Consider the following 72,089-nt stretch of genomic DNA (forward strand, 5'->3'; position numbering starts at 1 on the left):
ATAACATCCATATCGAAAAGTTGACAAAACAAAAAGGAGCAATGGATGGATAGTTCATTTATTTCCAAAGCTGCAATGATGGGACACACACAGTCTGGATGAATGATCAGTAGTGACGGGATATAAATAGCACACCCACAGAAATTCTACATTAATCTGCCCTATAATATACTAACAAAAAAACGATTGAAATGTCTATCAAAGTTATTGTGATCGTATAGTGGATTTAACAATTCCTACTAATTCCTAATTTACTATAATAAATGAATCAATTGTTTCCATGTGTCTCATAATCACTACATCAGAATAAACTGTCATCCATTTTATTATCAAAATATATCAAATTAACCTGGAAAATGACTAAATGTCCCCCTCTGGTGGCGAAGAAGTATAACACACCTAAACTAACAAAACCGGGCTAATAAACTGGCTGGTGTTCATGAATTTATAAAACATATACTTTATACATTTGTCATAAATGACCTGCATTGATGAGACACACAGTGTGGATGAATGATCAGCAGTCGACAGGGTAAAAATAGCACTCCTAAAGAAGATGCATTTTCCAGTTAGATACCAACTTGAAAGAGGGAACTTTAGCATAAAACCCACATGGAAAACTGAGATTTGGCAAATAACATATAAAGGGAGGCTTACTTGACACTAAACCAACAACAGTAGTTACTAAAACATAAATTGCATGAATGGATGTATGATTTAAAACGTGGATTTTATGATGTAATGTCAACTTTATACATTTCTATCCCAGGACCACTCAATTTTCAAATTCTCCAAATATCTGCTGTGGATTACCCAGAATCAAATACCTTTATCAATGAGTGTATTACACCGAGTGTAATGTAAACACACGAGCAGCGCAGTGGTCTGAGGCACTGCACCTCAGTGCTAGAGGCGTCACTACAGACCCATGTTCAAATCCAGGCTGTATCATAACAGGCCGTGATTGGGAGTCCCATAGGGCAGCGCACAATTGGCCCAGCATCGTCTGGGTTAGGGTTTGGCCGGGTAGGCCGTCAATGTAAATAAGAATTTGTTCTTAACTGACTTGCCTAGTTAAATAAAGATTAAATCTATTTAAAACATGTAGCTTCATTACACCGTTACACTGGCATACAAACTCAGTAGCACAGAGTAGATCATCCATATGACCTTGGGAAATAGTGCATTGTGGGTAGTTTAGAAGATTTCCCGAAATAAGTTAAAAATATGTAATAACGCAAAAACATAACTGTTTGTACTTATAGGTAACCATATGTAACAGTCTAACTTTACGTCGTCCACTCGCCCCGACACGGGCGCGAACCAGGGACGCTCTGCACACATCGACAACAGTCACCCACGAAGCAGCGTTACCCATCGCTCCACAAAAGCCGCGGCCCTTGCAGAGCAAGGTGCAACACTACTTCTAGGTTTCAGAGCAAGTGACGTAACTGATTGAAACGCTAGTAGCGCGTACCCGCTAACTAGCTAGCCATTTCACATCCGTTACACATATCGTGACTACAACTAGCTTACTAAGTCTTTAACCACACTGTATTGTTACACTGGTGAGTAAAAACTAATGCCTCCTACACTTTAACTTGTTGTCTGAAGATAAAATATACATTTTACTCAACTGCGTTACCCACTCCAGTCAACAGATGGCGGTCTGCGACTTTAAGGTTATGCTGTTGGTGTGACGTATAATCTAGTGGACCGAACGCGTCTTTCAGCAGCAGCAACAGTTCGTCAGACACCTCGGTAGCTTGCTAGACAAAATAGCCGAACCAATATAGCTCTTTAGACGCTTTAGTGTATATTAGCCACTGTGTTTTAAACCCACTTCTGTCGCCTAGTTAGTTATCCGATTTAATTTCATATTTACGGTGTTGTTATTAGTCAGCTGGCGGGCTTGTTAAGTTAGCATTAGCCTAGCTAGCTAACATCCCCGACCATGCGGTCACTAAGCTACTCTTCTCCTGCTAAAGGAGATGAGGATATCACAGTAAAACAAGAAGTAGAGAGTGAGGCCGTTACTGTGAAAGAAGAGGAAGACGAGTTCAGAGTGAAAGAGGAGGATATCACAGTAAAACAAGAAGTAGAGGGTGAGGCCGTTACTGTGAAAGAAGAGGAAGAAGCGTTCAGAGTGAAAGAGGAGGAGGATGCAGTTTATGGAGTGAAAGAGGAGGAGGAAGAGATGACTGTTACATCGAAAACGGAGGAGGAAGAAGAGGAGGAAACTGGATATCTGGGCCCGGTTTCCCAAACACATCTTAAGGCATCCAATGGTTCTAACGATGAATTTAGCCATAAGATGGTTTTGAGAAACCGTTCCCTGATTAACACTAGTAAGTACTGTCTTACAAACAGAGGCACAAACTCTGCAGTTGTTGAACTGATGTTTGGTGTTAAAGGGGAAATCCATATTGTGACTTTTAAATTATTTATTTATAGCCATTGATTCTTGAAGAATATAACACATGCCTCATGGGCTGAGTTCAACTGCTTGCCCCATCAGAACCCCAAATAAGCTTTTTTTACTCCAATGTTTAGAAACAATGTGAAGCAACACTGTATCGCCTCAACATGGTTAAAATTATAATGTTGATTTCATGGATGGTCAGTCCTTGCATCCATAGGTCTGTCTGTCTCTAGTTACATTTCTCCAACCCCATAATCATTTCATTACCACAACAGTGGTGGAATGACAGATTTGTTATTGTTTGAACTGCAGATTGCTGGGTTGTGTGGGTTTTTTAAACAGCAACAAAATGACTGCCCAGAGACTTGGTTTGTTAAACAGCTGAGGGATGGGGGTTGGAGAAATGTAACCACTCAAGTGCCGAATGGTGAAAGGGCGAGAGCTGGAAATATTTTACGAAAATACTTTGAGGAACTATTGTCATTCGCAATTGATTTCATTAAGACTTTGTTTACTTGCTGTTTGAGGTGAAGAAAAAATTACTTTGAGAAGCTCCACAACTCATTAGTGGTGGTGCGTTAAGACAATCAGAAATACTATCAGACATCCCCAAATGGGCACATTTATAGGCCTTCATTTGCGCTCAGGCCAGGTAGACTAATCCTACTTCTATATGCGCAATCAGGTGTGCGTCCTTACTCAACATTGACAGGAGTGTTTCAAATGAAAGACAATTTAATAAATTGACAAAACTGGCGTATCTTGCAGGGTCAGGTCTGGGTGGTCTGCCAGGGGCTGTTTCATTTAGTATCCGTTTGGGTAAAACCTAGTTTCCCTCCATCAGGGAACAGTAGTTATAGTGAGCTTATGATAAACTTCAACGTAAATTCTGGATCTTGCTGTCGGACAATTTTGACAGTCAAATTACAAACATCCCGACATGCAACAACAACCAAAGTGCTTCTTCATTCATTACTCTGGTAAAGACAGTTATGCCGTGCTCCACGTTGGATCCAACATCCCTAACAAATTGATGTTTATAATGTTATTGTCTGCTTGATTTACTGTAGGGCCTCGTTAGTCTGTTTGGACACAGAGATACTTAGCTCATAATGTGTAGAGAACTGTTTCTTGATGGATAGGCTATTGTACAACACACAGAGCTATTTTCCTTTATTCAGGACATTTAGAATGACAACACATTACAGAGTAGCCTAGTGGGATTATTCGCAAAATTATCTGGTGATCGGGTTATGAAATGTCATGACAAAGACATTTTAGTTTCCATGTTTCACCTGAAATATTAAATGATATATAGTCCTAGGTCTATGTTGTTGTTAGGTGAAGTTATGGGTCCTACAGTAGGTCTATGTTGTTGTTAGGTGAAGTTATGGGTCTTATAGTAGGTCTATGTTGTTGTTAGGTGAAGTTATGGGTCCTACAGTAGGTCTATGTTATAGTTATGGGTCCTATAGTAAGTCTATGTTATAGTTATGGGTCCTATAGTAGGTCTATGTTATAGTTATGGGTCCTACAGTAGGTCTATGTTGTTGTTACGTGAAGTTATGGGTCCTATAGTAGGTCTATGTTATAGTTATGGGCTCTACAGTAGGTCTATGTTGTTATCAGGTGAAGTTATGGGTCCTACAGTAGGTCTATGTTGTTGTTAGGTGAAGTTATGGGTACTACAGCAGGTCTATGTTGTTGTTAGGTGAAGTTATGGGTTCTACAGTAGGACTGTTATTGTTAGGGGAAGTTATGGGTCCTACAGTAGGTCTATGTTATAGTTATGGGTCCTACAGTAGGTCTATGTTATTGTTAGGTGGAGTTATGGGTCCTATAGTAGGTCTATGTTATAGTTATGGGTCCTACAGTAGGTCTATGTTGTTGTTAGGTGAAGTTATGGGTCCTATAGTAGGTCTATGTTATAGTTATGGGTCCTACAGTAGGTCTGTTATAGTTATGGGTCCTACAGTAGGTCTATGTTATTGTTAGGTGAAGTTATAGGTCTTATAGTAGGTCTATGTTATAGTTATGGGTCCTACAGTAGGTCTGTTATAGTTATGGGTCCTACAGTAGGTCTATGTTATTGTTAGGTGAAGTTATGGGTCCTATAGTAGGTCTATGTTATAGTTATGGGTCCTACAGTAGGTCTATGTTGTTGTTAGGTGAAGTTATGGGTCCTACAGTAGGTCTATGTTGTTGCTAGGTGAAGTTATGGGTCCTACAGTAGGTCTATGTTGTTGTTAGTGAAGTTGTGGGCCAATTTGTTAAACACTTAATGTACAAACCCTCAGTTTCAGGCTGATGGCAAAGCTAGCTAAAGAGCATTTTACTGGTTGAAGTGTTTTATAAGTATAAAGCAGTTGATTTGCGACAATAACACAAACATATTAAGCAGGAGAATCAAACGAGCTTAACAGTTATTATCCAAAAGTAATGTGAAATGCACTCATAAGCAACCTGTAAATTGAGGCTATATTTGCTGTCAGCCTATGAGAACTCCCCTGAGTTTTCCCCCACGGTGGTGAATTAGTAACAAGCGACACAGAGCTTAATGTGAGTTTCCTTGAGTAGCACTCCTGATCTTGTGCTGTAATATTCAGAATACATTGTGGAAAACTAAAATCTTTGTTCACCATTTTTGTTCCAGGCAGATTTACTACATCCATAACTAGTGGTTTCCTCATTACCGGATATACTACATCCATAACTAGTGGTTTCCTCATTACAAGATATACTACATCCATAACTAGCGGTTTCTGCAATCAAATTGTGTGTGCATCGCCCTCGTGCTGCAATTTTAGCACAGAACACAGAAAGGGGCCTTTTTTGGAGACCAAAGGTCGTCTGGCACACTGCTTAGGTCTTGACTGTCTTAAGACAATTGTAAAATAATTTAACAGACATCAATTGTTGTACAACTGCATGGGTACGCTCTGGGCATCACCTTTTACCTCAAATAAAGAGTGGATTTCTGCTGTTGTGGGCCTTTAACCGTCTGACTGTGTTGTTCACACAGGAGAGATACGGGACTATCGTGGATCCTCTGGGGAGCCTCAACAACAACATGATGCTGAAGAGGCAGAGAAGAGTCTCTCCACATCAGAACACCTCAAGAAACACCTGTGGAGATCCACAAGGAGGAGAACTCACCGCTGCCCCTACTGTGGGGAGAGATTCACCTCATCGGGCATTAAAATTCATCAGAGAATCCACACAGGAGAGAAACCTTATATCTGTGGTCAATGTGGGAAGAGTTTTTTTTTTTTTCTTCTGGCTATCTAACTATACACCATAGAACACACACAGGAGAGAAACCTTATAGCTGTGGTCAATGTGGGAAGAGTTTTTCTTCTTCTGGCTATCTAACTATACACCATAGAACACACACAGGAGAGAATCCGCGCTGTGATCAATGTGGGAAGAGTTTTTCTTCTTCTAGCTATCTAACTATACACCAGAGAACACACACAGGAGAGAAACCTTATAGCTGTGGTCAATGTGGGAAGAGTTTTAGTCAATCTGGAGATCTGACAGTGCACCATAGAACACACACAGGAGAGAAACCGCGCTGTGATCAATGTGGGAAGAGTTTTTCTTCTGGCTATCTAATTATACACCATAGAACACACACAGGAGAGAAACCTTATAGCTGTGGTCAATGTGGGAAGAGTTTTAGTCAATCTGGAGATCTGACAGTGCACCATAGAACACACACAGGAGAGAAACCGCGCTGTGATCAATGTGGGAAGAGTTTTTCTTCTTCAGGCTATCTAACTATACACCATAGAACACACACAGGAGAGAAACCTCTTAGCTGTGACCAGAGATAATCTGATAAAAGATCTCTGATCAAATATCAGAAAATGTATATATGAAGGAGTTGTTTCATGATATCAATGAAATAACTTGTAAGTCGCTCTGGATAAGAGCGTCTGCTAAATGACTTAAATGTAAATGTAAAATAATGTCACAATGTAGGAGTATTTTAATGTTCTATGTAGAATGTCTTAATATATAGTATATTAATATACTCTGCAGTCAGTCAGTCAGAATGTCACAATGTAGAACCCTAAACGTTTGCCCCCTTATCAATTGATTTCAACATGATATGGATATTAGGCTCATTGGGGGAAATCCAGGCTCTGAATTGAAAGAGTACTATTTATGTGATTTAACACAAAGTGACTAACAAAAAAAGAGTTGTCCTCTAACCAGTGATGTACACATTATTTCCAGAATCAACTGATTTCAACATAATATCGATGAGTTATGACAAATAAGTGTTCTGTTCCTTTGTAATGCATCACTCCAATATGTAGCTGACTGTCTTCTGCAGGTTGTCCTCTAACCAGTGAGCAAAAAGATATTTCCATGTTTGTTTTGTTGTTGTTAGTTTCAACAGCACAAACTAATTGATATCAGTGCTTTATTGCTACTTGTCAAAACAATGTGTGTTTTTGGTGCTTGTGCAGTTTATAAGGAGCTTGTTTTAAAAAAGACAATTATTGTGGCAGATGTTTGTGTATATACCACATGTTAGGTTTTCTGCATATTGGTTATTGATTGGGACACGTTAAAACTGTGTTTTGACATTGGGGCTATCCCACCTAGCAAAATGTAATTGAAAAGCCGTTGAAAATAAGACTATGCAACCAAATATTTCATATTTACATTTCATGTAACATTTAGTAATGAAAATTATTCATGCAACCAACTGACAGTTTTTTGGGTACAATTATATTGACATTGTTGCCCTGTTTTTAGAATATCAGGGTTAATTCTCAGATGTGCCAACCCAAATGTACTAGAGCATGACATTGGGGAGTGGGCCCCGATCCAACAACATGCCTATCGAGTGAATCCTGAAAAGAGAGAGAAGCTCCGCAGTGGAAAGTTACTATGGATATTGCAGGAGTTTCCTCTTGAAATCAGACATGTCTGTGGTGAGGACAACCTGGTTGCTGATTGTCTCAAGGGTGGCAGTCAAAATGTTTTGTGTTTTGCGTTTAACCAGTGCATTGCCATGGATCAGTTTATTTTGACTGCACGTTTTTCTGTATTGGAGATGAGTTTTGTTTGGGCTCGTTCCAATTGGACGAGAGTTCTAGAAGCTAGTGAGTTTAGGAAGACGAGAGTTCTAAAAATACATTTTTTTCCTTGTTTTTAATTGTTGACAGCCAGTCGACGCCATGTTTATATTGTAGAAGGTGAAGCATTGTAGTTGATTATAATGTGAAATGGAAGTTGTTTTCTGTTGGTAAGCATTCTCTTACGGTGTCACAGTCTTTGGTTTTTCCATTTATGTTTTGAGGTTGGACTTTAGCACCTATATATATAGTATAGCTCGTTAGCGAGTATAGCTCGTCAGCACGTAGGACGCACTGATTGGTGTCACCTCGTTAGTCAGTATGTGTTACACCTGTGCTGGCTTGTCCATCTCGTTAGTGGGAAGGTGTTTCACCTGAGCTGGTCCAGGTTCTATTTAAGAGTGTCTGGCCCAGTGCTCCAGTTGTCTCGATAGATGTGGAGAGTCAACACCTTTAGTTGTTCCACCTTTTTGGTTTGCTTCCTGTGTTTAAGTTTGGTGTGGGTTTTTCTTTTGTTTGCCTCTTCTTGGGCAGATTTAGTGGGTCTCATAGTGGGTGTCTATTAGTTCCCAGTTGTTGTTACTAGTCAACTAGTAACTACCCCATAAAAAACAAGCTTATATTTTGGGTTGGATATTGCATCCGATTAATATTTTAATCAATGGAATTTCCGTACGGTGCTTGTTAGTCTTCTGTTTGTTGTGTACTAAATATTTGTGTTTTTTCAAGCCTGAAATGTGCTGTATAAATAAAGCTTGATTTGATTTCAAATGTTATTTTTATTTCACCAGGTGACCATGATGTCATAATGATAGTTTAACCAGGTGACCATGATGTCATAATGATAGTTTAACCAGGTAGGCCAGTTGAGAACAAGTTCTCATTTACAACTGCGACCTGGCCAAGATAAAGCAAAGCAGTGTGACAAAAACAACACAGTTACACATGGGATAAACAAAAGTACAGTCAATAATACAACAGAAAAATCTATATACAGTGTGTGCAAATGGAGTAAGGAGGTAAGGCAATAAATAGGCAATCGTGGCAAAATAATTACAATTTAGCAATTAAACATGAGTGATGTGCAAAGGAGCAAAAATAAATAAATAACAATATGGGGATGAGGTAGTTGTGTGTGGCTATTTACAGATGGGCTGTGTACAGGTACAATAATCTGTAAGCTGCTCTGACAGCTGATGCTTAAAGTTAGTGAGGGAGATATATATGAATATATATGTACATATATATATATGAATCCAATGACCGACTGTTACGGATACAAGTGTTCTGTTCTGTATCCTGTGTGTATTTCTTTTCTCTCCTTCTCCCCTACTCACAGGTGACCATCATCATTCCCCAATCAGTCATCAATCAGTCGCTAATCAGAAGACACCTGCTCCTTTTCCCTTACCCAATCACAGTCCCTTTCCCTTGGTTTAAAACCCCTGTCAGTTGTTTTCTCCCCAGCTCAATCTCTTTTGTAAATGCCTTCTGTCTGTAGATCGCTTGTGTGTTTTGCATCTACATGTCACTTGGTCTCCATCTGTGAGTATTGTTTTTGGTTATGGTGTTTGAGTGTTTGTTTGATGGTGGGAAAAGGGGGTAACCAGACAAGTTGCCCTTGGGCTACACTACCCGTAGTTAAACATTGTTAAAAACACTAGTTAGAACTGGGCGGACCACCCCCTGTATTTTTGGTTAGTTAGTTAGCTGTTTGTGAAGTAGGCTAGTCTAGCTTAGGGGTGTTTTTGAATTATTATTCTTTCATTCCTTGGGTCCCGCTCAGCCCCTTTTCCTGCTCCCCCCATTACCGTGTGTTTATAAATAAACATTTAGTGTTTGACGGTAATTAAGTTGTCTGTGGTTATTTTTGGTTCTCACTGTTACGTTGTCACTATAATAATTTGCATGAGTTGTGTTACGGGTCCCATTACCATCACCCCTAGATTGTCGGGCCAAAGGGATTCGTAACATAACATAACATAATTCATACTAAGAGGGACCAATCGAAAGACTCTTGGTCCCTCTTAGTATGAAAATCAGTATCAATCTAATGTTAAAGGATTCAACTACTGAAAACAGAAACAAACAATTGGATCAACCAGATCAATCCCACTTTTCAAGCCTGCTGAAGGCGTGGTGGAGTGGTAAACACCACCCCCGGCTCTACCAGGGGCTTGAGGTGGTCTCCCACAGCTCTGCTGGTGGAGTAGTAAACACCACCCCCGGCTCTACCAGGGGCTTGAGGTGGTCTCCCACAGCTCTGCTTATGTCATGTTCTGTGGCCTTGCTGTTCCATTTCTTGACTGCCCCTGCAACACAGAAACACAGAAACACATTTAGTCATATTATATAAAACACTCAAAGTAATGGATGTGGAGCATCTATGGCCTCAGTTACACCTGGCACCTAAATGTGACTTCTGTCATCTGATCACTCTAAGCTGCATTAGGTTCAGAACAACCAGGATGTGCCTTTAACATAGTCTGGATGCAGTCAGGCCACTGAATATCCATAAGCAATGTAAAGAGATGTTGGGAAAAGTACAATGTACACAAATTACCTTCATAATATCGAAGAACAAATGTGTGTGCCTGAGGGGAAATTAACTTTCATACAGCCAAAAGGGGTGAGAAATTACACCAATATCAGTGGACAATTTGCACTAATGTAAATAAACATGGATAATGGAACATATTCCCTTTTGCTGACGTGATGAACCGCTAAGGGGACATAAATATTTACCATCTAAACCATGTGTGACCTCTCACCTCTCTGGCTGTAGAAGTGTTCTTCCTAACCAGTCCCTCAACAGCTCTCTGACTGAGCTCCACCCTCACTGGGTCTTCAGAGGAGAGGAAGGCTGAGGAGGGATGGAAGGATGAATTGATCAGTCAGTCAAAGTGTAGAGCTGCTGTCTGACAAAATCACAATTTTAGTAGTTCATTGAAGTAATTAATGCTTTATGACTGATGAATACCAACTATCAATCACTTAGATCATGTATTTTCAGGTAGAGATACATCCTTGGGAAGTCCCTAGCCCGTTGAAGTTGACATTTAAAAAGGTTAAGGTTAGGGTTTAGGGTAGGGATGTCCCAAGGATCCCGGATAGCATTGACCATTGTGCATTCTTCTGTCTCTTTTACATAGCAGGTGATGGGTTCTGACTTCTGAACTTTTAAATATGAAATATCCTTATGTGAAAATGAATTAAACAATAATTTATGTTGATGCTAATATGATGTACAATATTCCATGATGTTTATATATGATAACAATAGAGTAATATATTTAATATGATGTACAATATTCCATTATGTTTCTATGTGATAACAATAGAGTAATATATTTAATATGCCATATAGTATATATATACTATTTTTTAACAGCTTTACTAATTCATTTTTATTAACTTCATTATTATTATGATTCAGCTGACTGCCCAGTTCACCGTCTCACCTCATACCGTATTGGAGCAGCAGCTGACTGCCCAGTTCAACGTCAGTTCACCGTCTCACCTCATACTGTATTGGAGCAGCAGCAGCTGACTGCCCGGTTCAACGTCAGTTCACCGTCTCACCTCATACTGTATTGGAGCAGCAGCAGCTGACTGCCCGGATCAACGTCAGTTCACCGTCTCACCTCATACTGTATTGGAGCAGCTGACTGCCCGGTTCAACATCAGTTCACCGTCTCACCTCATACTGTATTGGAGCAGCTGACTGCCCGGTTCAACATCAGTTCACCGTCTCACCTCATACTGTATTGGAGCAGCAGCAGCTGACTGCCCGGTTCAACATCAGTTCACCGTCTCACCTCATACTGTATTGGAGCAGCAGCAGCTGACTGCCCAGTTCAACATCAGTTCACCGTCTCACCTCATACTGTATTGGAGCAGCAGCAGCTGACTGCCCAGTTCAACATCAGTTCACCGTCTCACCTCATACTGTATTGGAGCAGCAGCTGAACTTATTTCCTCCACTATAATCTTTCACAACTAGCTAACGTTAACCAACTAACTAAGGACGGTGACCTGTCCAGACGAGATGTTACAACGAACTGAATCGTCAATGGAGGTCTTCCTCTTTATATAGCCTGCTACAGCATGCAATAATATTAACTCACAAGGGGGCATAACGTTACATGTACAATACTATCCCATTTTGTAAACGTTACATGGACAATACTATCCCATTTTGGAAACGTTACATGGACAATACTATCCCATTTTGTAAACGTTACATGGACAATACTATCCCATTTTGGAAACGTTACATGGACAATACTATCCCATTTTGTAGATGTTACATGGACAATACTATCCCATTTTGGAAACGTTACATGGACAATACTATCCCATTTTGTAGATGTTACATGGACAATACTATCCCATTTTGGAAATGTTACATGGACAATAGTATCCCATTTTGGAAACGTTACATGTAGAATACTATCCCATTTTGTAGACGTTACATGTACAATACTATCCCATTTTGGAGACGTTACATGGACAATACTATCCCATTTTGGAAACGTTACATGGACAATACTATCCCATTTTGTAGACGTTACATGGACAATACTATCCCATTTTGGAAACGTTACATGGACAATACTATCCCATTTTGGACACGTTACATGGACAATACTATCCCATTTTGGAAACGTTACATGGACAATACTATCCCATTTTGGACACGTTACATGGACAATACTATCCCATTTTGGAAACGTTACATGGACAATACTATCCCATTTTGGAAACGTTACATGTACAATACTATCCCATTTTGGAAACGTTACATGTACAATACTATCCCATTTTGGAAACGTTACACTTACAATACTGTCCCATTTTGGAGACGCTACCACTTTTGTATAAATGCCCTTCAGAATCCAAACACAGTATTTTCACGCAGCAAAATGTTGCGTATAATCTTTCAAGTCAGCCTGATAAAATTTTGAACAATTTGTGTACAAAGATATCTTGAAATGTGATATTAGGCCTGTATGGCAGTACTGTTACTGTATGGCAGTACTGTATTGGCTAGTGCTTTCTCCAATATGTTCTTATATTTTGCATTCAATTGTATGTCGATGCCATTTATCTTTCAATATTTATTGAATATATATATATTTTAATGCTTGTAAGAATATTCTTTGACACATTTTCTCTTCCTTTGAAAATCTTATAGGATAGAACATGGACACAATGCAATCGGGATCAAGAAGAAGGTACAGATCTGTTGTAGGACAGCTGCATTTGAAGTGTACATTTAACCTACATAGCAGTCAATACAAACTGACATCTATTAGCATACAAATGTTTGCAAATGATCAGTTCAGATCTTCTCAGAAATGAATCAAGTCCATGGAATGGATATAGACAAAAAGATAATTCAAGGACTATCAGAGGTCGAGAGGCGAGGCAGGGGTGAGGACATCATCCTGCTATTTTGACAGTCCCTGAAGGACAATACAGAAGAGGGATTTGCTCTTATTCCTTCCCTTTCTCTAATGTATTTTGTAATAAAATTAGCAAGTGTAGTAAGATCATTGCTTTACTTTACTAGGACTGGAGACCACAGCAGCGATTCTGCTCTTGCCCAACCTCTTCAATGAGGACCCGAGTGGCCTTTATGTCCGTGACAAGGTATGCCTATGCATCAATCATCTGTTTCTTCATTAACATAGGTGTGCATGAATATATAAAACTACAGCTGAACATTTGTTATGTTCTTGTTAATTGTATGTGTATTAATCTTTTCTTAATTTTGTTGACACAGATTTCACCGCTCTTCACTCCTTTACTGCACATCGGTGGAAATCCATTTCACCATGAGAGTGAAATCCCGCTGGCCTTTTGATGGGGAGAACATCCACGCCCTCGAGGACGTCCCCATGGGACATGGGGCTCTGCTAGGGCTGTATTTTTTATTTTCCCTTAAATTTCCCAAAAATGTCAGAAAAACACTTATGTTGTTAAGTTACTGTCTTCTGGGGATAAGAGAAGTTGCGGTGAAGTTACCAGGGCCGGTCATAAAGATGGCAAACATCCTAACATAACTAAGTGGATACGATATACACACTAAAGCTGAAAAAATCTGTATTTAGCATCAAGTCTACAATATTGTTAATTTACCTATGATTCATTTTTAATGCATGTTTTTATTGTACCTCATTATTTATATTCTGACGCCACATTTCTTTTTTCTCAGTCTCTTTTTAGCTTTTTTTCTGAAAGTATTTTCTCAACTGCGATACCAACTCCAGTCAGCTGATGGCGATGTGCGTCTTTCAGGTGATTCTGCCACTGTGACGTAGAATCTAGTGGACGGGGCGCTTCTTCAACATCAACAGCTAGTCAGACACCGTGGTAGCTTGCTAGTCAAAATAGCCGAAATATTGAAGTTCTTTGGACTGTGTCGGTGTACAGCCACTGTGTAATCAACACAATTATATCGTATCTACTTTTCATTTCATATTTAAGTTGTTGTTAGCTAGCTATCTGAGTTGGCTTGATAAATTAGCCTAGCACTACGCTAATGCTAGCTAGCTGTTATCCCCGACCATGAGCTCACTAAACTTCTCTCCTCCTGTTAAAGAAGAGGATTTCTGCTGGACGGAGCAAGAAGCTCTGGGGCTGAACATTATCGTGAAAGAGGAGGAGGAAGAAGAGGATGTCACAGTAAAACAAGAAGTAGAGGATGAGGCTGTTACAGTGAAAGAAGAAGAGAAAGACGTTACAGTGAAAGAAGAGGAAGACGCGTTCAGAGTGAAAGAGGAGGAGGATGTTACAGTAAAAGAAGAGGAGGATGCAGTTTATGGAGTGGAGGAGGAGGATATGACTGTCACATTGAAAAAGGAGGGGGAGGAAACTGGATATCTGGGCCCGGTTTCCCAAACGCATCTTAAGGCATCCAATGGTTCTAACGGTGAACTTAGCCATAAGATGGTTTTGAGAAACCGGGCCCTGATTAACAAAAGTAAGTACTGTCTTAAAAACAGAGGCACAAACTCTGCAGTTGTTGAACTGATGTTTGGTGTTAAAGGGGAAATCTGCAATTGCTACATCCATATTGTGATTTTTAAATTATTTATTTATAGCCATTGATTCTTGAAGAATATAACACATGCCTCATGAGCTTAGTTCAACTGTTGTACCCCATCAGAATCCCAAATAAGCTTTTTTTACTCCAATGTTTAGAAACAATGTAAACCAACACTGTATAGCCTCAACATGTTTTGAATTTTTTATTTATTTTACCTTTATTTATACAGTTTTTTTTCTCATTGAGAATCTTTCCAAGAGAGACCTGGTCCAATAGCAATGTTGACAAAAACAAACACTGTATCCTATATCCTAAAAACAGGGTAAAACTATGTAAACCAACACTGTAAAGCCCCAACATGGTTAAAACTATAATGTTGATATCATGGATGGTCAGTCCTTTCATCCATAGGTCTGTCTATGAATTTGAGAGTAGTTACATTTCTCCAGCCCCATCATCTTATTACCAAAACAGTGGTGGAATTACAGCTTTGTTATTGGTTGACTGCAGATTGGTTGATTGATTGTTGTGTGGCTTTTTAAAAAAGGGCAACCTAGGATTTAAACAGAAACAAAATGGCTGCCCAGAGACTTGGTTTGGTAAACAGCTGAGGGATGGGGGAAGGAGAAATGTAACCACTGAAATTCATAGAGAAAGCTATTGTATCAACCTTAACACAAAACCTAGGGACCTCGTCAAGGAGTTCAGACATCTTGGCGTAACAGTTATAAGGTGTTGTCTTGACAGTCGCTGGACCCAGGTTTGAGTCCAGCTCAGGGATACCCCATGAATTCACTACACTATGAATATAAGGACTGGCCATCCATGATGTCATAATGATAGTTTAACCAGGTTTCTAGGCTATATGTTATATTCTAGAATTCATCCATGATGTCATAATGATAGTTTAACCAGGTTTCTAGGATATATAGTATATTCTAGAATTCATCCATTATGTCATAATGATAGTTTAACCAGGTTTCTAGGATGTATAGTATATTCTAGAATTCATCCATCATGTCATAATGATAGTTTAACCAGGTTTCTAGGCTATATAGTATATTCTAGAATTGCCAGTGTAGATTTCCTGTGGGGGTCAAATTGTTAGAGCTGTTGATAAGTCATTGTATAATATTCAGCATTTATTTTCATGCCATTACATCAATAACGCCCAACCAGAAGAGAAGAAACTCTTCCTGAACCACCTCCTCCTGCCGGCCTTCATACATTCTGACGTTGCTGGTAATCGGCTACACAAGCAGTCAGCAACCTACATTTGGAGTGCAAATGTATCTTACATTTACATTACATTTAAGTCATTTAGCAGACGCTCTTATCCAGAGCGACTTACAAATTGGTGCATTCACCTTATGATATCCAGTGGAACAACCACTTTACAATAGTGCATCTAACTCTTTTAAGGGTGGGGGGTGGGTTAGAAGGATTACTTTATCCTATCCTAGGTATTCCTTAAAGAGGTGGGGTTTCAGGCGTCTACGGAAGGTGGTGATTGACTCCGCTGACCTGGCGTCGTGAGGGAGTTTGTTCCACCATTGGGGTGCCAGAGCAGCGAACAGTTTTGACTGGGCTGAGCGGGAACTGTACTTCCTCAGAGGTAGGGAGGCGAGCAGGCCAGAGGTGGATGAACGCAGTGCCCTTGTTTGGGTGTAGGGCCTGATCAGAGCCTGAAGGTACGGAGGTGCCGTTCCCCTCACAGCTCCGTAGGCAAGCACCATGGTCTTGTAGCGGATGCGAGCTTCAACTGGAAGCCAGTGGAGAGAGCGGAGGAGCGGTGTGACGTGAGAGAACTTGGGAAGGTTGAACACCAGACGGGCTGCGGCGTTCTGGATGAGTTGTAGGGGTTTAATGGCACAGGCAGGGAGCCCAGCCAACAGCAAGTTGCAGTAATCCAGACGGGAGATGACAAGTGCCTGGATTAGGACCTGCGCCGCTTCCTGTGTGAGGCAGGGTCGTACTCTGCGAATGTTGTAGAGCATGAACCTACAGGAACGGGTCACCGCCTTGATGTTAGTTGAGAACGACAGGGTGTTGTCCAGGATCACGCCAAGGTTCTTAGCACTCTGGGAGGAGGACACAATGGAGTTGTCAACCGTGATGGCGAGATCATGGAACGGGCAGTCCTTCCCCGGGAGGAAGAGCAGCTCCGTCTTGCCGAGGTTCAGCTTGAGGTGGTGATCCGTCATCCACACTGATATGTCTGCCAGACATGCAGAGATGCGATTCGCCACCTGGTTATCAGAAGGGGGAAAGGAGAAGATTAATTGTGTGTCGTCTGCATAGCAATGATAGGAGAGACCATGTGAGGATATGACAGAGCCAAGTGACTTGGTGTATAGCGAGAATAGGAGAGGGCCTAGAACAGAGCCCTGGGGGACACCAGTGGTGAGAGCACGTGGTGCGGAGACAGATTCTCGCCACGCCACCTGGTAGGAGCGACCTGTCAGGTAGGACGCAATCCAAGCGTGGGCCGCGCCGGAGATGCCCAACTCGGAGAGGGTGGAGAGGAGGATCTGATGGTTCACAGTATCAAAGGCAGCCGATAGGTCTAGAAGGATGAGAGCAGAGGAGAGAGAGTTAGCTTTAGCAGTGCGGAGCGCCTCCGTGACACAGAGAAGAGCAGTCTCAGTTGAATGACTAGTCTTGAAACCTGACTGATTTGGATCAAGAAGGTCATTCTGAGAGAGATAGCAGGAGAGCTGGCCAAGGACGGCACGTTCAAGAGTTTTGGAGAGAAAAGAAAGAAGGGATATTGGTCTGTAGTTGTTGACATCGGCGGGATCGAGTGTAGGTTTTTTCAGAAGGGGTGCAACTCTCGCTCTCTTGAAGACGGAAGGGACGTAGCCAGCGGTCAAGGATGAGTTGATGAGCGAGGTGAGGTAAGGGAGAAGGTCTCCGGAAATGGTCTGGAGAAGAGAGGAGGGGATAGGGTCAAGCGGGCAGGTTGTTGGGCGGTCGGCCGTCACAAGACGCGAGATTTCATCTGGAGAGAGAGGGGAGAAAGAGGTCAAAGCACAGGGTAGGGCAGTGTGAGCAGAACCAGCGGTGTCGTTTGACTTAGCAAACGAGGATCGGATGTCGTCGACCTTCTTTTCAAAATGGTTGACGAAGTCATCCGCAGAGAGGGAGGAGAGGGGGGGAGGGGGAGGAGGATTCAGGAGGGAGGAGAAGGTGGCAAAGAGCTTCCTAGGGTTAGAGGCAGATGCTTGGAATTTAGAGTGGTAGAAAGTGGCTTTAGCAGCAGAGACAGAAGAGGAGAATGTAGAGAGGAGGGAGTGAAAGGATGCCAGGTCCGCAGGGAGGCGAGTTTTCCTCCATTTCCGCTCGGCTGCCCGGAGCCCTGTTCTGTGAGCTCGCAATGAGTCGTCGAGCCACGGAGCAGGAGGGGAGGACCGAGCCGGCCTGGAGGATAGGGGACATAGAGGGTCAAAGGATGCAGAAAGGGAGGAGAGGAGGGTTGAGGAGGCAGAATCAGGAGATAGGTTGGAGAAGGTTTGAGCAGAGGGAAGAGATGATAGGATGGAAGAGGAGAGAGTAGCGGGGGAGAGAGAGCGAAGGTTGGGACGGCGCGATACCATCCGAGTAGGGGCAGTGTGGGAAGTGTTGGATGAGAGCGAGAGGGAAAAGGATACAAGGTAGTGGTCGGAGACTTGGAGGGGAGTTGCAATGAGATTAGTGGAAGAACAGCATCTAGTAAAGATGAGGTCAAGCGTATTGCCTGCCTTGTGAGTAGGGGGGAAGGTGAGAGGGTGAGGTCAAAAGAGGAGAGGAGTGGAAAGAAGGAGGCAGAGAGGAATGAGTCAAAGGTAGACGTGGGGAGGTTAAAGTCACCCAGAACTGTGAGAGGTGAGCCATCCTCAGGAAAGGAACTTATCAAGGCGTCAAGCTCATTGATGAACTCTCCAAGGGAACCTGGAGGGCGATAAATGATAAGGATGTTAAGCTTGAAAGGGCTGGTAACTGTGACAGCATGGAATTCAAAGGAGGCGATAGACAGATGGGTCAGGGGAGAAAGAGAGAATGTCCACTTGGGAGAGATGAGGATCCCAGTGCCACCACCCCGCTGACCAGAAGCTCTCGGGGTGTGCGAGAACACGTGGGCAGACGAGGAGAGAGCAGTAGGAGTAGCAGTGTTATCTGTGGTAATCCATGTTTCCGTCAGTGCCAAGAAGTCGAGGGACTGGAGGGAAGCATAGGCTGAGATGAACTCTGCCTTGTTGGCCGCAGATCGGCAGTTCCAGAGGCTGCCGGAGACCTGGAACTCCACGTGGGTCGTGCGCGCTGTGACCACCAGGTTAGAGTGGCAGCGGCCACGCGGTGTGAAGCGTTTGTATGGTCTGTGCAGAGAGGAGAGAAGAGAGATAGACAGACACATTGTTGACAGGCTACAGAAGAGGCTACGCTAATGCAAAGGAGATTGGAATGACAAGTGGACTACACATCTCGAATGTTCAGAAAGTTAAGCTTACGTTGCAAAAAATCTTATTGACTAAAATGATACAGTACTGCTAGCTGGTGAAGTAGGCTAGCTAGCAGTGGCTGCGTTGTTAACTTTGTTTGAAAGTGTAGCTGGCTAGGTAACCTCGATAACTGGCTAGGTAACCTCGACAACCTCGATAATTACTCTAAACTACACAATTATCTTGGATACAAAGACAGCAAAGACAACTATGTAGCTAGCTAACACTACACTAATCAAGTCGTTCCGTTGTAATGTAATAGTTTCTACAGTGCTGCTATTCGGTAGAAGTTGGCTAGCTGGCTAGCTAGCAGTGTTGACTAGGTAGGAGAACGGCGGCGCGGCGGACGAAAATAGCTGGCTAGCTAACCTCGATAATTACTCTAAACTACACAATTATCTTTGATACAAAGACGGCTATGTAGCTAGCTAAGAAAAAATTGCTAAGATCAAACAAATCAAACCGTTGTACTGTAATGAAATGAAATGAAATGTAATACTACCTGTGGAGCGAAGCGAAATGCGACTACTCGCTCCAACCCGGAAGTGCATTATTACCATTTCTACTGATCTGGTGCCAGTTATGATTTTCATATGTTCATTTTACTGGAACAGTTTAATTTCATTGATAATAGTATCTCAAAATCATTGTCTGTGATTAATCTACATTCTATCTAAATCTAAATGAAAATTATACAAATCTAAAAGTAACTTTTATAGCCCACTATGTAAAAAATTGCCTACATAAAGCCAACACATAAAAACGTTGCAGTCTGCATTTAGAAAATATCCTGATAAAAATATCCTAGAAATCACTTTGGCTGCACATGGCCTGTCTACAACAAGCTTGCAACATTTTATAACATTTTCTGGGCTCTCAGTTTTCCCACGCCAGTGAGTTTGGGACAGACACAGCTGTCGGCTATTTGTGCAAAGTATAAGAAGTAATCAGGTATTTTATGACATTTCCACTGGATCAGCGCTTTACATTTTTCCCTTTTGTGCCAAGTGGTTATCGAAAGGGCGAGAGCTGGAAATATTTTAAGAAATTACTTTAAGGAACTATTTGAAATTTGAAATTTGAAATTGATTTTGATTAGACTTTGTTTACTTGCTGTTTGGAGGTGAAGAGAAATGTGCTTTGAGAAGCTCCACAACTCATTAGTGGTGCAGCGTTAAGTTTGCAAAATCCAATGGTTTTAACCGAGAGTCACCTTAACTTTATTGACACCCAAATGGATACTGTCATTAACGCGGTTCTTCAATAATTACACATCATTCTTAATACTGAAGCTGTTTAGTTAGTCACATGTTCATCTATCATCAGCTGATCCAGGAAATAATTTTCTGAATGACAGTCAAATGACAAACATCACGACATGCAACAACAACCAAAGTGCTTCTTCATTCATTACTCTGGTAAAGACAGTTATGCCGTGCTCCACGTTGGATCCAACATCCCTAACAAATTGATGTTTATAATGTGTTATTGTCTGCTTGATTTACAGTAATGTCTCGTTTGTCTGTTTGGACACAGAGATACTTAGCTCATAATGTGTAGAGAACTGTTCCTTGATGGATCGGCTATTGTACAACACACAGAGCTATTTTCCTTTATTCAGGACATTTAGAATGACAACACATTACAGAGTAGCCTAGTGGGATTATTCACCAAATTATCTGGTGACCAGGTTATGAAATGTCACGACAAAGACATTTTAGTTTCCATGTTTCACCTGAAATATTAAATTGTTTATAGTCCTAGGTCTATGTTATTGTTAGGTGAAGTTATGGGTTCTACAGTAGGTCTATGTTGTTATTAGGTGAAGTTATGGGTCCTACAGTAGGTCTATGTTATTGTTTGGTGAAGTTATGGGCCAATTTGTCAAACACTTAGTGGACAAACCCTCATTGTCAGGCTGATGGCAAAGCCTAAGAACATTTTACTGGTTGAAGTGTTTCAGTTTAAAGTAATTGATTTGCCGCAATAACACACACATATTAAGCAGGAGATTCAAACGAGCCTTACAATTATAATCCAAAGTAATGTGAAATGGACTCATAAGCAACCTGGAAATGGAGGCTATTATTGCTGTCAGCCTATGAGAACTCCCCTGAGTTTTCCCACACGGTGGTGAACTAGTGAATAGACAACAGAGGTTAATGTGAGTTTCCTTGAGAAGCACTCCTGATCTTGTGCTGTAATATTCAGAATACATTGTGAAAACTAAAATCTTTGCTCACCATTTTTGCTCCAGGCAGATATACTACATCCATAACTAGTGGTTTCCTCATTACCAGATATACTACATCCATAACTAGTGGTTTCCTCATTACCAGATATACTACATCCATAACTAGTGGTTTCCTCATTACCAGATATACTACATCCATAACTAGTGGTTTCCTCATTACCAGATATACTACATCCATAACTAGCGGTTTCCGCATTACCAGATATACTACATCCATAACTAGCGGTTTCCTCATTACCAGATTAACTACATCCATAACTAGTGGTTTCCTCATTACCAGATATACTACATCCATAACTAGTGGTTTCCTCATTACCAGACATACTACATCCATAACTAGTGGTTTCCTCATTACCAGATATACTACATCCATAACTAGTGGTTTCCTCATTACCAGATATACTACATCCATAACTAGTGGTTTCCTCTTTACCAGATATACTACATCCATAACTAGTGGTTTCCTCATTACCAGATATACTACATCCATAACTAGTGGTTTCCTCATTACCAGATATACTACACCCATAACTAGTGGTTTCCTCATTACCAGATATACTACATCCATAACTAGTGGTTTCCTCATTACCAGATATACTACATCCATAACTAGCGGTTTCCTCATTAGCAGGGAGGAGTTTCTGCAACCAAATTGCGTGTGCATCGCCCTCGTGCCGCAATTTTAGCAAACACAGAAAGGGGCCTATATTGGACACCAAAAGTCGTCTGGCACACTGCTTAGAGTTTCAACAACTTGAATAACTTATTCCTAGCCGACAATCATCGATGTTACTACTAATGTGAAAACAAGACAAAATATCACTATTGTTCCTGTCTTGACTGTCTTAATTGTTAAATTTAACAGACGTCAATTGTTGTACAACTTCATTGGTATGCTCTGGGCATCACCCTTTACCTCAAAGAAACAGTGGATTTCTGCTGTTGTGGGCCTTTAACTTTTTATGGCTGCAGGGGCAGTATTGAGTAGCTTGGATGAAAGGTGCCCATTTCAAACGGCCTCGTACTCAATTCTTGCTCGTACAATATGCATATTATTATTACTATTGGATAGAAAACACTCTCAAGTTTCTAAAACCGTTTGAATTATATCTGTGAGTAAAACAGAACTCCTTTTACAGCAAACTTCCTCTCAGAAAGTGAAAAATCTGAAATCGAGGCTCTGTTCCAGGGCCTCCCTATTCATTTGCTTGAAATCTATTAGTATACATGCACTTCATATGCCTTCCACTAGATGTCAATAGGCAGTGAGAGAAGAAATGGAGTGTATAGCTTGATCTGAGGTCAAAAGAGAGCTCTTGGAATGACATGACCCCAATTTCCTTTGTTCAGGAAGGCGCGAGAAGGAACTCTGGATTGCCTTCTGAAAAGCTTTCATTATAGACGGCTAATATCTCCGGCTTTGATTTTATTTGATAAATGTGATAATATCATCGTAAAGTATGTTTTTTCAATATAGTTTTATTGAAATTGAAATTTTATCGGGAGTTTTGGCGTGTTCCGTTCTCTGCGTTTGGTGGTGATGGAGAGCTTCGCGCCACTTGGCTAGCTTTGGTTGCTAATTCGAGAGGAAAAAAGGACATTCTAAAACCAAACAACGATTGTTCTGGACAAAGGACCCCTTGTACAAGATTCTGATGGAAGCAAAAGTAGGACCCATTTATGATGTCATTTCTGTCGAAAATGTTTAGTATTATCTTCCGCCCTTATTTTGGGCGCTGTCTCGATATAACGTAAGCTGTATGTCGTACAAAAGTTATTTTTAGAATTCTAACACGGCGATTGCATTAAGAACTAGTGTATCTATCATTTGCTGTACAACATGTATTTTTTAGGAAAGTTTATTATGAGTTATTTGGTCAGAATAGGTGAGTGTCAGAAATATATCCGGAGATTCTTTAAAATAGTTGCTACGTTTTCACAATGTATAACCATGGATTTCAGCTCTAAATATGCACATTTTCGAACAAAACATAAGTGTATTGTATAACCTGATGTTATAGGACTGTCATCTGATGAAGTTTGTCCAGGTTAGTGAAATTATATATCTTTTGCTGTTTTTTTGCGATCACTAACTTTTGCTGCTGATAAATGGGTTGTGTTTTTGGCTATTGTGGTAAGCTAATATAATGCTATATTGTGTTTTCGCTGTAAAACACTTAAAAAATCTGAAATATTGGCTGGATTCACAAGATGTTTGTCTTTCATTTGCTGTATGTATTTTTCATAAATGTTTTATGATGAGTATTTAGGTATTTCACGTTGGTCTCTATAATTACTCTGGCTGCTTCGGTGCTATTTGTGATGGTAGCTGCAATGTAAAACTATGATTTATACCTGAAATATGCACATTTTTCGAACAAAACATAGATTTATTGTATAACATGTTATAAGACTGTCATCTGATGAAGTCGTTTCTTGGTTAGTTTGGTTGGTTCTTGGTTAGTTTGGTTGGTTTTGTGCAAGCTACCTGTGCTGTGAAAAATGTCTGCTTTTTTGTATTTGGTGGTGAGCTAACATAAATATGTGGTGTTTTCGCTGTAAAACATTAAAAAAATCGGACATGTTGGCTGGATTCACAAGATGTTTATCTTTCATTTGCTGTATTGGACTTGTTAATGTGTGAAAGTTAAATATTTCTAAAAAATATCTTTTGAATTTGGCGCCCTGCACTTGGACTGGCTGTTGTCATAAGTGTACCGACATCGGGCTTGCAGCCATATTAACCATCTGTATGACTTTGATGTTCACACAGGAGAGAGACGGGACTATCGTGGATCGTCTGGGGAGCCTCAACAACATCATGATGCTGACGAGGCAGAGAAGAGTCTCTCCAGATCAGAACACTTCAAGAAACACTCGCGGAGATCCACAGGGAAGAAATCTCACTGCTGCTCTGACTGTGGGAAGAGATTCACCTCCTCAGCAGGCATTATAATTCATCAGAGAATCCACACAGGAGAGAAACCTTTTAGCTGTGATGAATGTGGGAACAGTTTTACTACGTCTTGCAATCTGACACGACACCAGAGAACACACACAGGAGAGAAACCTTATACCTGTTATCAATGTGGGAAGAGTTTTGTTTCATCTGGCCTTCTGACTGTACACCAGAGAATACACACAGGAGAGAAACATTATAGCTGTAATCAATGTGGGAAGAGTTTTACTCAGCTAAGCAACCTGATAACACACCAGAGAACACACACAGGTGAGAAACCGTACAGCTGTGATCAATGTGGGAAGAGTTTTACTCAGCTAAGCAACCTGATAGCACACCAGAGAACACACACAGGCGAGAAATCTCATAGCTGTACTCAATGTGGGAAGAGTTTTACTCAGCTAAGCAACCTGATAACACACCAGAGAACACACACAGGTGAGAAACCGTACAGCTGTGATCAATGTGGGAAGAGTTTTACTCAGCTAAGCAGCCTGATAATACACCAGAGAACACACACAGGAGAGAAACCTTATAGCTGTACTCAATGTGGAAAGCGTTTTAGCCAGTCAACCAGCCTGATATCACACCAGAGAACACACACAGGCGATAAACCTTATAGCTGTACTCAATGTGGGAAGAGTTTTAGCCATTCAACCAGCCTGATATCACACCAGAGAATACACACAGGAGAGAAACCTTATAGCTGTACTCAATGTGGGAAGAGTTTTAGCCATTCAACTAGCCTGACACGACACCAGAGAACACACACAGGAGAGAAACCGTATAGCTGTGATGAATGTGGGAAGAGTTTTATAAAGTCTTGCAATCTGACGAGACACCAGAGAACACACACAGGAGAGAAATCTTATACCTGTTATCAATGTGGGAAGAGTTTTGTTTCATCTGGCCTTCTGACTGTACACCAGAGAATACACACAGGAGAGAAACCTTTTAGCTGTGATCAATGTGGGAAGAGTTTTACTCAGTTAAGCAACCTGATAACACACACAGGACAGAAACCGTACAGCTGTGATCAATGTGGGAAGAGTTTTACTCAGCTAAGCAACATGATAACACACCAGAGAACACACACAGGCGAGAAATCTTATAGCTGTACTCAATGTGGGAAGAGTTTTAGCCATTCAACCAGCCTGATATCACACCAGAGAATACACACAGGAGAGAAATCTTATAGCTGTACTCATTGTGCGAAGAGTTTTAGCCATTCAACCAGCCTGATATCACACCAGAAAACACACACAGGGGAGAAATGTTATACCTTTGATGAATGTGGGAAGATTTTGTCTACTTCTAGCAATCTGACTCTACACCAGAGAACACACACAGGAGAGAAACTCTTTAGCTGTGATCAATGTGGGAAGAGTTTTACTCAGCTATGGAACCTGATATCACACCAAAGAACACACACAGGAGAGAAACACTATAGCTGTGATAAATGTGGGACGAGTTTTGTTCCATCTGGCGATCTGACAGTACACCAGAGAACACACATAGGAGAGAAGTATTTTAGCTGTAATCAATGTGGGAAGAGTTTTGTTCCATCTGGCGATCTGACAGTACACCAGGGAACACACACAGGAGATAAGTCTTTTAGCTGTAATCAATGTGGGAAGAGTTTTGTTTCATCTACTGGTCTGACAATGCACCAGAGAACACACACGGGAGAGGAACCTTTTAGCTGTGACCAGAGATAATCTGATTAAAGATATCTGATCAAATATTAGAAAATACATACATGAAGGAGTTGATTAATTCATTGATATCATGAATGTCACAATGTAGAATGTTAACACTTTGTAGTTGGAATATTTTAATAATGTCACAATGTAGATGCCTAAATGTTTGCCCCCTTATCAATTGATTTCAGCATGATATGGATATCAGCCTCAGGGGAGGAGTACTATTTATGAGATTTAACAAAAAGTGACTAACAAGAAAAGAGTTGTGTTCCACTTACCACGTTAGTGACCCACTTGAATCAAAATGCAACACTTCAGAATGTAGCGATCTGTTTTCTACAAGTTGTCCTCTAACCAGGGATGTACACATTATTCCCAGGTTCCGTGTGGTTTTTGAGCTGTTAGTTTTAACAGGACGTGCAACCTCCTCTCGCACAATTGATTTCAACATAATATCGATGAGTGATGACAAATAAGTGTTGTGTTCCTTTGTTCAGCGACCCCTACATTTAAATGCATCACTCCAAAATGTAGCTGACTGTCTTCTGCAGGTTGTCCTCTAACCAGTGAGGTGAAAGATATCTCCCATTTCCATGTGTTTTTTTAGTTGTTAGTTTCAACAGCAAGTGCAACCTGATTTCCCCCCTATTCGATGTCAGTGATTTATTGCAACTTGTCAAAACAACAGCGTTTTTGGTGCTTGTGTCCATTGTGAGGTCAACTTGGTTTCTGATTGTCTCAAGGTTTGGCAGTCAAAAAGATTTGTGTTTAGCCAGTGCGGTCCATGGATCAGAAATTATTTTGACTTTCCGTATTAGAGATGAGTTATGTTTGCGCTCGTTCCAAGGGGACGAGAGTTCTAGAAGCTTGTGAGTTTTAGGAAGGCGAGAGTTCTAGAAGCTAGTGAGTTTTAGGAAGGCGAGAGTTCTAGAAGCTAGTGAGTTTTAGGAAGACGAGAGTTCTAGAAGCTAGTGAGTTTTAGGAAGACGAGAGTTCTAGAAGCTAGTGAATTTTAGGAAGGGAAAAATAAAGTTTTTTTTTCTTGTTTTTAATTGTTGACAGCCAGTAGACACCATGTTTTTATTGGTGAAGGTGAAGCATTGTAGTTGATTATAATGTGAATTGGAAGTTGTTTTCTGTTGGTGGTGCACATTCTCTTAAGGTGTTAGTCTTTGGTTTTTCCATTTATGTTTTGAGGTTGGACTTTAGCAAGTATAGCTCGTTAGCACGTTGGGCGCATGTGTCACCTCGTTAGTCAGTATGTCTTACACCTGTTCTGGCTTGTCCATCTCGTTAGTGGGAAGGTGTTTCACCTGAGCTGGTCCAGGTTCTATTTAAGAGTGTCTGGCCCAGTGCTCCAGTTGTCTTGATAGATGTGGAGAGTCAATACCTTTGGTTGCTCCACCTTTTTGGTTTGCTTCCTGTCTTTAAGTTTGGTGTGGGTTTTTCTTTTGTTTGCCTCTTCTTGGGCAGATTTAGTGGGTCTCATGGTTGGTGTCTTTTATGTCCCAGTTGTTGTTACTAGTCAACTTTCAGTGGACACTGAGAGAAAAATTGCAACATTATGTTATAATACTTTTATTGCATCAAATGGTTGTTTTATGCAACAGAATAGAGGGTTCTTAGAACTATTGTGTCTGTGTGTTCTACTGAGGATGGGCCTCTGGGAGAAAACACTGACAGGAGATTTACAATGTCTTTTGGGTGATAAAACCTAAAGAGACCGCATTCCAGAGCATGAGTTAATGTTTCTGTTCTATATGGAACCAGGGAGAGATGACCCCAGGGCCAGACCCTGGTCTCTACACAAAGAGTACTGTTTTTACAGCAGATACTGTCTGCTGAGAATTATAAGTATCTTTCATACAAATCTTAACCTTGTGACCCGTTCTATACATCTGTTGTTCGTCATGTAGGTTGAACGACCTTTGTACTTTTGTCTTGTGGCTCTCAACGAATCATCTGGGGGTGATTTGTCAACCAGCCATCATTATCGTACAGCACTCAATTGATTAACTTTATATTTGCGTGTTGTATTGACCTGCTCCCTTATTAATAAGTGAATAAAGATTTAGTTTAAGAATAACTCTGACTTGTGTGATAAGTTTGTCTCTCCTCATTTGATATGAAAGAAATTAACCACATTTGGCAACGGGGATGTGAATGACCTGGGTAACGGGGATGTGAATGACCTGGGTAAATGACCTGGCTCCTGATGACCTGGGTAAATTACCTGGGTAAATTACCTGGCTCCTGATGACCTAGGTAAATGACCTGGCTCCTGACGATCTGGGTAAATGACCTGGCTCCTGACGACCTGGGTAAATGACCTGGCTCCTGTGAACCTGGGTAAATGACCTTGCTCCTGACGACCTGGGTAAATGACCTGGCTCCTGACGACCTGGGTAAATGACCTGGCTCCTGACGACCTGGGTAAATGACCTGGCTCCTAACTACCTGGGTAAATGACCTGGCTCCTGACGACCTGGGTAAATGACCTGGCTCCTGATGACCTGGGTAAATGACCTGGCTCCTGATGACCTGGGTAAATGACCTGGCTCCTGATGACCTGGGTAAATGACCTGGCTCTTGATGACCTGGGTAAATGACCTGGCTCCTGACTACCTGGGTAAATGACCTGGCTCCTGACGACCTGGGTAAATGACCTGGCTCCTGATGACCTGGGTAAATGACCTGGCTCCTGACGACCTGGGTAAATGACCTGGGTAAATGACCTGGCTCCTGACGACCTGGGTAAATTACCTGGCTCTTGATGACCTGGGTAAATGACCTGGCTCCTGACTACCTGGGTAAATTACCTGGCTCCTGACTACCTGGGTAAATGACCTGGCTGGTGACGACCTGGGTAAATGACCTGGCTCCTGAGGACCTGGGTAAATGACCTGGGTAAATGACCTGGCTCCTGATGACCTAGGTAAATGACCTGGCTCCTGATGGTCCCGTGTGGCTCAGTTGGTAGAGCATGGCGCTTGCAACGCCAGGGTTGTGGGTTCATTCCCCACGGGGGGACCAGGATGAATATGTATGAACTTTCCAATTTGTAAGTCGCTCTGGATAAGAGCGTCTGCTAAATGACTTAAAATGTAAATGTAAATGTATCTGGGTAAATGACCTGGCTCCTGACGACCTGGGTAAATGACCTGGCTCCTGACTACCTGGGTAAATGACCTGGGTAAATGACCTGGCTCCTGACTACCTGGGTAAATGACCTGAGTAAATGACCTGGCTCCTGCTGACCTGGGTAAATGACCTGGGTAAATGACCTGGGTAAATGACCTGGCTCCTGACGACCTGGGTAAATGACCTGGCTCCTGACGACCTGGGTAAATGACCTGGGTAAATGACCTGGCTCCTGACGACCTGGGTAAATTACCTGGGTAAATGACCTGGCTCCTGACGACCTGGGTAAATGACCTGGCTCCTGACGACCTGGGTAAATGACCTGGCTCCTGACGACCTGGGTAAATGACCTGGCTCCTGATTACCTGGGTAAATGGTGCACAAGGGATCCCTCAAACTTGGGATCTCAGGGAGACCACACTTCGGGAACAGAGCCGATGGACCCACCTTTGATCTGAGATGCAGCGAGCCGAGTGAATACCACATCTCGGACCTAGTTTAAAAAAAGAGGTGAGCCAAACACGCAAAGTGTAGTTTTTATCAAAACCTCGTAGTCTCTGAGTATTCCAGTGTGAGGGCGGTCACCTTGGAGGTGTAAACAGGGCCCAGTCAGGAGGCTCTGAGTGTGTATTCCTGTGTGGAGGTGTAAACAGGGCCCAGTCAGGAGGCTCTGAGTGTGTGTTCCAGTGTGAGGGGGGGCACCTTGGAGGTGTAAACAGGGCCCAGTCAGGAGGCTCTGAGTGTGTATTCCAGTGTGAGGGGGGGGGTCACCGTGGAGGTGTAAACAGGGCCCAGGCAGGAGGCTCTGAGTGTTCCAGTGTGAGGGGGTCACCTTGGAGGTGTAAACAGGGCAGAGTCAGGAGGCTCTGAGTGTGTATTCCAGTGTGGGGGGGGGGTCACCGTGGAGGTGTAAACAGGGCCCAGGCAGGAGGCTCTGAGTGTTCCAGTGTGAGGGGGGTCACCTTGGAGGTGTAAACAGGGCCCAGTCAGGAGGCTCTGAGTGTGTATTCCTGTGTGGAGGTGTAAACAGGGCCCAGTCAGGAGGCTCTGAGTGTGTATTCCAGTGTGGGGGGGGGGTCACCGTGGAGGTGTAAACAGGGCCCAGGCAGGAGGCTCTGAGTGTTCCAGTGTGAGGGGGGGGCTCCTTGGAGGTGTAGACAGGGCCCAGTCAGGAGGCTCTGAGTGTTCCAGTGTGAGGGGGGTCACCTTGGAGGTGTAGACAGGGCCCAGTCAGGAGGCTCTGAGTGTTCCAGTGTGAGGGGGGTCACCTTGGAGGTGTAGACAGGGCCCAGTCAGGAGGCTCTGAGTGTGTATTCCAGTGTGAGGGGGGTCACCTTGGAGGTGTAGACAGGGCCGAGTCAGGAGGCTCTGAGTGTTCCAGTGTGAGGGGGGTCTCCTTGGAGGTGTAAACAGGGCCCAGTCAGGAGGCTCTGAGTGTGTATTCCAGTGTGAGGGGGGTCACCTTGGAGGTGTAAACAGGGCCCAGTCAGGAGGCTCTGAGTGTGTATTCCAGTGTGAGGGGGGTCTCCTTGGAGGTGTAGACAGGGCAGAGTCAGTGGAGGATGATCTGAGAGTCAGTCGACTCAAACACATCTATCATTGGTCGGTTGCGGGCAACCTAGCGCCATATTGACACTGAAATAAAAAATACAGCCCTAGCAGAGCCCCAAGTCCCATAGGGATGTCCTCGAGGGCGTGGATGTTCTCTCCTTCAAAGGCCAGCGGGATTTCACTCTCATATCCATTCCCTGGACTTGATTCATTTCTGAGAAGATCTGAAAAGAATTGCTGCTGTGGTCTCGAGTCCTAGTAAAGTAAAGCAATGACCTTACTACACTTGCTAATTTTATTACAAAATACATTAGAGAAAGGGAAGGAATAAGAGAAAATCCCTCTTCTGTATTGTCCTTCAGGGACTGTCAACATAGCAGGATGATGTCCTCACCCCTGCCTCGCCTCTCGACCTCTGATGGTCCTTGAATTATCTTTTTGTCTATATCCATTCCATGGACTTGATTCATTTCTGAGAAGATCTGAAAAGATAATTTGCACACATTTGTATGCTAAGAGATTTCAGTTTGTATTGACTGCTATGTAGGTTAAATGTACACTTCAAATGCAGCTGTCCTACAACATATCTGTACCTTCTTCTTGATCCCAATTGCATTGTGTCCATGTTCTGTCCTATAAGAATTTCAAAGGAAGAGAAAATGTGTCAAAGAATAGTCTTACAAGCATTAAAACATATATATATATATATATTAAATAAATATTGAAAGATAAATGGCATCGACATACAATTGAATGCAAAATAGAAGAACATATTGGAGAAAGCACTAGCCAATACAGTACTGCCATACAGTAACAGTACTGCCATACAGGCCTAATATCACATTTCAAGATATCTTTGTACACATATTGTTCAATATTTTATCAGGCTGACGTGAAAGATTATACGCAACATTTTGCTGCGTGGCAATACTGTGTTTGGATTCTGAAGGGCATTTATACAAAAGAGGTAGTCTAGACACTGTATTAATACCATTATGCATTTGAATCCCATCTACAGCTACCATCTAAGATATTAATTTCCCTCCACAAGGGGGCGGACATGTAACGTTTCCAAAATGGGATAGTATTCTCCATGTAACGTTTCCAAAATGGGATAGTATTGTACATGTAACGTTTCCAGAATGGGATAGTATTGTACATGTAACGTTTCCAAAATGGGATAGTATTGTACATGTAACGTTTCCAAAATGGGATAGTATTGTACATGTAACGTTATGCCCCCTTGTGAGTTAATAGTATTGCATGCTGTAGCAGGCTATATAAAGAGGAAGACCTCCATTGATGATTCAGATCGTTGTAACATCTCGTCGGGACAGGTCACCGTCCTTAGTTAGTTAGTTAGTCAGAAATCAGAACCCATCACCTGCTATGTAAAAGAGACAGAAGAATGCACAATGGTCAATGCTATCCGGGATCCTTGGGACATCCCTACCCTAAACCCTAACTTAACCATTTTAAATGTCAACTTCAATGGGCTAGGGACTTCCCAAGGATGTATCTCTACCTGAAAATACATGATCTAAGTGATTGATAGTTGGTATTCAGCAGTCATAAAGCCTTATTTACTTTAATGAACTACTAAAATAGTGATTTTGTCAGACAGAAGCTCTACACTTTATTGACTGACTGATCCATTCATCCTTCCATCCCTCCTCAGCCTTCCTCTCCTCTGAAGACCCAGTGAGGGTGGAGCTCAGTCAGAGAGCTGTTGAGGGACTGGTTAGGAAGAACACTTCTACAGCCAGAGAGGTGAGAGGTCACATATGGTTTAGATGGTCAATATTTATGTCCCCTTAGCGGTTCATCACGTAAGCAAAAGGGAATATGTTCCATAATCCATGTTTATTTACATTAGTGCAAATTGTCCACAGATATTGGTGTAATTTCTCACCCCTTTTGGCTGTATGAAAGTTAATTTCCCCTCAGGCACACACATTTGTTATTTGCTATTATGAAGGTCATTTGTGTAGAATGTACTTTTCCCCACTCATTCACCCCATCTCTTCACATTGCTTATTTTTATTCAGTGGCCTGACTGCATCCAGACTATGTCAAAGGCCCATCCTGGTAGATCTGAACCTAATGCAGCTTGGAGTGATCAGATGACAGAAGTCACATTTAGGTGCCAGGTGTAACTGAGGCCATAGATGCTCCATATCCATTACTTTGAGTGTTTTATATAATATGACTAAATGTGTTTCTGTGTTGCAGGGACAATCAAGAAATGGAACAATAAGGCAACAGAACAAGACATAAGCAGAGCTGTGGGAGACCATCTCAAGCCCCTGGTAGAGCCGGGGGTGGTGTTTACCGCTCCACCAGCAGAGCTGTGGGAGACCACCTCAAGCCCCTGGTAGAGCCGGGGGTGGTGTTTACCACTCCACCAGCAGAGCTGTGGGAGACCACCTCAAGCCCCTGGTAGAGCCGGGGGTGGTGTTTACCACTCCACCACGCCTTCAGTAGGCTTGAAAAGTGATACTGTTTTTCATACTAAGAGGGACCAAGAGTCTGTTGATTGGTCATTGGGTTCATTTATTCAAATCAAATCAAGCTTTATTTATACAGCACATTTCAGACATGATGCAACACAATGGCTTCACAGGAGAAAACAATGAAAATAAACCGAAATATTTAGTACACAACAAACAGAAGACTAACATCTGAAAGACTAATGAACATTAAGGAAATGCCATTGATTAAAATATGAATTGGATGCAATATCCAACCCAAAATATAAGCTTGTTTTTTAAGAGGGGTTCTGAAAGTCACTATGGGGTGTCCACTGAAAGTTGACTAGTAACAACAACTGGGACATAAAATACACCCACCATGAGACCCACTAAATCTGCCCAAGAAGAGAAAAACTAAAGAAAAACCCACATCAAACTTAAAGACAGGAAGACCCAGTCCCCAATGTTCTAGTACACATCACATCACACACATGAACCCTGATATTCTAAAAGAAGGGCAACAACGTCAATATAATTATAAATTGTCAGTTGATTGTCTACATAAATATAAATGATTATGATTGTATAAATAATTATGATTACTAAATGTTACATGAATTGGAAATATGAAATATCAAAACCAAATGTCTGTTCATATGTATTGTATGTATAATATAGAACATAAAGTAATATGTATAAATCACTGATATTATTATTATTACTGATATGTAATATGTATTGTATGTATAATATAGAACATAAAGTAATATGTATAAATCACTGATATTATTATTATTGTTTTGACAAGTAGCAATAAATCACTGATATCAATTAGGGGGGAGATCAGGTTGTAGGTGCTGTTGAAACTAACAACTAAATAAACACATGGAAATGGGAGATATATTTTAGCTCACTGGTTAGAGGACAACCTGCAGAAGACAGTCAGCTACATTTGGGAGTGATGCATTTAAATGTAGGGGTCACTAAACAAAGGAACACGACACTTATTTGTCATCACTCAACGATATCATGTTGAAATCAACTGTGTGACAGGATGGAGATGAGGTTGCACGTCCTGTTAAAAATAACAGCTCAAAAAACACACAGAATCTGGGAGTAATGTGTACATCCCTAGTTAGAAGACAACTTGTAGAAAACAGATCAGATCAATGTAACAGGGACAAATGTTTAGGCTTCTACATTGTGACATCATTAAAATACTCCTACTACAATGTTTAAACATTCTACAATGTGACATTAATTCATTGATATCATGAAACAACTATGTTTAATCAGAGATCTTTTATCAGAGTATCTCTTCGCCTGTGTGTGTCCGCTTGTGTATATTCATGCTTTTCGGCAAAGTATAACTCTTCCCACATTGATCACAGCTATATGGTTTCTCTCCTGTGTGTGTTCTATGGTGTATAGTTAGATAGCGAGAAGAAGAAAAACTCTTCCCACATTGATCACAGCTAAAAGGTTTCTCTCCTGTGTGTGTTCTTTGGTGTATAGTTAGATAGCTAGAAGAAGAAAAACTCTTCCCACATTGATCACAGCTATATGGTTTCTCTCCTGTGTGTGTTCTATGGTGTATAGTTAGATAGCGAGAAGAAGAAAAACTCTTCCCACATTGATCACAGCTAAAAGGTTTCTCTCCTGTGTGTGTTCTTTGGTGTATAGTTAGATAGCTAGAAGAAGAAAAACTTTTCCTACATTGATCACAGCTATAAGGTTTCTCTCCTGTGTGTGTTCTCTGGTGTATAGTTAGATACCTAGGAGTACAAAAACTCTTCCCACATTGATCACAGCACGGATTATCTCCTGTGTGTGTTCTATGGTGGTTAGTTAGATAGCTAGATGTAGAAAAACTCATCCTACATTGATCACAGTTATATGGTTTCTCTCCTGTGTGGGTTCTCTGGTGTGTAGTCAGATTGCTAGATCTAGCAAAACTCTTCCCACATTGATCACAGCTATATGGTTTCTCTCCTGTGTGTGTTCTCTGGTGTACAGTCAGAGAGCTAGATCTAGCAAAACTCTTCCCACATTGATCACAGCTATATGATTTCTCTCCTGTGTGTGTTCTCTGGTGTACAGTCAGAGAGCTAGATCTAGTAAAACTCTTCCCACATTGATCACAGCTATAAGGTTTCTCTCCTGTGTGTGTTCTCTGGTGTCGAATCAGATGGCTTGATGTAGTAAAACTCATCCCACATTGATCACAGCTATAAGGTTTCTCTCCTGTGTGTGTTCTCAGGTGTCGAATCAGATGGCTTGATGTAGTAAAACTCATCCCACATTGATCACAGCTATAAAGTTTCTCTCCTGTGTGTGTTCTCTGGTGTATTTTAAGTTCTGATGAAGATCTGCAACATTTCCCACAGTCAGAGCAGCAGTGAGATTTCTTCCCTGTGGGTCTCTGCTGGTGTTTCTTGAGGAGTTCTGATCTGGAGAGACTCTTCTCTGCCTTGTCAGCATCATGAGGCTGTTGAGGCTCCCCAGAGGATCCACGATAGTCACATCTCTCTCCTGTGTGAACAACAAAGTCAGACGGTTAAAGGGCCACAACAGCAGAACTCCACTGTTTATTTGAGGTAAAAGGTGATGCCCAGAGGTCTGTTAAATTATTTTACAATTGTCTTAAGACAGTCAAACTCTAAGCAGTGTACCAGACGACCTTTGATCTCCAAAAAGGTCCCTTTCTGTGTTTGCTAAAGTTGCAGCACGAGGGCGATGCACACACAATTTGATTGCAGAAACACCTCCCTACTAATGAGGAAACCACTAGTTATGGATGTAGTATATCTGGCAATGAGGAAACCGCTAGTTATGGATGCAGTATATCTGGTAATGAGGAAACCACTAGTTATGGATGTAGTATATCTGCTAATGAGGAAACCACTAGTTATGGATGTAGTATATCTGGTAATGAGGAAACCACTAGTTATGGATGTAGTATATCTGCTAATGAGGAAACCACTAGTTATGGATGTAGTATATCTGCTAATGAGGAAACCACTAGTTATGGATGTAGTATATCTGGTAATGAGGAAACCGCTAGTTATGGATGTAGTATATCTGGTAATGAGGAAACCACTAGTTATGGATGTAGTATATCTGGTAATGAGGAAACCACCAGTTATGGATGTAGTATATCTGGTAATGAGGAAACCACTAGTTAAGGATGTAGTATATCTGGCAATGAGGAAACCGATAGTTATGGATGTAGTATATCTGGTAATGAGGAAACCACTAGTTATGGATGTAGTATATCTGCCTGGAGCAAAAATGGTGAGCAAAGATTTTAGTTTTCCACAATGTATTCTGAATATTAACGCGCAAGATCAGGAGTGCTACTCAAGGAAACTCACATTAAGTTCTGTGTCTATTCACTAATTCACCACCGTGGGGGAAAACTCAGGGGAGTTCTCATAGGCTGACAGCAAAAATAGCCTCCATTTACAGGTTGTTTATGAGTGCATTTCACATTACTTTTGGATAATAACTGTAACGCTCGTTTGAATCTCCTGCTTAATATGTTTGTGTTATTGCCGCAAATCAACTGCTTTATACTTATAAAACACTTCAACCAGTAAAATGCTCTTTAGCTAGCTTTGCCATCAGCCTGAAACTGAGGGTTTGTACATTAACTGTTTAACAAATTGGCCCATAACTTCACCTAACAACATAGACCTACTGTAGGACCCATAACTTCACCTAACAACAACATAGACCTACTGTAGGACCCATAACTTCACCTAACAATAACATAGACCTAGGACTATAAATCATTTAATATTTCAGGTGAAACATGGAAACTAAAATGTCTTTGTCATGACATTTCATAACCAGATAATTTTGTGAATAATCCCACTAGGCTACTCTGTAATGTGTTGTCATTCTAAATGTCCTGAATAAAGGAAAATAGCTCTGTGTGTTGTACAATAGCCGATCCATCAAGGAACAGTTCTCTACACATTATGAGCTAAGTATCTCTGTGTGCAAACAGACTAACGAGACCTTACTGTAAATCAAGCAGACAATAAAATTATAAACATCAATTTGTTAGGGTTGTTGGATCCAACGTGGAGCACGGCATAACTGTCTTTACCAGAGTAATGAATGAAGAAGCACTTTGGTTGTTGTTGCATGTCGTTATGTTTGACTGTCATTCAGAAAATGATTTCCTGGATCACTTGATGATAGTTGAACATGTGACTATAACAAAACAGCTACAGTATTAAGTATTATGTGTAATTATTGAAAAACCACGTTAATGACAGTATCCATTTGGGTGTTGTCAATAAAGTTAAGGGGACTTTCGGTTAGAACCATTGGATTTAGCAAACTCTGAAATTATTGAAAACTGTTTTCCCAGCGTAACATAAGGAGACACTAAATGAGACGTAGTTAGACAGCATTTCAGAGATCTGAATACAAAAAACTGTCCCACTGCAAGATCCAGTATTTAAGTTGAAGTTCATCATATGACAAGCGTAACGTTATGACTATAACTACTGTTCCCTGAAGGAGGGAAACTAGGTACAACATACTATTAAATCCACATGTTATGACTATAACTACTGTTCCCTGAAGGAGGGAAACTAGGTACAACGTACTATCAAATCCACGCCTCGCTGGAAGCCCCGCCTTCCACAGGTGATGAGAGTGAGGCTTGGATTTATTCCTTAAATTTAATACCGATTTTCACCGACCCAGGAAAGGGCGGGAACAAACAGGTGTTGTACCTCGTTTCCCTCCTTCAGGGAAGTGTAATTATAATCAAAGTTACACTTCCTTTCAGTCATTCAACTTCGGTACAACATACTATGGGGAAATGAAATCATTCCCCAGCCGACCCAAACGGACACTAAATGAAACGGCCCCCTGCAGACCACCCAGACCTGACCCTACAAGATGCGTCAGTTTTGTCAATTTATTAATTGTCTTTTGTTTGAAACACTCCTGTCAATGTTGAGTAAGGACGCACACCTGATTACACATATAGAAGTAGGACTAGTCTACCTGGCCTGCACACAAATGTAGGCCTATAAATGTGCCCATTTGGGGATGTCTGATAGTATTTCTCATTGTCTTAACGCTGAACCACTAATGAGTTGTGGAGCTTCTCAAAGTAATTTTTCTTCACATCCAAACAGCAAGTAAACAAAGTCTAATCAAATTCAATTGCAAATGACAATAGTTCCTCAAAGTATTTTTGTCAAATATTTCCTGCTCTCGCCCTTTCGATAACCACTCGGCATAAAAGGGAAAAATGTAATGCTCTGATCCAGTGGAAATGTCATAAAATACCTGATTACTGTCCAGAACTCACTGGAGCAGGAAAAAGAGGGCCTAGAATATTTTATACAGTGTTGCAAGCTTGCTATCCGAGTTTCCTGACCCAAGTGATAGTTGATACAATGTTTCAAGTTTGTTGTAGACAGGCCATGTGCAGCCAATGTGATTTCTAGGATATTTATTTTTATCAGGATATTTTCTACCTGCAGAATGCCATGTTTTCATTTGTTGGCTTTATGTAGGCTATTTGTTTTTACATAGTTGGCAATGGCAATAAAAGTTACTTTTAGATTTGTATAATTTTCATTTAGATTTAGAATGTAGATTAATCACAGGCAAAGATTTTGAGATACTATTATAATTTAAATGAAACTGTTCCACAAAAATGTGCATATGAAAATCATAACTGGCACACAGATTCGCAGAAACGGTCAGATAAATTGGCACTCCAACTGGAAAAGGTTGCAGACTGATGGTGTAGTCTATTACTAGTCTATTAGTCTATCTATCTGTAGTCTATTAGTCTATTACTGAAAACTTCAGGAGCAGAACGGCAGAATTTACGAAGTCCAGCAGCAGAGGGGGGAATCCCTCTGGTCAGGTTATGTTGACGACCGGCTCCCTCCGGTCGGGTTATGTTGACGAGCGGCTCCCTCTGGTCGGGTTGAGTTGACGACCGGCTCCCTCCGGTCGGGTTGTGTTGACGACCGGCTCCCTCTGGTCAGGTTGTGTTGACGACCGGCTCCCTCCAGTCGGGTTGTGTTGACGACCGGCTCCCTCTGGTCATTTGTGTGTCTTATTTATTTATTCAAACAGCGTGCTTAAAGCATCAGACAAGTTCAGTTCATATAGATTTTATAAAAATAAATGGGGCGCTTGGTAGAAAGAACAGATGCCTCTTGGTTGACCAAGATGTATTTTAGTTGGGGACAGCACTAGAACATGATTTTGGGGCTCCCGAGTGGCACAGAGGACACTGCATCTCAGTGCTTGAGGTGTCACTAGACACCCTGGTTCAAATCCGGGCTGTATCACAACCGGCCGTGATTGGCCCAGCGTCTTCCAGGGTAGGCAGTCATTGTAAATAAGATTTTGTTCATAACCGACTTGCCTAGTTAAATAAAGGTTACATTATATAAATAAATAAATAGTGTTTCATGACAAACCATTTTTTACAAATCCGTCAAGGCACCAACTTTGAGAAGGGTTTAAAACAAAGGTTTCAAACCAATTCATGAATGTAATTGAATCTAGGTATGTTTTGCCTTTAATGTAAGGGCATAAAAAAAATTGGCTGAATATTATACAATGACTTATCAACAGCTCTAATAATTTGCCTCCACAGGAAATCTTCACTGGCAATTCTAGAATATACTATATATCCTAGAAACCTGGTTAAACTATCATTATGACATCATGGATGAATTCTAGAATATACTATATATCCTAGAAACCTGGTTAAACGATCATTATGACATCATGGATGAATTCTAGAATATACTATATAGCCTAGAAACCTGGTTAAACTATCATTATGACATGATGGATGAATTCTAGAATATACTATATATCCTAGAAACCTGGTTAAACTATCACTATGACATCATAGATGAAATCTAGAATATACTATATATCCTAGAAACCTGGTTACACTATCATTATGACATCATGGATGAATTCTAGAATATACTATATAGCCTAGAAACCTGGTTAAACTATCATTATGACATCATGCATTGCCAGTCCTTGTATTCATAGTGTAGTGAATTCGGGGGGTCGCCCTGAGCTGGACTCAAACCTGGGTCCAGTGACCGTCAAGCCAACACCTTATAACTGTTACGCCAAGATGTCTGAACTTCTTGACGAGGTCGCTAGGTGTTGGATTACGGTTGCTACAATAGCTTTCTCTATGAATTTGAGAGTGGTTACATTTCTCCAGACCCCATCCCTCAGCTGTTTACCAAAGCAAGTCTCTTGGCAGCCATTTTGTTGCTGTTTAAATCCTAGGTTGTCCCTTTAAAAAAGCCACACAACAATCAATCAACCAATAACAAAGCTGTAATTCCACCACTGTTTTGCTAATAAGATGATGGATGGGGCTGGAGAAATGTAACTACTTTCAAATTCATAGACAGACCTATGGATGCAAGGACTGACCATCCATGATATCAACATTATAGTTTTAACCATGTTGAGGCTATACAGTGTTGATTTACATTGTTTCTAAACATTGGAGTAAAAAAAAAGCTTATTTGGGGTTCTGATGGGGTACAACAGTTGAACTAAGCTCATGAGGCATGTGTTATATTCTCCAAGAATCAATGGCTATTACAGATTTCCCTTTTAACACCAAACATCAGTTCAACAACTGCAGAGTTTGTACCTCTGTATTTAAGACAGTACTTACCAGTGGTAATCACGGCCCGGTTTCTCAAAACCATCTTATGGCTAAGTTCATCTTTAGAACCACTGCCTTAAATTGAACCAACAACACCACACATCCTTCCAGTTCTCTGCTGCCAGTGACTGGAACCAATTTCAAAAATCGCTGAAGCTGGAGACTTATATTTCCCTCACCAACTTTAAACATCAGCTATCTGAGCAGCTAACCGATTGCTGCAGCTGTACATGTACTTTTCTGCTCTTTTGCACACCAGTATCTCTACTTGCACATCATCTAACTGTGAGAGTATTACTAAACTGAGAGAGTGTTACTAAACTGAGAGAATATTACTCAACTGAGAGAGTATTACTAAACAGAGAGAGTATTACTAAACCGAGGGAGTATTACTAAACCGAGGGAGTATTACTAAACCGAGGGAGTATTACTAAACCGAGGGAGTATTACTAAACCGAGAGAGTATTACTAAACCGAGAGAGTATTACTAAACCGAGAGAGTATTACTAAACCGAGAGAGTATTACTAAACTGAGAGAGTATTACTAAACTGAGAGAGTATTACTAAACTGAGAGAGTATTGCTAAACTGAGAGAGTATTACTAAACTGAGAGAGTATTACTAAACTGAGAGAGTATTACTAAACTGAGAAAGTATTACTAAACTGAGAGAGTATTACTAAACTGAGAGAGTATCTGCTGATTTATCACTCCAGTGTTAATCTGCTAAATTGTAATTCTTCGCTACTATGGACTATTTATTGCCTACCTCCTCATGCCTTTTGCACACACTATATATAGATTTTCTTTTTTTCTACTGTGTCATTGACTTGGTTATTGTGTTATTGGCTTGTTTATTGTTTATTCCATGTTATTCCATGTGTAACTCTACGTTGTTGTCTGTGTCACACTGCTTTGCTTTATCTTGGCCAGGTCGCAGTTGCAAATGAGAACTTGTTCTCAACTGGCCTACCTGGTTAAACTATCATTATGACATCATGGCCACCTGGTTAAACTATCATTATGACATCATAGCCACCTGGTTAAACTATCATTATGACATCATGGCCTAAACTATCATTATGACATCATAGCCACCTGGTTAAACTATCATTATGACATCATGGCCACCTGGTTAAACTATCATTATGACATCATAGCCACCTGGTTAAACTATCATTATGACATCATGGCCTAAACTATCATTATGACATCATAGCCACCTGGTTAAACTATCATTATGACATCATGGCCACCTGGTTAAACTATCATTATGACATCATAGCCACCTGGTTAAACTATCATTATGACATCATAGCCACATGGTTAAATAAAGGTGAAATAAAAAAATAAAACATCAGTTCAACAACTGCAGAGTTTGTGTCTCTGTTTTTTAAGACAGTACTTACTTGTGTTAACCAGGGCCTGTTCATCGTTAGAACCATCGGATGCCTTAAGATGCGTTTGGGAAACCGAGCCCAGAAATCCAGTTTCCTCCTCTTCTTCCACCTCCTTTTTCAATGTGACAGTCATCTCCCCCACCTCCTCTTTCACTCCAAAAACTGCATCCTCCTCTTTCTCTTCCTCCTCTTCTTTTACTGTAACATCCTCTTCCTCTTTCAATCTGAACGCATCTTTCTCTTCTTCTTTCACGGTAACAGCCTCACCCTCTACTTCTTCGTTTACTGTGATATCCTCCTCTTCCTTCTCCTCTTTGACGAGAGCTTCTTTCTCCGTCCAGCAGCCCTTCTCTTCATTAACAAGAGAGTAGCTTAGTGACCTCATGGTTGAAGATGTTAGCTAGCTAGGCTAATGCTAACTTAACCAGCCCGCTAGATGAATAATAAAAACAATACCGTAAATATGAATTGAAAACGGATAACTAACTAGGCGACAGAAGTGGTTTTGAAATACAGTGGCTAATATACACTAAAGCGTATAAAGAGCTTTATTGGTTCGTCTATTTTGGCTAGCAAGCTACCGAGGTTGCTGACTGTCTGTTGCTGCTGTTGAAAGAAGCGTTCCGTCCACTAGATTATACGTCACAGTAGCAGCGTTGCCTTAAAGTCGCAGACCGCCATCTGCTGACTGGAGTGGGTAACGCAGTTGAGTAAAATGTAAATTTAATTTTCAGACAAAAAATTAAAGGGTAGGATTCAGGGAATTAGCTAGTCCTAAAATATTAATTACCCCCCCCCCCTAAATAAATCAATATCAGTCAATATATTTTACTAGGCACTAGGACCAGGGGAGGCTGCTGCTGCGCTAGTGACAGACTTTCTTCAGCAAAGATGGCGGACAGAAATACTAGGAGAGAGGGGTAACCCTACACAGAACTGAACTGAATCAAAGATGGTGAACAGAAATACTAGGAGAGAGGGGAACCCCTACACAGAACTGAACTGAATCAAAGATGGCGGACGGAAATACTAGGAGAGAGGGGAACCCCTACACAGAACTGAACTGAATCAAAGATGGCGGACAGAAATACTAGGATGGAAGCAAATGTAAGGGATTATAACGTCATAACTAATCATGCAAAAACATGTACAGTTGACAGGAATGTTAGTTAATGTAGAGACAAACGATTATGCATTTTTTTTTATCATAAAGTTAATTCATGAAAATCGCGGAGTATGTGGAGTATTTCATCACATTACACTTCATTTCAACCAGTAGAGAATGTGAAACGCTTTATTGAAAAGCTCATTATCCAAGTGTTGTAAATACAAGTTCAATCTGTACTTCAATGCACATCTGTTGTGCATGATAAAAACAGAGGAAGAAAGAGGAGATGAGAGAGAGGTGTAAAAGACAGAAAGGGAAAGAGGTAAGCACATAGGAGCAGGGAAGGCAGCACATGATTAATGAATCACAGTGCTACCTAAATATTCTCTCAGTTCATCACAATTACATAACAGTGTCTCTAGTCGGCACAAAGGTTATCTTAAAAGAGGGTGAGGTGGTGATGATGGGACTGGGGGTTGGCATTCTCTCACATCAAAACATATCTGCAGACGAGAGACAGATGGAGAGAGAGAGCATGTTTAAGCCTTGTGTTTTTATTTTTTATTCTAACATTGTTAATCATCAATCAGGAGTTGAAATGCAAAACTGACCTGGGATCATTAACTCTGGGACTACTGCATCTATCTGTATTTCAATGTAAAGCATATCTTTAATAATACTTCCTGTTGACCTGACCAAATGACCTCTCACCTCTGATCATGCTGTGTCCTCTATGTAGCCAGTTCAGATGCAGGAGGGGTTCACCGACACAGCTGATATAACCTAGAGGATTTAGGGAGAAGGGGAGAGAGGGATGAAGTGGAGGAGAGAGACTGTTATTGAGAAAATAAGGTAGTTAAAGCCACAGTGTTCAACAGGAATCTGTGTGTGGCCTCAACTGGTGTCCACACCACACTAAGTGGCTGCAGAGTACTTTATGCTGAAAAACATGAACGGACCCACGAGGACAAACAATATAGCGTAGTTATAGAAATAATGAAGTGTCTTACTATTCTCCATGGTTGGCCCTCTTGCCTATTCTTTGAAGGTGGAAGGAGCCACAGTTAAAGGGAGAGAAACTGTGAATTGAACAACTGCAGTTGACATAGCTAAGTAAATGGAAGAATACTCTTATTGCAATGTGAATGGCTCTTAAAAGAGCCTTTTGTTGTGCATAGTGTAGTCTATGGTGTTGCCAGGGAACAGCACCCTCTTAAAATAGCCTTTGGTTGTGCATAGTGTAGTCTATGGTGTTGCCAGGGAACAGCACCCTCTTTGAAGAAGGAGGTGGTGAAGATCTCCCGAACACGGATTGCCTCTCTTGCTGCGTTGTTGGACCCCATCCTTGAAACATCCTGCAGAGCAGCATACTTCTCCTCTGGGACACGGCGGCGAGCTGTAGATCCCCTCCTGGTCCTCGTGTCCATCCTCATGAAGTTACGCAGGACACAGGTAGCCTTCACACACCTGAATTCCTCCAGGAGGCAGTCCCAGATGACCCTGGTCACCCAACCTTGCAGTGCCCTACACGGTAACTGTAGGAAATCGTTTTGATGGAATCTCCTGTTACAAGGTATCTGTAGGAATATGGAAGACAATGTAATTATTAGACTTTTACATCAACAGGTCATTGTGGATTACTAAAGTATAATATCCCTGATAAAAAAATCATGATAACATTGGATTGATAGATGCATGGACACACATATGTACATGTGTAGCATGTGACAATAACAGGATCATATCAAGGATGGCATCACAAATGAATACATAAATACCACTTGAAGCTTGATGATGAGTTGATCATTTGAATCAGCTGTGCAGTGCTGAGGCAAAAACAACAATGTGCCTCTTTGAGTCCCCAGGACTGAGAACCACTGCTCTTCATTGGGACCTCTTCATATGTAGACTGGCTTTCATAGCGCTCTTTATCTGAGGACAGAAAACCTCACAAGAAACACACTTCATTATAGTCAAATTACACCACACTGAATATTATGTTACTATTATCTCCGTGCTCACTTCTAGGGACAGGAACTACACAAAAGTACCTGCCCTATCCAGAATAGCCTCCTCTCTCACTGACAGTTGGGGCTGCTATCCTTTCACCCTCCATGGCTGTTAGCTAGCTATCTACAAATGCATTTGGAGTTTGTTTTTTACAGTGATAAATACATCAAGACAGCTAGCTAATATGAAGTTAGACAGCTGATGATATTTAATTCACTTAGCTATCTATCTATACAGACTGGTTACCTATTTAGATGTGATATGAAAGTATTGTGTGAAATTATTTTGATGTTAAAGTATTTTAAATTATTTTGATGTGATATGAAAGTATTGTGTGAAATAATTGTTATGTGATATGAAAGTATTATGTGAAATTATTTTGAGGAGTACAGTGTACAGTGTAGCTTCAGCCATTCCTACAGAACAACATTAAAGTGTAGAACCCCTTTACTGCATATTGGTTCAACGACTGCAGAGACGGTACTTACTGGGGTTAAACGGATCTCCAACCTCCTCTTCTTCCTCCAATGTGACAGTAATCTCCCCCTCCTCCCCTTTCACTCCAAAAACTGCATCTTCCTCTTCTTTCACTGTAACGTCTTTCTCTTCTTCTTTCACGGTAACAGCCTCACCCTCTACGTGTTTTAATATTGTAACAGCCTCATCTTCGACCTCCTCTTTCACTCCAAAAATCGCATCCTCCTCTTTCACTCTGAACGCGTCTTCCTCTTCTTTCACTGAAACGTCTTTCTCTTCTTCTTTCACGGTAACAGCCTCACCCTCTACTTCGTTTTTGTATTGAAACAGTCTCCTCTTCGTCCTCTTTCACGAAAGCTTATTTCTCCGTCCAGCAGACCTCATCCTCTTCTTTAGCAGGAGGAGAGTAGCTTAGTGAACTCATGGTCGGAGATGTTAGCTAGCTGGCATTAGCGACTAGCCTAGTTCAAAGCTAACTTAGCAAACAAGCTAGCTGACAAACAACGTAAATATATAATTAAATGGGCCAACAAGTACATACAACAGAAGTGTGTTTCAAACACATCGACTAATATACACCAAAACAGTGTAAAGCGCGTGAATGTTGTAGCTGTGTTTGCTAGAAAGCTCCCGAGGTGTCTGACTAGCTATTGTTGGTGAAGAAGCGTCCCGTCCACTAGATTATACGTCACACTGGCAGCATCGCCTGAACCTGAAAGACGCGCATCGCCATCTGCTGACTGGAGTGGGAAACGCAGTTGAGGAACCAAACGTTTATTTTTCATTTATTTCATAAAAGTTTAATATTATATTATGCCGTTCAAAGAGAAGAATGTGTTGATTGATTCGTGTTTAATGAGTGAGAGTTTAAAACAAACTTTACACCCACTACATATTTGCATTGAACCATACTTCTGACATGGATCATTTTGACCCCAGAGGCATATCTTTGATCATAGCCAAAATGTGGGTTATTCAATTCCTCCAATTTTTCATGACTTTGTCAATCAACTTGTTCTTATTAAATCTAAATCATGGTTTAGTGTTTCTGTATCAATATGGACTTTTAACAAATTCAAATCCTTTGGAGTCATTTTGACCCCAGCCAAAAGCACCTTTGATAAATAGGACGTTTATTGACAATCAAAATCAAATCACATTTTATTGGTCACATACACGTGTTTAGCAGATGTTATTGGGGGTGTAGTGAAATGCTTGTGGTTCTAGCTCCGACAGTGCCGTAATATCTAACAAGTAATATCTAATAATTTCACAACATATACCCAATACACACACATCTAAGTATTTGAATCTAGGTTTCTCTGTAGACATGATCCATCCCACCAGAGGGTGGAGGGTCACCTGTATCAGTGGTTTTGACCAGATAGACACCTGCAGACACACAGTATAGTGCCACCCATGTACTCTCCTATGATTGGACATTTCTATACCACGTATCACGTGACTGTGTACAAAACTGCCAATGGTAGAAAAATCTACCAGCTGTATACAGTGCATTCGTTAAGTATTCAGACCCCTTCACTTTTTCCACATTCAGTTACTTTACAGCCATATTCTAAAATTGAATATTTTCCCCCTCATCAATCTACACACAATACCCCATAATGACATCACAATACCACATAATGACATCACAATACCACATAATGACAAACCAAAAACAGGTTTGTAAACATTCTTGCAAATGTATTTACTTAAGTATTCAGACCCTTTGCTATGAGACTCGAAATGGAGCTCAGATGCATCCTGATTCCATTGATCATCCTTGAGATGTTTCTCCAGCTTGATTGGAGTCCACTTGTGGTAAATTCATTTGATTAGACATGATTTGGAGAGGCACACACCTGTCTATATAAAGTCCCACAGTTTACAGTGCATGTGTCGTGGTAATTTCCTGTATTACTCAATAAAGAGAGAGAGAGAGCCAACGACACACGTCAGAGTTAAATTATATATTCCATCTTTAATATATATACAAGCTTCACCAAAGCCCTTTTTTGACTATCAGATCAATTCAGTGTCTATAAATGAATTCTCTGAGAGTGCTTACAAAACAATTCTTAGTTTCATTTATAGCCAAGATACACCCCTCTCAACTTACAAAGAATCCTTTACCCGAAAGAGGAGTATCCTATCGCTAGACAGCATCAGCTATAAATCATCGTTCAGTTTGATCTCCCAAGACAAGGTTTAAATCTCATGCTTGATACTTCACTGTCTACCAAAACATTACCTCATCCAATGGCATATATCAATTGTCATTTCTAGATACTCCCAAACCTGGACAAACTCAAAATCAGACAGGGAGCCTCTTAGGTCAAATACTAGGTCAAGATAAGGGCAACCTCAGAGGGGAAATACAATGGTTCCAAACACGGCCAAACTCCTTCCCCCCCATGAGAAAAGTAGGGAGTGACTGGCGTACAGACATTGTATGAGATAACTAACTGGTTCCCCAATTAATAACTCCATCCCGTCACATGGTTTAGGAATAGTTACAGACACGTTCCCATAAGAAAACAACATTCCCATAAGAAAACAACTGTCCTCCTCCCCTTCTGATATTCTACTTAGCACCACATGGTTTAACATATACATTGACTTATGAAGACAAACCTGACCTCTCCCCTCTCTGGTACCAAGTTACCAATCCCTAGCTCAGAAGATTCTAATGACAAGTATCTCACAAGCAAAAACCAAGCCATGAGGTCAAAGGAATTGTCCGTAGAGCTCTGAGACAGAGCCCAAGTTACTAATCCCTAGCTCAGAAGATTCTAATGACAAGTATCTCACAAGCATATGATGAAAATAACATCTTATCTATCTATGTTACCTAGCTAAATCTGATTCTGCCACGACACATGTCAGAGCAAAAACCAAGCCATGAGGTCAAAGGAATTGTCCGTAGAGCTCTGAGACAAGAATGTGTTGAGGCACAGATCTGGAGAAAAGGTACCAAAAAATGTATGCAGCATTGAAGGTCCCCAAGAACACAGTGTCTGCCCTCATTCTTAAATGGAATAAGTTAGGAACCACCATTACTCTTCCTAGAGCTGGCCGCCCGGCCAAACGGAGAAATCGGGGGAGAAGGGCCTTGGTCAAGGAGGTGACCAAAAACTCGATGGTCACTCTGACAGAGCTCCAGAGTTCCTCTGTGGAGATGGGAGAACCTTCCAGAAGGACAATCATCTCTGCAGCACTCCAACAAATCAGGCCTTTATGGTAGAGACCAGACGGAAGCTACTCCTCAGTAAAAGGCACATGACAGCTCGCTTGGAGTTTGCCAAAAGGCACCTAAAGGACTCTAACCATGAGAAACAAGATTCTCTGGTCTGATTAAACCAACTCTTTGGCCTGAATGTCATGTGTCATGTCTGGAGAAAATCGGTACCATCCCGGTGAAGCGGTGGTCATGGCAACATCATGCTGTGGAGATGTTTTTCAGCAGCAGTGCAAATTGTCCACTGGTTTTGGTGTAATTTCTCACCCATTTTGTCAGTAGGAAAATGAATTTCCCCTCAGGCACACACATTAGTTGATTGTTATTATGAAGGTCATTTGTATAGAATGTACTTTTCCCCACTCATTCACCCCATCTCTTTACATTGCTTATTTATATTCAGTGGCCTGACTGCATCCAGACTGTCAAAGGCCCATCCTGGTAGATCTGAACCTAATTCAGCTTGGAGTGATCAGATGACAGAAGTCACATTTAGGTGCCAGGTGTAACTGAGTCCATAGATGCTCCATATCCATTACTTTGAGTGTTTTATATAATATGACTAAATATGTTTCTTTCTGTGTTGCAGGGGCAGTCAAGAAATGGAACGGCAAGGCCACAGAACATGACATAAGCAGAGCTGTGGGAGACCACCTCAAGGCCCTGGTAGAGCCGGGGGTGGTGTTTACCACTCCACCAGCAGAGCTGTGGGAGACCACCTCAAGCCCCTGGTAGAGCCGGGGGTGGTGTTTACCACTCCACCAGCAGAGCTGTGGGAGACAACCTCAAGCCCCTGGTAGAGCCGGGGGTGGTGTTTACCACTCCACCAGCAGAGTTGTGGGAGACCACCTCAAGCCCCTGGTAGAGACGGGGGTGGTGTTTACCACTCCATCACGCCTTCAGCAGGCTGGAAAAGTGGGATTGATACTGTTTTTCATACTAAGATGGAGGGTCTGTTGATTGGTCGGTCATTGGGTTCATTTATTGAAATCAAATCAAGCTTTATTTATACAGCACATTTCAGACATCCATGCAACAATGGCTTCACAGGAGAAAATAAACAGAAATATTTAGTACACCATCAGAAGACTAAGAACTGAAAGACTAATGAGCATTGATTAAAATATTAATTGGATGCAATATCCAACCCAAAATACATGCTTGTTTTTTAGGAGGGGCTCTGAAAGACACTATGGGGGTGTCCACTGAATGTTGACTAGTAACAACAACTGGGACCTAAAAGACACCCATCATAAGACCCACTAAATCTGCCCAAGAAGAGGCAAACAAAAGAAAAACTCAAACCAAACTTAAAGACAGGAAGCAAACCAAAAAGGTGGAGCAACTACAGGTGTTGACTCTCCACATCTATCAAGACAACTGGAACACTGGGCCAGACACTCTTAAATAGAACCTGGACCAGCTCAGGTGAAACACCTTCCCACTAACGAGATGGACAAGCCAGCACAAGTGTAACACATACTGACTAACGAGGTGATACCAATCAGTACGTGCTGACGTGTTAAAATCCAACCTCAAAACATAAATGCAAAAAACCAAAGCCTGTAAAACCTTCCCCTTTAAGACAACAAATATATCCTATATTTTTGTTGGACAAGTTTGCTCACCACCAACAGAAAACAACTTCCATTTCACATTATAATCAACTACAATGCTTCACCTTCTACAATATAAACATGGTGTCTACTGGCTGACAATTAAAAACACGTATTTCTGAAATAATAATAAACAATCATATTGTTTTTTTATCATTTTTCTTTCTATAGAATCCTAAAACTCACTATCTTCTAGAACTCTCGTCTTCCTAAAACTCACTAGCTTCTAGAACTCTCGTCTTCCTAAAACTCACTAGCTTCTAGAACTCTCGTCTTCCTAAAACTCACTAGCTTCTAGAACTCTCGTCCCCTCAAATCAAATTGTATTAGTCATGTCTGAATGCAATATCTTGATAGGCATGTTGTTGGATCGAGTCTGTTGATTGGTCAGTCATTGGGTTCATTTGTTGAAATCAAATCAAGCTTTATTTATACAGCACATTTCAGACATGGATGCAACACAATGGCTTCACAGGAAAAAACAAATAAAAAAATGAAATAAACAGAAATATTTAGTACACAACAAACAGAAGACTAACAACTGAAAGACTAATGAGCACCCTAAGGAAATGCCATTGACTAAAATATTAATTGGATGCAATATCCATCCCAAAATTCATTTTTTTTTTTTAGGAGGGGCTCTGAAAGTCACTATAGGGGTGTCCACTGAAAATTGACTAGTAACAACAACTGGGACCGAACAAAGACACCCACCATGAGACCCACTAAATCTGCCCAAGAAGAGGTAAACAAAAGAACTGGTGTTACACATACTGACTAATGCAATCAGTGCGCCCTACGTGCTAACGAGCTATACGTGCTAAAGTCCAACCTCAAAACATAAATGGAAAAACGAAAGCCTGTAAAACCTTCCCCCTTAAGACAACAAATATATCCTATATTTTTGTTGGACAAGTTTGCCCACCACCAACTGAAAACAACTTCCATTTCACATAATCAACTACAATGCTTCACCTTCTACAATATAAACATGGTGTCTACTGGCTGTCAACAATTAAAAACAAGAAAAAACACGTAATTCTAAATAATAATATACAATTGTATTATTTTTTCTTCTTTTTCATTCTATAGAATCCTAGAACTCAATAGCTTCTAGAACTCTCGTCTTCCTAAAACTCACCAGCTTCTAGAACTCTCGTCTTCCTAAAACTCACTAGCTTCTAGAACTCTCGTCCCCTTGGAACGAGTCCAAACAAAACTCATCTCCAATACGGAAAACCGTGCAGTCAAAATAAATTGTGATCCATGGCAACGCACTGGCTAAACGCAAAACACAAATCTTTTTGACTGCCCACCTTTGAGAAAATCAGCAACCAAGTTGTCCTTAACACGGACATGTCTGATTTCAAGAGGAAACTCCTGCAATATCCGTAGTAACTTTCCACCTCACTGCGGAGCTTCTCCCTCTTTTCAGGGTTCACTAGATAGGCATGTTGTTGGATCAGGGCCCAGTCCCCAATGTCATGCTCTAGTACATTTGGGTTGGCACATCTGAGAATGAACCCTGATATAATAAAAACAGGGCAACAATGTCAATATAATTGTACCAAAAAACTGTCAGTTGGTTGCATGAATAATTTTCATTACTAAATGTTACATGAAATGTAAATATGAAATATTTGATTGCATAGTATTATTTTCAATGGCTTTTCAATTACATTTTGCTAGGTGGGATAGCCCACTGTCAAAACACAGTTTTAACGTGTCCAAATCAATAACCAATATGCAGAAACAGTTTGGGATAAATTGAAAACCTAACATGTGGTAAATACACAAACATCTGCCACAATAATTGTCTTTTTTTTAAACAAGCTCCTTATAAACTGCACAAGCACCAAAAAACACTGTTGTTTTGACAAGTAGCAATAAATCACTGATATCGATTAGGGGGGAAATCAGGTTGTACGTGCTGTTGAAACTAACACAACAAAAGAAAAACATGGAAATGAGAGATATATTTTAGCTCACTGGTTAGAGGACAACCTGCAGAAGACAGTCAGCTACATATTGGAGTGATGCATTTAAGTTTAGGGGTCGCTAAACAAAGGAACACAACACTTATTTGTCATAACTCATCGATATCATGTTGAAATAAGTTGATTCTGGGAATAATGTGTACATCACTGGTTAGAGGACAACTCTTTTTTTGTTAGTCACTTTGTGTTAAATCACATAAATTTACATTTACATTTAAGTCATTTAGCAGACGCTCTTATCCAGAGCGACTTACAAATTGGACTTATAGTACTCTTTCAATTCAGAGCCTGGATTTCCCCCTGAGGCTAATATCCATATCATGTTGAAATCAATTGGAAAACGTTTAGGGTTCTACATTGTGACATTCTGACTGACTTACTGGAGAGTATATTAATATACTATATATTAAAACATTCTACATTGAGACATTAAAATACTCCTACTACAATGTTAAAACATTCTACATTGTGACATTAATTCATTGATATCATGAAACAACTCCTTCATATATACATTTTCTGATACTTGATCAGAGATCTTTTATCAGATTATCTCTGGTCACAGCTAAGAGGTTTCTCTCCTGTGTGTGTTCTCTGGTGCACTGTCAGATCTCCAGATTGACTAAAACTCTTCCCACATTGACCACAGCTATAAGGTTTCTCTCCTGTGTGTGTTCTATGGTGTATAGTTAGATAGCCTGAAGAAGAAAAACTCTTTCCACATTGACCACAGCTATAAGGTTTCTCTCCTGTGTGTATTCTCTGGTGTGATACCAGATGGCCAGATCGAACAAAACTCTTCCCACATTGACCACAGCTATAAGGTTTCTCTCCTGTGTGTATTCTCTGGTGCACTGTCAGATCTCCAGATTGACTAAAACTCTTCCCACATTGACCACAGCTATAAGGTTTCTCTCCTGTGTGTGTTCTATGGTGTATAGTTAGATAGCCTGAAGAAGAAAAACTCTTCCCACATTGACCACAGCTATAAGGTTTCTCTCCTGTGTGTATTCTCTGGTGTGATACCAGATGGCAAGATCGAACAAAACTCTTCCCACATTGATCACAGCTGTAAGGTTTCTCTCCTGTGTGTATTCTCTTGTGCACTGTCAGCTCTCCAGATTGACCAAAACTCTTCCCACATTGATCACAGCTGTAAGATTTCTCTCCTGTGTGTATTCACCTGTGCACTGTCAGCACTCCAGATTGACCGAAACTCTTCCCACATTGATCACAGCTATAAGGTTTCGCTCCTGTGTGGATTCTCTGATGAATTTTAATGCCTGATGAGGTGAATCTCTTCCCACAGTCAGAGCAGCAGTGAGATTTCTTCCCTGTGGGTCTCCATTGGTGTTTCTTGAGGTGTTCTGATGTGGAGAGACTCTTCTCTGCCTCTTCAGCATCATGTTGTTGTTGAGGCTCCCCAGAGGATCCACGATAGTCCCGTATCTCTCCTGTGTGAACAACAAAGTCAGACGGTTAAAGGCCCACAACAGCAGAAATCCACTGTTTATTTTAGGTAAAAGGTGATGCCCAGAGCATACCCATGCAGTTGTACAACAATTGATGTCTGTTAAATTATTTTACAATTGTCTTAAGACAGTCAAGACCTAAGCAGTGTGCCACACCAGACAACCTTTGGTCTCCAAAAAAGGCCCCTTTCTGTGTTCTGTGCTAAAATTGAAGCACGAGGGCGATGCACACACAATTTGATTGCAGAAACCGCTAGTTATGGATGTAGTATATCTGCCTGGAACAAAAATGGTGAACAAAGTTTTTAGTTTTACACAATGTATTCTGAATATAACAGCGCAAGATCAGGAGTGCTACTCAAGGAAACTCACATTAACCTGTTATGGCTGCAAGGGGCAGTATTGAGTAGCCTGATAATGTGTCCATTTCAAACGGCCTCGTACTCAATTCTTGCTCGTACAATATGCATATTATTATTACTATTGGATAGAAAACACTCTCTAGTTTCTAAAACCGTTTTAATTATTTCTCTGAGTGAAACAGAACTCATTCTGCAGCACTTTTCCTGAGCCGGAAGTTCAAAGTCTGAAATCGATGCTCTCTTCCTCCTCCTGCCTATACATGGGCATGACATGTAAGAGTCTACATACACTTCATTCGCCTTCCTCTGGGTGTCAAGAAGGCTGTGAGAGAGAAATGAGGTGATTATCTCGATCTGGGATGGAATAAATCCTATTGGAATGACGTGTACCCCATTTCCGGTACTCTGAATTGCGCCATTTGGACAGTGGGATTGCCTTTTCTTTTGCTGACGTTATAGGTGACTATTATTTCCGGCTTTGATTTTATTTGATACATGTCACCATATCATCGTAAAGTATGTTTTTTCAATATAGTTTCATCAGATTATTTAAAAAAAAAATCGTGAGTTTTGCCGTGTTCCGTTGTCTTCCGTTTGTTTACATGGAGAGATCCGTGCAACCCGGCTAGCGCGCTTGCTAAATGAAGAGAGAAAGTTGCCATTCTGAATCCAAACAATGACTATTCTGGACCAAGGACACCTTGTTCAACATTCTGACGGAAGATCACCAAAAGTAAGAAACATTTTATGATGCTATTTCTAATATCTGTCGTGCATGTGAACTGGTCGTCGGCGCCCAAGTGTTTCTGGCTATTGTGGCTACGCTAATATAGCGCTACATTTTGTTTTCGCTGTAAAACATTTAATAAATCGGAAATATTGTCTGGAATCACAAGATGTCTGTCTTTCAATTGCTGTACACTATGTATTTTTCAGAAATGTTTTATGATGAGTAATTAGGTATTTGACGTTGGTGTCTGTAAATATTATGGCTGCTTTCGGTGCAATTTCTGATTGTAGCTGAAATGTAAACTATGATTTATACCTGAAATATGCACATTTTTCGAAAAACATATGCTATACAATAAATATGTTATCAGACTGTCATCTGATGAGGTTGTTTCTTGGTTAGTGGCTATTTATATCTTTATTTGGTCGAAATTGTGATAGCTACTGATGGAGTGAAAAACGGATGGAGTAAGAAAAGTGTTGTCTTTTGCTAACGTGGTTAGCTAATAGATTTACATAGTGTCTTCCCTGTAAAACATTTTAAAAATCGGACATGTTGGCTTGATTCACAAGATGTATACCTTTCATCTGGTGTCTTGGACTTGTTAATGTGTGAAAGTAAAATATTTTAAAAATATATTTTTTGAATTTCGCGCCCTGCACTTGAGCTGGATGTTGTCATAAGTGTACCGGTGTCGGGCTGCAGCCCAAACAGGTTAAATGTGCTGACAACAAAATCACACAAAAATTATGAATGGAAATCAAATTTATCAACCCATGGAGGTCTGGATTTGGAGTCACACTCAAAATTAAAGTGGAAAACCACACTACAGGCTGATCCAACTTTGATGTAATGTCCTTAAAACAAGTCAAAATGAGGCTCAGTAGTGTGTGTGGCCTCCACGTGCCTGTATGACCTCCCTACAACGCCTGGGCAGGCTCCTGATGAGGTGGCGGATGGTCTCCTGAGGGATCTCCTCCCAGACCTGGACTAAAGCATCCACCAACTCCTGGACAGTCTGTGGTGCAACGTGGCATTGGTGGATGGAGCGAGACATGATGTCCCAGATGTGCTCAATTGGCTTCAGGTCTGGGGAACGGGCGGGCCAGTACATAGCATCAATGCCTTCCTCTTGCAGGAACTGCTGACACACTCCAGCCACATGAGGTCTAGCATTGTCTTGCATTAGGAGGAACCCAGGGCCAACCGCACCAGCATATGGTCTCACAAGGGGTCTGAGGATCTCATCTCGGTACCTAATGGCAGTCAGGCTACCTCTGGCGAGCACATGGAGGGCTGTGCGGCCCCACAAAGAAATGCCACCCCACACCATGACTGACCCACCGCCAAACCGGTCATGCTGGAGGATGTTGCAGGCAGCAGAACGTTCTCCACGGCGTCTCCAGACTGTCACGTCTGTCACATGTGCTCAGTGTGAACCTGCTTTCATCTGTGAAGAGCACAGGGCGCCAGTGGCGAATTTGCCAATCTTGGTGTTCTCTGGCAAATGCCAAACGTCCTGTACGGTATTGGGCTGTAAACACAACCCCCACCTGTGGACGTCGGGCCCTCATACCACCCTCATTGAGTCTGTTTCTGACCATTTGAGCAGACACATGCACATTTGTGGCCTGCTGGAGGTCATTTTGCAGGGCTCTGGCAGTGCTCCTCCTTGCACAAAGGCGGAGGTAGCGGTCCTGCTGCTGGGTTGTTGCCCTCCTACGGCCTCCTCCACGTCTCCTGACGTACTGGCCTGTCTCCTGGTAGCGCCTCCATGCTCTGGACACTACGCTGACAGACACAGCAAACCTTCTTGCCACAGCTCGCATTGATGTGCCATCCTGGATGAGCTGCACTACCCACTTGTGTGGGTTGTAGACTCCGTCTCATGCTACCACTAGAGTGAAAGCACCGCCAGCATTCAAAAGTGACCAAAACATCAGCCAGGAAGCATAGGAACTGAGAAGTGGTCTGTGGTCACCACCTGCAGAACCACTCCTTTATTGGGGGTGTCTTGCTAATTGCCTATAATTTCCACCTGTTGTCTATTCCATTTGCACAACAGCATGTGCAATTTATTGTCAATCAGTGTTGCTTCCTAAGTGGACAGTTTGATTTCATAGAAGTGTGATTGACTTGGAGTTACATTGTGTTGTTTAACCTGATGAGGATAGAGGGCGCTATTTACACTTTGGGGGAAAAACGTGCCCAATTTAAACGGCCTCGTACTCTATTCTTGCTCGTACAATATGCATATTATTATTACTATTGGATAGAAAACACTCTCTAATTTCTAAAACCGTTTGAATTTTGTCTGTGAGTAAAACAGAACTCATTTGGCAGCACACTTTCTGACCAGGAAGTGGAAAGTCTGAAAATGATGCTCTGTTCAAGGGCCTGCCTATAAATGGGCATGATACGTATGAGTATACATGCACATCATACACCTTCCCCTGGATGTCAAGAGGAAGTGAGAGAAAAAAGGAAATGTTTATCTTGGTCTGAGGTGGAATATATCCTCTTGGCACGACGAGTCATCCATTTCCTGTTTTCTGGAGAGCGCGCAGATGGACCTGGAATTGCCTTTTGAAAAGCCGTCGTTATAGGCGACTACTATCTCCGGCTTTGATTTTATTTGATACGTCACAATATCATCGTAAAGTATGTTTTTTCAATATAGTTTTATTAGATTTTTGAAATGTATTCGGGACGTTAGGCGTGTTGCGTTGTGTGCCTTTTTTCAGAAAGGAGAGCTTAGCGCCACTTAGCCAGTGTGCTTGCTAATTCAAGAGGGAAAAACGATGTTCTAAATCCAAACAACGACTGTTCTGGACAAAGGACCCCTTGTCCAACATTCTGATGGAAGATCACCAAAAGTAAGAAACATTTTATGATGCTATTTCATATATCTGTCGAACTGTATACTAGTAGTTTTGCGCCCCGGTTTTGGACACTCTCTCGCTATAACATAAGCCTTATGTCGTAATTAAGATATTTTTAGAATTCTAACACTGCGATTGCATTAAGAACTAATGGATCTATCATTTCCTATACAACATGTATTTTTTTGTAATGTTTATGAATAGCTATTTGGTCAGAATAGGTGAGAGTCTAATAGAAATATCCGCACATTCTGGGAAAAGGAAGCTACGTTAGCATAATGTATAACCACTGATTTCAGCTCTAAATATGCACATTTTCGAACAAAGCATAAGTGTATGTATAACCTGATGTTATAGGACTGTCATCTGAGGAAGGTTTATGAAGGTTAGTGAAAATTGATATCTTTTGCTGGTTTATTCGCTAACGCTAACGTGCCTATTGCTAACGTGCCTATTGCTAACGTGCCTTGATGAATGAATGCGGTTGTGTGTAGGCTATTGTAGTAAGCTAATATAATGCTATATTGTGTTTGCTGTAAAACACTTAAAAAATCTGAAATATTGGCTGGATTCACAAGATGCTTGTCTTTCATTTGCTGTACACGATGCATTTTTCAGAAATGTTTTATGATGAGTATTTAGGTATTCCACATTGGTCTCTATAATTACTCTGGCTGCTTCGGTGCTATTTTTGACGGTAGCTGTGATGGTAGCTGCAATGTAAAACTGATTTATACCTCAAATATGCACATTTTTCGAACAAAACATAGATTTATTGTGTAACATGTTATAAGACTGTCATCTGAGGAAGTTGTTTCTTGGTTAGTTTGGTTGGTTCTTGGTTAGTTAGGTTGGCTTTGTGCATGCTACCTGTGCTATGAAAAATGTCTGTCCTTCTTTGTATTTGGTGGTGAGCTAACAAATATACGTGCTGTTTTCGCTGTAAAACATTTTAAAAAATCAGACATGTTGACTGGATTCACAAGATGTGTATCTTTCATTTGCTGTATTGGACTTGTTAATGTGTGAAAGTTAAATATTTCAAAAAAATATTTTTTGAATTTCGCGCTCTGCCTTTTCAGTGGAATGTGGGAGGAGTTCCGCTAGCGGAACGCCTGGGCTGTAAAGGTTAAATTCACGCCTCGCTGGAAGCTCCGCCTTCCACTGTCGATGAGTGTGAGGCTCGGATTTATTCCTTAAATTTAACACCACTCTTCACCGACCCAGGAAGGGGTGTGGCCAAACAGGTGTTGCCCCTCGTTTTCCTTCTTCAGGGAAAACTAGGTATAGTGTTAGGTTCTAATTTTTCAGAATAAATAACTCACAGACACTAGAGAAGTTTAACCAAGTTTAATTATTCCCAAAGGGTCGCTACAGCTATAATTCAAACAAAAACATGTTCTCACCATCACAAGTATATATACCCCACTTTGGACACCCCTCTTTCTCTCCAATCCTTACATCTTCTGGGTCGACAGGAAGACGATAACAGGATACTAAACCCGTATTACTCCCTTCAGGGGATCTTACCTGACCTCCTGTCCTCAACCCCTCTTTCGCCTAATCCACAGATGTCCATCCGCTTCCCCTAAAGCAATCCTGTGATCTCCTCCCATCCACCAAGCACATTCCACAGCCACTGTCTTTCTACAGATCTCACTCCTTTATATACTCTGCGTCTGACCTATCATGTCTTTAATATCTCAATGTTCAAAGTTTAGCCCGAATCCAACAATAGTCATAAAGTTACACTCCCTTTCAGTCATTCAACTTCGGTACAACATACTATGGGGAAATACAATCATTCCTGATGCCGACCCCTACGGATACTAAATGAAACAGCCCATGGCAGACCACCCAGACCTGACCATACAAGATGCGGCAGTTTTGTCAATTTATTAATTGTGTTTTGTTTGAAACACTCCTGTCAATGTTGAGTAAGGACGCACACCTGATTACCCATATAGAAGTAGGATTAATCTATCTGGCCTGCACACAAATGTAGGTTTATAAATGTGCCCATTTGGGGATGTCCAATAGTATTTCTGATTGTCATAACGCTGCACCACTAATGAGTTGCTGAGCTTCTCAAATACATTTTTTCTTCACCTCAAACAGCAAGTAAACAAAGTCTAATCACAATCAATTGCGAATGACAATAGTTCCTCAAAGTATGTTTGTAAAATATTTCCAGCTCTTGCCATTTCGATAAACACACGGCATAAAAGGGAAAAATGTAATGCTCTGATCCAGTGGAAATGTCATAAAATACCTGATTACTGTCCAGAACTCACTGGAGCAGGAAACTGAGGGCCTAGAATATTTCATATAATGTTGCAAGCTTGCTATCCGAGTTTCCTGACCCAGTTGATAGTTGATACAATGTTTCAAGTTTGTCGTAGACAGGCCATTTGCAGCCAATGTGATTTCTAGGATATTTATTTCTATCAGGATATTTTCTACCTGCAGAATGCAATGTTTTTATTTGTTGGCTTTATGTAGGCTATTTTTTTACATAGTTGGCAATGGAAATAAAAGTTATTTAGATTTGTATAATTTTCATTTAGATAGATTGTAGATTAATCACAGACAATCATTTTGAGATACTATTATAAATTAAATGAAACTGTTCCAGTAAAATGTGCATATGAAAATCATAACTGGCACGCAGATTGGTAGAAATGGTCAGATAAATTGGCACTCCAACTGGAAAAGGTTGCAGACTGATGGTGTAGTCTATTACTAGTCTATTAGTCTATCTATCTGTAGACTATTAGTCTATTACTGAAAACTTCAGGAGCAAAACGGCAGAATTTCCGAAGTCCAGCAGCGGAGGGGGGACTCCCTCTGGTCAGGTTATGTTGACGACCGGCTCCCTCTGGTCAGGTTATGTTGACGACCGGCTCCCTCTGGTCGGGTTATGCTGACGACCGGCTCCCTCTGGTCGGGTTATGCTGACGAGCGGCCCCCTCTGGTCGGGTTATGCTGGCGAGCGGCCCCCTCTGGTCGGGTTATGTTGACGACCGGCCCCCTCTGGTCGGGTTATGTTGACGACCGGCTCCCCCTGGTCGGGTTATGTTGACGACCGGCTCCCTCTGGTCGGGTTATGTTGACGACCGGCTCCCTCTGGTCGGGTTATGTTGACGACCGGCTCCCTCTGGTCGGGTTATGTTGACGACCGGCTCCCTCTGGTCGGGTTATGTTGACGACCGGCTCCCTCTGGTCGGGTTATGTTGACGAGCGGCTCCCTCTGGTCGGGTTATGTTGACGAGCGGCTCCCTCTGGTCGGGTTATGTTGACGAGCGGCTCCCTCTGGTCGGGTTATGTTGACGAGCGGCTCCCTCTGGTCGGGTTATGTTGACGAGCGGCTCCCTCTGGTCGGGTTATGTTGACGAGCGGCTCCCTCTGGTCGGGTGATGCTGACGAGCGGCCCCCTCTGGTCGGGTTATTCTGGCGAGCGGCCCCCTCTGGTCGGGTTATGTTGACGACCGGCTCCCTCTAGTTATGACTTCGAGTCATTTGTGTGTCTTAATTATTTGATCAAACAGAATGCTTAAAGCATCAGACAAGTTCAGTACGTATATTTGATTTTATAAAAACACATGGGGCGATTGGTAGAAAGAACAGATGACTCTTGGTTGACCAAGATGTCTTTTAGTTGGGGACAGCACTAGAACATGATTTTGGGGCTCCCGAGTGGCGCAGCGGACACTGCATCTCAGTGCTTGAGGCGCCACTACAGACACCCTGGATCAAATCCAGACTGTATCACAACCGGCCGTGATTGGGAGTCACATAGGGCGGCGCACAATTGGCCCAGCATCGTCCGGTGTAGGCAGTCATTGTAAATAAGAATTTGTTCTTAACTGACTTAACTGACTTAACTGAAATAAAGGTTACACTTAAATAAATTTAAAAAACAGTGTTTCATGATAAACCATTTTTTACAAATCCGTCAAGGCACCAACTTTGAGAAGGGTTTAAAACAAAGGTTTCAAACCAATTCATGAATGTAATTGCTTCTAGGTATGTCTTGCCTTTAATGTAAAGGCATGAAAAAAAATTGGCTGAATATTATACAATGACTTATCAACAGCTCTAATAATTTGCCTTCACAGGAAATCTTCACTGGCAATTCTAGAATATACTATATAGCCTAGAAACCTGGTTAAACTATCACTATGACATCATGGATGAATTCTAGAATATACTATATATCCTAGAAACCTGGTTAAACTATCATTATGACATCATGGATGAATTCTAGAATATACTATATATCCTAGATACCTGGTTAAACTATCATTATGACATCATGGATGAATTCTAGAATATAATATATAGCCTAGAAATCTGGTTAAACTATCATTATGACATCATGCATGGCCAGTCCTTGTATTCATAGTGTAGTGAATTCAGGGGGTTGCCCTGAGCTGGACTCAAACCTGGGTCCAGCGACTGTCAAGCCAACACCTTATAACTGTTACACCAAGATGTCTGAACTTCTTGACGAGTTCGCTAGGTGTTGAGTTAGGGTTGCTACAATAGCTTTCTCTATGAATTTGAGAGTGGTTACATTTCTCCAGCCCCATCCCTCAGCTGTTTACCAAACCAAGTCTCTTGGCAGCCATTTTGTTCCTGTTTAAATACTAGGTTGTCCCTTTAAAAAAGCCACACATCAATCAACCAACCTGCAGTTGAAACAATAACAAGGCTCTCATTCCACAACTGTTTTGGTAATAAGATGATGATGGGCCTGGAGACATTTAACTACTCTCAAATTCATAGACAAACCTATGGATGAAAGGACTGACCATCCATGATATCAACATTATAGTTTTAACCATGTTGAGGCTATACAGTGTTGATTTACATTGTTTCTAAACATTGGAGTAAAAAAAACGTATTTCCCCTTTAACACCAAACATCAGTTCAACAACTGCAGAGTTTGTACCTCTGTTTTTAAGACAGTACTTACCAGTGGTAATCACGGCCCGGTTTCTCAAAACCATCTTATGGCTAAGTTCATCTTTAGAACCACTGGATGCCATAAATTGCGTTTGGGAAATCGGGCCCAGATATCCAGTTTCTTCCTCCTCTTCTTCCGATGAGACCGTAATCTCCCCCTCCTCCGCTTTCACTTCAAAAACGGAATCCTCCTCATCTTTTACTGTAACACCCTCCTCCTCTTTCACTCTGAACGCCTCTTCTTTCACTGTAACGTCTTCCTCTTCTTTCACTGAAACGTCTTTCTCTTCTTCTTTCAGGGTAACAACCTCACCCTCTACTTGTTTTTGTATTGTAACATCCTTCTCTTCCTCCTCCTCTTTGATGAGAGCTTCTTTCTCCGTCCAGCAGACCGTCTCTTCTTCAGCAGGAAGAGAGTAATTTAGTGAATTCATGGTCGGAGATGTTAGCTAGCTAGGCTAATGCTAACTTAACCAGCCCGCCAGCTGAATAATAACAACACCGTAAATATGAAATTAAATAGGATAACTAACTAACTAGACGACAGACGAGGGTTTAAAATACAGTGGCTAATATACACTAAAGCGTCTAAAGAGCTTTATGGGTTCGGCTATTTTGGCTAGCAAGCTACCGAGGTGTCTGACTAACTGTTGCTGCTGCTGAAAGAAGCGTTCCGTCCACTAGATTATACGTCACACAAACAGCATTGCGTTCCGTCCACTAGATTATACGTCACACTAACAGCATTGCCTTAAAATCGCACACCGCCAACTGCTGACTGCTGACTGGAGTGGGTAACGCTCAGTCTGAACCTCTGACTGCGATGGAGATGTGCGACTTTAAGACAATGACGCTAGTGTGACGTAAAATATATATTATAATGTTCAGACAAAAAGTTAGTGTAGGAAGCATGAGTTTTTACTCACCAGTGTAACTATACAGTGTGGTTAAAGACTTAGTAACTTAGTTGTGTTCACGATCTGGTTCCCTATAAACACAACCAGTTATGTTTTTGAATTATCACATATGTATTAATTTATTTCGGGATTCTGGGTAATCCACAGCAGATTTATGGAGAATTGCTGTGGGTGAGTTCAAAATTGAATAGTCCCGGGATAGAAATATATAAAGTTGACATTACATCATAAAATCCACCTTTTATATCATACATTAGCAATTTATGTTTTAGTAACTACTGTTGTTGGTTTGGCGTCAAATAAGCCTCTCTTTATATGTTATTTGCAAAATCTCAGTTTTCCATGTGGGTTTTATGCTAAAGTTCCCTCTTTCAAGTTGGTATCTAACTGGAAAACGCATCTTCTTTAGGAGTGCTATTTTTACCCTGTCGACTACTGATCGTTCATCCACACTGTGTGTCTCATCAATGCAGGTCATTTATGACAAATGTATAAAGTATATGTTTTATAAACTCATGAACACCAGACAGTTTATTAGCCCGGTTTTGTTAGTTTAGGTGTGTTATACTTCTTCGCCACCAGAGGGGGACATTGAGTAATTTCCAGGCTAATTTGATATATTTTGAGGATGACAGTTTTTTCTGATGTAGTGAATATGAGACACATGGAAACAATGTATTTATTTTATTATAGTAAATTAGGAATTAGTAGGAATTGTTAAATCCACTATACGATCACAATGACTTTGATAGACATTTCAATAGTTTTTTTGTTCGTATATTATAGGGCAGATTAATGTAGAATTGCTGTGGGTTTTTGTTTTTGTAAACTTTTCGATGGGGATGTTATGTTTGATACCGGAGCTACGAGCCATGCGTCCAAATCACTAAACAATCATCCAAAGCAGTGTGCTGATGCCTGTATCACTTTATCAGCAGCACGTCATCAATGACGTCTGAAGCTTAATTTCATTGAACAACCACCTGATTGGTTTGGTGTTGGGCTGGTTCGACACTGCAGGCGACTGCCAACTGACTGATCTACAAATCACCTTACACCATAAATAACTACTCATTACTATTGAAGCAGTGTGTCACTTTATCAGCATTGATCAATGACTTCTGAAGGTTAATTTTCTCCCATCATTCTGTTTGTCTCCGATCTTTTGATCTGCAAACACGTTTAGGTTTTGTTAGTTTGGTTCTAAATGGTCTCGGTGCTGGTTGGCTACGCTGGTTAGGCTAATAGCTAGTTGGCTAAATAGCTAACGTTAGCTGGTTGGCTACGCTGGTTAGGCTAATAGCTAGTTGGCTAAATAGCCAGCAGCATACCACCCTGCATACCACTGGCTTGCTTCTGAAGCTAAGCAGGGTTGGTCCTGGTCAGTCCCTGGATGGGAGACCAGATGCTGCTGGAAGTGGTGTTGGAGGGCCAGTAGGAGGCACTCTTTCCTCTGGTCTAAAAAAATATCCCAATGCCCCAGGGCAGTGATTGGGGACACTGCCCTGTGTAGGGTTCCGTCTTTCGGATGGGACGTTAAACGGGTGTCCTGACTCTCTGAGGTCATTAAAGATCCCATGGCACTTATCGTAAGACTAGGGGTGTTAACCCCGGTGTCCTGGCTAAATTCCCAATCTGGCCCTCAAACCATCATGGTCACCTAATAATCCCCAGTTTACAATTGGCTCATTCATCCCCCTCCTCTCCCCTGTAACTATTCCCCAGGTCGTTGCTGCAAATGAGAACGTGTTCTCAGTCAACTTACCTGGTAAAATAAATAGCTAACGTTAGCTGGTTGGCTATGCTTGTTAGGCTAGTAGGCTAAATAGCTAATGTTAGCTGGCAGGCTAAGATAACTGCATATAGCTAACATTAGCTGGCTGGCTAAGATAACTGCATATAGCTAATGTTAGCTGGCTGGCTAAGATAACTGCATATAGCTAACATTCATTTGATATTTGGTTAGATGGCGTTATGTATTTACAAAACTGTGGTTTACTTTAATCAGGCAAGTCATGAGTGCAAATTATTGGTTTAATTTAAAGTTATACATTTTAAGTTATTTCTGTTGTAGTTTACATCATAGGGAATAGGCTGGTCATCCATATTACTTCACACCTGACTTTGGCATTCTTCTAAATTCTGATTAAGTTATTACATTTAACCAAAGGGAATAGAGTTTGAAAACAGCAGGTCTTTATATTATTATAAAATTATATCATCAGGAGTCAGATGTGAAGGAGGAGGTTGATCATCAGGAGTCAGATGTGAAGGAGGAGGTTGATCATCAGGAGTCAGATGTGAAGGAGGAGGTTGATCATCAGGAGTCAGATGTGAAGGAGGAGGTTGATCATCAGGAGTCAGATGTGAAGGAGGAGGTTGATCATCAGGAGTCAGATGTGAAGGAGGAGGTTGATCATCAGGAGTCAGATGTGAAGGAGGAGGTTGATCATCAGGAGTCAGATGTGAAGGAGGAGGTTGATCATCAGTGAACCTCTAGGATTGTGGCTGGGCTGGCGTTTCCACTTCCAGCTTGGTCATATATTTTGATGCATTGAATGTTGATATTGTGTTATATGTTATATATTTGTACCTCCTGTTTCATGAAGTGATGTCACTAAGTACTGCCCCTTTATACACAGTGCATTCTGAAGTTTTCAGACCCCTTCACTTTTTCCACATTTTGTTACGTTACAGCCTTATTCTAAAATGGATTCAATAATTTTTCCCCCCTCATCAATCTACACACAATATCCAATAATGACATGACAATATCCAATAATGACATGACAATACCCCATAATGACATCACAATACCCCATAATGACAAAGCAAAAACAGGTTTTTATAAATGATAAATGAATTTTTTTTTGATTTTCTTTAAAAAACAAGGACATTTCTAAGTGACCTCAAACTTTTGAACGGTAGTGTACGTCTACATGATGTATTGTTACACCATGTAGGAGCAGTATAGACCTAGTCTGTTCATTATATACATCTACATGATGTATTGTTACACCATGTAGGAGCAGTATAGACCTAGTCTGTTCATTATATACATCTACATGATGTATTGTTACACCATGTAGGAGCAGTATAGACCTAGTCTGTTCATTATATACATCTACATGATGTATTGTTACACCATGTAGGAGCAGTATGGACCTAGTCTGTTCATTATATACATCTACATGATGTATTGTTACACCATGTAGGAGCAGTATAGACCTAGTCTGTTCATTATATACATCTACATGATGTATTGTTACACCATGTAGGAGCAGTATAGACCTAGTCTGTTCATTATATACATCTACATGATGTATTGTTACACCATGTAGGAGCAGTATAGACCTAGTCTGTTCATTATATACATCTACATGATGTATTGTTACACCATGTAGGAGCAGCATAGACCTAGTCTGTTCATTATATACATCTACATGATGTATTGTTACACCATGTAGGAGCAGTATAGACCTAGTCTGTTCATTATATACATCTACATGATGTATTGTTACACCATGTAGGAGCAGTATAGACCTAGTCTGTTCATTATATACATCTACATGATGTATTGTTACACCATGTAGGAGCAGTATAGACCTAGTCTGTTCATTATATACATCTAGGCATGATGTATTGTTACACCATGTAGGAGCAGTATAGACCTAGTCTGTTCATTATATACATCTACATGATGTATTGTTACACCATGTAGGAGCAGTATAGACCTAGTCTGTTCATTATATACATCTACATGATGTATTGTTACACCGTGTAGGAGCAGTATAGACCTAGTCTGTTCATTATATACATCTACATGATGTATTGTTACACCATGTAGGAGCAGTATAGACCTAGTCTGTTCATTATATACATCTACATGATGTATTGTTACACCGTGCAGGAGCAGTATAGACCTAGTCTGTTCATTATATACATCTACATGATGTATTGTTACACCGTGTAGGAGCAGTATAGACCTAGTCTGTTCATTATATACATCTACATGATGTATTGTTACACCATGTAGGAGCAGTATAGACCAAGTCTGTTCATTATATACATCTACATGATGTATTGTTACACCACGTAGGAGCAGTATAGACCTAGTCTGTTCATTATATACATCTACATGATGTATTGTTATACCATGTAGGAGCAGTATAGACCTAGTCTGTTCATTATATACATCCACATGATGTATTGTTACACCATGTAGGAGCAGTATAGACCTACAGTAGCTAGCTGCTAATTTAGATGTAGTATAACTTAATGAAACTGCCTTAAATATGCTGTGGTAAACATTTTTTATTCACATTAATCAATCAACACATTCCTGTCTTTGTATGTCTCAATATAATAGTATTATTTAATTAAATCCATTTAAAATAATCTTTGTCTGAAAATAAAATATGATCCTCAACTGCGTTTCCCCTCCAGTCAGCAGACGGCGATGTGCGTCTTTCAGGCGACGCTGCCAGCGTGACGTATAATCTAGTGGACGGTTCTTCATAAACAGCTCGTCAACCAACTCGGTAGCTTGCTAGCCAACATAGCCGAAAGATTCAAGCTATTTATACGCTTTCGGTGTATATTACCTACTGTGTTGTAGACACACTTATGTCGTATCTACTTGTTAATCTATTTAATTTAATATTACGTTATTTTGTATTAGTCAGCTATAGTAGCTGACTGGTTAAGTTAGCACTAGCCTAGTCGCTAATGATAGCTAGCTAGCTAACATCCCCGACCATGAGCTCAGTAAGCTTCTCCCCTCTTGTTAAAGAAGAGGTGATCTGCTGGACGGAGAAAGAAGCTCTGGGGCAGAACATTGTCGTGAAAGAGGAGAAGGAAGAAGAGGATGTCACAGTAAAACAAGAAGTAGAGGGTGAGGCTGTTACAGTGAAAGAAGAAGAGAAAGACGTTACAGTGAAAGAAGAGAAAGACGCGTTCAAAGTGAAAGAGGAGGAGGATGTTACAGTAAAAGAGGCGGAAGAGAAAGAGGAGGATGCAGTTTTTGGAGTGAAGAAGGAAGGAGAGATTACTGTCACATTGAAAGATGAAGAGGTGGAGATAGGAGATCTGATTAACACCAGTAAGTACCGCCTTAAATGTGTTTTTAACTTTGGATATTCGGAGTTGGCTCGTCAATACCTCTTCAACGGAGGGCCCAGGATGATGACTGATATGTCTAGAATCAGACGACGTAGAGAGCAAGCTACCCCTTGTTTTCTCCGTTCCGTTTCCAAAAAGTGACTTAAAATATATATTTGAGAAGGGTCTATCTTCTGACCGCAGACTGGGGGGCACGGCATGTAGTGATTTTCATGTAGTGATGATTTACTACACACCGTTCTCCCAATAGTGCCATGTGAGAGTTGGGTTGGCTACACCAAAGATTATGGATATACTGACAAGATGTCTCTCAGCCCTCACAAGGGGAGTTGTTGTCCACAAAGCGGCACTGTGGGTTGTCTAGCTCCCGCCTATCCTTTCTTTGGATTGGTGGATACATCTTATTATTGTAATCTATTGTTTATATTCTATGAGGGTTGTTGTCGTCAACCCCCTGTATTCAATGGAGAGAGATGCTAAGCTACTAGCATGAATATGTACCGCCTGTATTCAATGGAGAGGGATGCTAAGCTACTAGCATGAATATGCACCGCCTGTATTCAATGGAGAGAGATGCTAAGCTATTAGCATGAATATGCCTAGCGATCTGGAGACAACTCCTATAGTGTTTTTTATCAAAGTTGTCGGTATGTCACGTGTCCACATAACAACTTAATCATTACGAAACTTCTGTTGGATCAAGTAAACCTCACGTAGTAAATAAGCCATTCATTTTGTTGTGGACCAAATTCGACACTTTCCATATAGGTTGATAATTGTTTCCACTTGGATACAACCTACTGTAGCCTACTGGCATGACCTAGAGAGATACAACCTACTGTAACCTACTGGCATGACCTAGAGAGATACAACCTACTGTAACCTACTGGCATGACCTAGAGAGATACAACCTACTGTAACCTGCTGGCATGACCTAGAGAGATACAACCTACTGTAGCCCACTGGCATGACCTAGAGAGATACAACCTACTGTAGCCTACTGGCTTGACCTAGAGAGTTACAACCTACTGTAGTCTACTGGCATGACCTAGAGAGATAAAACCTACTGTAACTTACTGGCATGACCTAGAGCATTACAGCCTACTGTACGCTACTGGCATGACCTAGAGAGATAGAATCTACTGTAGCCTACTGGCATGACCTAGAGAGATAGAATCTACTGTAGCCTACTGGCATGACCTAGAGAGTTGCAATCTACTGTAGCCTACTGGCATGACCTAGAGAGATACAACCTACTGTAGCCTACTGGCATGACCTAGAGAGATACAACCTACTGTAACCTACTGGCTTGACCTAGAGAGTTACAACCTACTGTAACCTACTGGCTTGACCTAGAGAGTTACAACCTACTGTAACCTACTGGCATGACCTAGAGAGTTACAACCTACTGTAACCTACTGGCTTGACCTAGAGAGTTACAACCTACTGTATTCTACTGGCATGACCTAGAGAGATACAACCTACTGTAACCTACTGGCATGACCTAGAGAGCTAAAGTTGTAAAATTCCTGGATTTTAAATGAATTTTTTCCAGTAATAATGATAATTTGTATCTTCCTATCCACATGTGGAATCCCTCTCCTTTGTCGTCCTCTCTACACCAATAATAGACAACTACTATGAGTCTCCCAATCACGGCCGGATGTGATACAGCCTGGATTGGAACCAGGGACTGTAGTGACACCTCTTGCACTGAGATGCAGTGGCTTAGACCGCTGCATCCGTGTGTGTGTTAACTATTAGAATGCTGTACTAGAATGCTTAAAAGGCCGCTAAAATTTTAAATATCGGTTATCGGTATCGTTTTTTGGGGCAAGGAAAATATTGGCAAAAAAATGTGATATCGGTGCATCCCATTCTAAAAATGTTTTTTTTTTTTTTACCCTCATCAATCTACACACAATACCCCATAATGCCATCACAATACCCCATAATGCCATCACAATACCCCATAATGCCATCACAATACCCCATAATGCCATCACAATACCCCATAATGCCATCACAATACCCCTTAATGCCAAATCAAAAACAGGTTTAGATTTTTTGCAAATGTATTAAAACGATTCCCCAGGATAACTAGTCTCAGAGTAATGTAAGATGTAAGATCCCAGGATAACTAGTCTCAGAGTAATGTTAGATCCCAGGATAACTAGTCTCAGAGTAATGTTAGATCCCAGGATAACTAGTCTGAGTAATGTAAGATCCCAGGATAACTAGTCTCAGAGTAATGTAAGATCCCAGGATAACTAGTCTCAGTAATGTTAGATCCCAGGATAACTAGTCTGAGTAATGTAAGTCTCAGATAGTTTTAACCCATTACAGTCTAAGCCCTGTCTGAGGGGGAGGTTCTTCTAAGCTATATGGAATTGTTTTAAGGTTTAAACAACATGAAGGGCTTCCCCTGTATTGTACTGTTCTAAGAAGGTTATACCAAGGATAATTTTGCTATTTGATTTTGAACTGTAAGACCCATGGAAGTATCAACAAAAAATATTTGTCCATACTGCTATAACCCATAGTAACACATTGGATAACATTCACAACATGGAACAACAGTAACCATAGTAACACATTGGATAACATTCACAACATGGAACAACAGTAACCATAGTAGTATTGTTTCTCCCAGAACATCTAAAGGAAGTTTGTTCTGAAGTGTCTGTCTTATATCTAAGAGATGTAAAAAATTATATCTATATTTTTTACATGTCTTTAAGTCTTTAACCCCCTTTTTGTCACTTGTCTTTCCACATTTTGTTACATTACAGCCTTATTCTACAATGGATTAAATAAATAAAAATCCTCATCAGTCTACACACAATACCCCGTAATGACAAAGAGAAAATAGGTTTGGAGAAAAAATGTCACATTTATTAAAAATAAAAAACAGAAATACCTTATTTACATAAGTATTCAGACCCTTTGCTATGAGACTTGA

The 72,089-nt window shown here is 41.0% G+C and overlaps 1 long non-coding RNA gene across 1 annotated transcript; it reads right to left on the bottom strand.

Moving 5' to 3' along the window:
- Positions 1 to 44,084: 44,084 nt before the first annotated feature.
- On the bottom strand, positions 44,085 to 45,163 carry LOC120035231. The gene is made up of 3 exons (XR_005474130.1): positions 45,113 to 45,163; positions 44,802 to 44,911; positions 44,085 to 44,117 (listed from the first exon to the last, which is right to left on the bottom strand). It is a non-coding gene; the product is annotated as an uncharacterized LOC120035231 (long non-coding RNA).
- Between the last annotated feature and the right edge of the window lie 26,926 nt (positions 45,164 to 72,089).

Source organism: Salvelinus namaycush, unplaced genomic scaffold, assembly GCF_016432855.1.
Source record: "Salvelinus namaycush isolate Seneca unplaced genomic scaffold, SaNama_1.0 Scaffold1, whole genome shotgun sequence".
Classification (NCBI taxonomy): domain Eukaryota; kingdom Metazoa; phylum Chordata; class Actinopteri; order Salmoniformes; family Salmonidae; genus Salvelinus; species Salvelinus namaycush.